A 71,298-nucleotide genomic window follows, 5' to 3' on the forward strand; every position below is an offset into this window, starting at 1 on the left:
CTTCCAAGGCTCCAGTGAAGTCAAAGCCACAAGTCTTGGGGTCATAGTAGCGATAGCTATTCAGCTGCATGCCAGCGTCCCTGAAGATGGGGGTGTGATTTCCCCAGGATGGTTTTGGAAGATAGACATCCCGGCTGAATTTGAAGAACCGTTGCTAAAAGATGTAGCGAAAACGAAAAGAAATATTTATATATCATAGTTGTCACTGTTTATCTGCGGTCCTGGAAAGATTCCCTTCTACTAAAAAGTACTTTGTAAAACTCTAACCTAAGAAGAAAAGCAATGCTTTCCATCTGAAAAGGAGTATCATCAAATCCACTCACCAGAAAACTGGCTCCCACTCTCAATGCTCCAGTTCCAGAAATGGTCTGTACGGTGACATACTAAGAAAAAAGAAACAAAAGAGCCAGTCAAAGAGAGAACCTCTGTGTACAATAAGTACCGATTAACATGATTTAAGCAGAGCAGAACAGGGAGCTGCCATTGCCTCTAATACCACACCTCATTTTAGAAGATAAAGTCATGTTCCAAAGTGAGGCCTTGAACAGGAAGTTGTTGGACTAATCCCCACTACTAGCACACTGGGCAATGAGACAAGTTGACCAACCAGTCTCTCCTGAGCATGAAAGCTGAATTACTTTCAGAAAGCCCTTAGGTTTGTAAAACTTTTATGATATGCAAGTCTGACTCTTGCTGGATCCCACGCCCCCTGAAACTCTGACAGGTAGGGTCCTCAGCTGAGAGAAAGAGCCTGTTCATGGACCCACAACCAAAGCTTGGCCGGACCTTTCAGAATCCGTGTTCTGATGCCCCTGGCTTTCAGAACTGGGTCAGTTCTATGCCATATGGAACAGGAAAGGGGGACAAAGCTCAAAGACACAAGGGCAGCAATCTAGCAAACAGATAGCTAAATGCTCAGTGGATAGCGTGTGCTGCGACCCATGGTAACTTAACCACTGTCTGCCTCAGTTTCCTCAACTGTAGAATGGGGATAATGGCAACACCTTACCTCCTAGGATTGTTGCAAGGATCAAACAAGATAATATTTGTGAAAATGCTCTGCAAGTGTTTCAAGTGCTATCTAAATGCTATATAAAAGACATTATACAAAAATGGAAATTTCCTATCCAATTTTAATAAGCTTAATATAGAGTTCCTTGGATTAAATAAAAAAAAAAAACAAGAACAGAAACCACAAACCATGAACTTATAAGTTACTCTGCAATCTCTGGCATGCTGGATATTACAAAATCACCCTTCAGATTACAAGTTAACTCTAGATGCAAAGACACAGAAATTTCTAAATACTGGTAAAGTCCTAATGACTATACCTTAAAGATACAACAATTTTGCCTCCAACATGAAGATGGAAAAACTGGCACAGACCCCAAGTCAGTGGTAATAGGCAAACTGGGACTCAAAGCGCCTAAATTCAAGGACCAATAGTTCTGTGGTCCATTGATTCAATCACCCACTCTCCCACCAATCAGTGTTTTTAAAAAAGTGTTATGACTCTGAGGTCATTGTTTGCTTTCTTCCTGGGCTTTTGAACTCTACCACATATGACCTTAGGTCAGTTGGCCTTGCAAATAGGACTTGTTTACTGCCAGTAATTATTTATTCTGGCCCTTTGTACCAGCTTTGTTTACTGTGCTTTGATTAAACTGCTACCAAGTCAATTGTGCTGGTTGCCCTTCTTTTATTACCTGGCTGTATACCACCTGCCTACAGGTACCAGGATCCTGTCAAAGTAGTGGCTCTCAGTCTGACTAACGTAATTTTGCCTAGTAAGCAGGGTTAGTTAACTTAAAAAAATAAAAAAGGCAAGCAAGTGCCTAGTAGAACTTTTTAAGAAATCTCATCTCTTCCTTTGGGGAAGGGACAGTGAAGGAGAGAGGCAGGCTGATGCCTCTCATGAGTGACAGTTCAAGCAACCTCTAAATTCTCTGGAGAGAAAGCACAGAGCCAAGAGGAGAGGGTCAGTTCCAAGGAAGGGTAGGCCCACATTCCTCAATGTGTAATGAGTCCCCTTCCTAATCCTTTATTTAGGATTTGGGGGGCTCGACGTGATTCTCAGGTCTGCAATGAGATTTCTCAAGTACATTCTATGTAAAAGCAACAGAAACAGGCTGAAAGCAACATGGAACAAAACTTACTGATTAGCAAATCAATGAGCAGCACTCCCCTGAGCGTGTGATTTCGGTCCCTACAGACACTTAAGTGTAAAGCTAATGGGAGAAGCATGGCGTTTGAGGAAGTGGAAATTCCCGTGACTTACGCGTTGGCTTTTCAGAACTTCGTTATTTTCACCTAGGGCCAGCTCTGCCGAGGCCTGGCAGAATCCAGCCAGCCCCGCGATGGGCAGGTATTCTTTGTCCATGTTCTTCCCTGCGATCTGAGCCTCGGCCTGCCGTGGAAGAACGTGAAGATAGCAGAGCCCTTCCTTAAACCCCGGCTCCCACCCTCCTCGTTCCCCACTCCCAGCTTATAAGGCCATGCAAAAAAGCCCAACCAGTAAAAGCCTGGACTTGTGATTTCATCACTCCCAAATGCTGAGGGCGACTCTCCTGAAACTTTTAGACTGCCTTTCGTTATGCATCCCAACTGCACATATGTTCATGCCAAAAATTCTACTCTGTATGGCAGAGAAGTTTACTTTGTGGTTGGGTTACACTTGAAAGTAACACATTGGAGGCACAATTCTCTAATGTGCCCATGGCACATAAATGCTATCCTTGTAACTCTGCTTAGAGATAATTCAGCCCAGTGCTTTCCTTTTAAAAACGGGAAACTAAAAAGGGCCGAGAAGACTCGTTATAACTAGAACCCAAGTCTTCTGATTCCCTTCCAAACTCTGTACCAAAGTGACCCTGCAGCCCACGCCAAGCTCACCTTACGGACACTTGGAAGAACATAAGGCTTCCCGTTGTCGTCTCGGTAGGCCCCAACTCCCAGATTCATTTTCTTGCTGTTGGTGTCCCTCTTAAATGCTTCTGTAACCCCCAAGATAGGGTCTGGGGGGCCCATCTCTACATGGGTCCACCAAGAGCTAAAATGAGAATGAGGACATCAGTTAAGTTATCCACCCTTCCCCAACTCAAGCTGCTGACCGAGGTTTTAAAAAAAAAAAAAGGAATAAAAAGACCCCTAATGTAGTAGTTTAATCTCCAAGTAAGAAGGCAGGCAGGGGATCTCTCTTACAGAAAGGGCAAGTGTGTGCCTCTTAGTCTCATGCCTATTAGAGAAGCATAGTTCCAAGTATACCGTCTTAAGCTCACCATACCACACTGACCAACCTATTTAATTGTTCTGCTAAGGAAACTTGTTCTTATGTGTTCTCTCAATGGCTCACTCTTCCAATTGTTCTACACGAGAAGGGTCAGCCCAGCCAGTTACAGGATTAAATGGGACTATTCAATGCAAAGTCTGTGTTCCCACAAATGGGCACAAATTCTTGATGTGGCAGAAAGAGCAATGGATTTTCAAACCCAACTCTGCCACTTATTTGCCCAAAGCTACCAGAAGACCAGTTTCCTTCTCTGGGCCCCATTTTCTCATCTGGGAGAAGAGGTCACTGGCCTAGAGTGAGTGGAGGACTGCCCCAAACAGATTAAAATATAACTGGGAAGTTTTTAACAAAACAAATAGAAATACAATAAACACAGATGATGCTAATTTGTGATTAATTCCAATATATCTTGGAAGGGATCCTCTTCTATCTGAGTTTGAGACAACTGGACTAGATTATCTTATCTATCTTTCTGAGCTCTAAATCCTTATTACCAATATGAAGATAAGTCTGTTATTCTGGGGCAGATTTATTTAATTTCTGGAGTTTCCAGGCTTTTCACTTTTTCTACTTGGCTTTGGGCAGTTTTACTATTCATACCTCCACCAGAAAGCAGTTCAAGGAAATGTGCCAAATGATGGAAATGGTTGAACAAACTCTGTTATAGAAATGTGATAGAATAGGAATCATCCTGCAAATTATGTTTTCCATCTGCTAATCATCATCATTACTAACTTATTACTATTCCAGATCCTTTCCTACATGTTGCTTTCAAAACCACCCCACTCCTCTGGGTTTCCTTCAGTTCTGTGCATTTAAAAAGGTACAATGGTCTTTAAAAAAATAAACATCCTTACTGTTAATTCACCCTCCCCATTAACTCAGAGTAAAAAAGGGATAATCCCTTCCCTTTCCTCTTGTGAGGGATGAGCCAATCTAAGGCAATAAAGATGAATGCCTCTACCCCTCATTAATCAGGTCTGTAAAGTGGGTCCCCAGGAGGCACAACTAGCCAATGTTTGAAGAGTCCTTCAGTCTCCTGGAGTTGTTACTTTTATGATACTTGTATACACCGTTCTGCTTCTGTTGCCTTCACTCAGCATCAGTCCTTACCCCCAGGAGGCTCTGGCATTATCTCAGTCACCATTTCTTGTTGGTGGCCATTCCCTCCCTCTTAACTACCCCTCACCACGCCCAGTTTCCCAGCTGAATTGGAAGTGTTTCTACACCAAACTTCCTGTCCCTGTCAACTTTCTACTGTCCATTTCACTCAGGAGTAAGGCTTATGATCCCTACTCCCTCCAGTCCCTCCCTCATGTTTGTACAGTCTTCTCATGAATCCAATGGTGTGGTTATACTCCTTCCTTCTTCCTTTGTGTATGCAGACTGACTCCCATATTCCTTGAACTCTTCCTTTCTCTCTCTTCTAACCCTGAGAACAAAACCAATCCACCCTCCCCCCCCCCCCCCAACCTAGTCCTCTGTTTTTCCCCATTTTATTTCCTCCATACATTTGGGGCCTTTAAGGACATTTATTTCTTTCCCCTTTTTTCTAAAGATTTTTTTTTTTTTTTTTTTATATTAAAGCAATTGGGGTTAAGTAACTTGCTCAAGGTTACACAGCCAGGTGTTTCTGGGTGGGTGCTAAGTGTCTGAGCTTAGATTTGATCCCAGGTCATCCCGACACTGGGGCTGGTGCTCTTACTCTCTGTGCTACCTGCCCCCCCCCAAGATCCTTTTAATTGTTTAAAAAAAAAAACATTTACCTATGTTTTTCTGAACTGTGTTTTTAAAGATTTTTTCAAAGATAATCTGCCTTGCTTCCTGTCCAACACCACCCTTCCCACTGAGAAAAACAAAACCCTTATTACAAACATGTAGAATCATAAAAAACAAATTCCAACATTAGATATATCCAAAAAATGTCTCCATCTGCATTCTGAGTCCACTGCCTTTCTGCCACAAGGGAGGCACATGTCTCACCGTGGAGAACTCGTAAGAAGGTACATTTCAACATTCACACTCAGCTTTGGTCCTGCCACCAGAATTTCTTAAAGCTTTTCTGTTAATATAGGCCCCCTTTATTCCCTTGTAGGGTTATAGCCAGCTTTGCTGGCTAAAGTATTTTTGGCTGTAATCCTTTCTCTTTTCCTTTTGGAAGTGTATTCCAGGGTTTCCTGTCAGTCAGAATGCATTTGTTAAGCACCTACTAGGTACCAAGCATGGTGATAAGTGTGGGAAGGGGAGTGGGTGAGACCCTGGGGGTCTATGGCTGCCACAAAGAAAGGCAAGAACATCAAAGTCTGAAGGAGACAATGTGCCAACAATTCTGTACAGACAAGAGAAATACAAGATAATGTGGGAAGTCATTCCAGAGAGAAGACCCCCAGCATTAAGGAAGAGAGAAGATGGCACTTCACCTGAGATGTGAAGGAAGCCATGGAAGAGAGATGGACAGATGGGGAAATGCTGGGAGGAAGGATACGGAGTCTCTTGTGAAAGGAAGATCAAAGAGACCATCTGGACAGAGACAACTGAAAACACGGACGCTGATGAGATCACCAAGTGAAATGGGATAAAGGGAGATAAGATGGCCCAGGACAGAGCTTTGAGGTGCCACCAATGTTAGTGGGGTGGCCTAGATGAAAATCCAGCAAAGGAGAAAGGAGGAGTGTCAGACAAGCAGGAGAGAACAGTGCCATAAAACTTAGAGTATTCTGCTTCTATCTGGATGCTTGTTGTAGTTTTCCATGGACAGGGAAGCCCTGAATTTTGGCCAGCATGGTCCCGGGACCTTTTCTTTGGGGGTTTCTTTAGGAGGTCATCAGTGTATTCTCTCCATCTTCCCTCTGCTTTCTGGGTCTCATGGATCTGGGCAGTTTTCTTTCATGATTTACTGAACTACTATGTCCAGGATTTTTAAAAACCATGGTTTGCAGAATTCTTAAATGATTTCTCCTTGATCTGTTTTCCAGGTCAGTTAAGACCAAACACCTAGGTTGCATTTTCTTCTATTTTTCCATACTTTCAGTTTGTTCTAATATTTGTTGCTGTCTCATGATGGAGTCAACAACTTGTTTGGCCCATCTTAGTTTTCAGGGAGAGCCCATTTGTTGGACAGGTCTTTACTCTGCCTCCTGCTGTGTTTTTAGATGGGGTGCTTGATCTGGAACTCTGAGTTCTTGTGGGGACTCCAGGCTCTCAGGGTGAGGTCCCTTGGCTCTTTCTACTATCTTCAGAGATCTCAGGATAGTGTTAGAGATCTCAGATGCCCTGGCCCGGCCTGTCTGAGTGATGTGGCACCACACTGGTTGGCACTTGCCTGGAGCTTCCAATCCCCACCCTGAGGCTTTCTCAGGAAGCCCTCTGTTCTATAGCTTTGGATGCAGCATCCCAGGAAGTCTGGTCACTCTGGGGGGTACTGGTGGGCATATTTTCCTACCGCAGCTGGGCTTCTGGCTAACTTTTTATGTAGTTCTAGGGAGGAAATAGTTTCTCACTGGATTTCTTGATCATTATTTGGCCCAGCAAGAACTTGAACATTTTGCTAGAGTTCACATTAGGGAGAGGGGCAGCCTTGTCCTCTGTCTTGGCAGGATTTGCCGATATGTCATTTTAAGGAAGGGTCAATAAACGACATGTCAACAGCGATTTCAGGTGTTCAATAAGTGAAAACTATAGTTTTCACAAGTTGTTTTAGCCTCATATGCTTTAAACGGACATTTGAAGGGGCTGTACCTGTTATTCTGTGTATATGAAACTTCTAGTCTATATATAGAATTGGTAGACAGGGAATGTCTTAAAAGCCAAGGGGGATAAAAACTTTCTATCTATGGTAATTCTCAGAACTTTGGTGTGCTTATGTTATGTGCTAGCACAGTTATCCAGAAATGGACACATATTAGGTACTAAGAACAGGTACCTAAAAATGAGGCTAAAGAAAGTTTTCATTTTTTTTTAGAGATTTCAGATAGACTTGAAATGATGAGACTAAACAAATCACACACAGCTACCTGTTCCTATCCTATTTATTTCGTTACCTAGCTGAGGAAGGACATTAAAGCTGTTTTAATATCAAAGATAAACCTCATTTATTATCAGATTTTACTTTAAAAAAGGAAAGTGAGTTCTTCTGCCACACGCAACAATGATAACTACTTGTGACTGAACAGTGGGATGGTATGATGTATGGGTGCTGGACTTGGGAAGACCTGGTCAGCCCGGCAGTGACAGTTATTTGCTGGGGGCAAGGGCGAATTATTTAACCCTTCTGGTTGTTTCTTTATTTGTACAATGGAACATCACTGTAATACATGTCTCATGGGGTTACTATGAAGATGCAAATGAACTAATATATGTAAAATGCTCTTTGAAACCATTAAGTATTACACAAATGACTTATAAACCATTTGTTCTTAATTATTTGTTGGACTCTGGTCATGGGAGATAAAGATGATACCATTTTCCTGAAATAATTCAAGATACACTTACTCATGAGTTAAAGAAAGGTTTAGAAAGAGGCAAAACTTTGTAGCTTAATAGAGAAAAAAATTATAAGATTTTGGCTTTTGAGCCATCTTTAGAAAGAGCAGGTGGGAGGCCTTCACATAATTAGTTGCATGTTGATAAGTACATCTATTTTTGGCTTCTGCCTCCTTGACCACTGAAAGGGAAAAATTCCACACACAATCAATTTATTTTAGGGTTCCTGATTGAAGTAAAATGCTATTTAAATTAAGATAGCTTTAAGTAGGTTACTATTTAAGACTTCATTCATGTCCTTTAATATTATATGAAAATACAAATGTAGGTCACATGTGTTATGTACAAATACTGTGTAATATGGAATAACCCAAAAAGCAATTAAGTAAAAGGAGTTTGTTTTGTTTTCTATCTTTTTTCCCTTCAAATATGTGTTTAACGATTGTAATGCGAATGTAAATTTTAAAGATCTTCCCTGCCCCTAGGCTAAAGTGCACCAGAAGCCTGGGGAGCGAGGCTTGTTTTTCAGTAGATACTTTTTGATTGGCCAGTGGGTCAATAAGGTTGTTACATTCTCTGAGCCAGGAGAAGGCTATATAAGCCCTGATGTGTAGCTTTGTTTTGGGACTCACTTTGAGAAGTGTTCTGTGATTTGATCTGAATTCTGGGAAGCCGTTGTTGAGAGTCCCCCGGCTTTGAAAAACCCAGAATGTGGAAACCCAGATGTTGACTGGGTATGGATGTAATGGTTGGACAGTTTGGAAATCTGTCTACTTGATGTTTCTGTCTTGATAATTATGCCTGTATACTTTGAGGTTCAGGGTGCTGACCTTTTCTCCTGAACAAGGTAAACGATATATGTCTGACTGATTAAAGTAAGCTTGTTAACCCATTTTGAGTTGCTTTCCTTTAACAAAGCAGATCCAAGAACCTGTGGTAGCTGCAAACCCTGAGGACGCTTGGGGTGCTTGCTGCTACAACGATCCAAATACTAGAATTTCTAGAAGTTATAGGTACTTAGCAAAAATCCAATTGTTAATTTGTAATAGAACTAGGTGTCAAAACTGTGAGGAAAGGGAAAAGGCTCAGAAAGACATGTTATAAAGTTCTCCTATCAGACCACATGGAAAGGTATAATATCACCTTACCTATCAAGCTCACAGCCAAGAACTAAAAAGTAAACTGAAAGGGGACTCAGCAGTTAAGATTTCAGAGGTGAAAGGATACTAGAGGAAGATACAGGGATAGCAAGAAATGAGAAAGGACAGCTAGGAAGGACAAATAAATGACCAAGCTGAATCAAAAAGTACAATAGTTTGGGGCCACTCAGGCAAAGGCCAAACAGCCCTTACTGACCTTGATATTGACATCACTGCATTATATACAGCACATTAAAAGTCAGGTTTCCTGAGCACTCCAGCTAAAGTGAAGTTGAATGCTCATGTTGCCTATTAAAAGTAACTCGTATGCACAATGATAATCCTGAGGCATTAAAGGTTATATTAGATACTTTTAAAGAAACATACTGTGAAAGTATACAATCCATTTCAGAAAGATCTCTATCCTAAATGGTCAAAATAAAAGTTTTACTGTTTCAAGGTAATAAAAATTCAAACACCTGGAAAACTCAGCTGACTAGAGACAGCTAGGTAGTACAGTGTATAACATGCTTGCCCTGGAGTCAGGAAGATCTGAGTTCAAATTCAGCCTCAAACACTGATTGTGTGACCCTGGACAAATCACTTAACTGCTGTCTGCCTCAGGCTCCTCAACTACAAAATGGAGATAAAAATAGCAAACTCCTCCCAGGGTTGTCATGAGGATCAAATCTTTGTGTGGCACCTGGCAGGTAATGGGTCAGCACTTAAATGTTTCCTTTCCTTCCCTTTTTCTTTCTTCCTTACCCTCTGGTGGTTGCTCCCTAAGTGAGTCAAGACCATACTGTGTTTGAGGAGATGGCCAGGGAAGAAGATCATTAAATAATCAAAGAATTGTAGAGGCATATTTTACTTAGATCAAGAATGCTGAATGTCAACATACTGCAATCATAATCAAGGATTGGCATTTGGATTTCAGAATACTTGCCAGCCGGGTTTCATTCAAAATTCTTCTGACTTTACTCTATGGGTGTCAAACCACCCTACTTCTGGAGCTATTGTAGACAACACTTTTCATTAGATGTTGTGGGCTGAAGATCAGCAGTGTCAACTGAATGAAATTTTTTGTGAATGGCTCTATATCTAATCTGAGCAGACTCTTACTACAAACTCATATTTTATAATGTTTGTGAAACCCTTTCCACCCCCCAAGTCATAAACTTATGGCTTTGTACCTTTCCTTTCTAATATATATAACACATTACCTATACTGCCCCCCCCCATTTAATTTTGCCTTCTGCAGAGAGCTGTTTCTTAAAAAGCCCTAGTCTCCACATTCAGATTCACCCTGTGAACTTCAATGTCCTTAATTCTGCTCTAAGCACAAAGTCTAGCTTTTATTTCTCTATAGTGGATTTCATGGTATGCATTAGAAATAGCTGAAAATGAGAAGGCCATATAGGCAAGTCAGTTAGTCCCCAGGAGCTCCAGCTTCCTTACCTCTCGTATTAGGTTTCTCCAGGATTCTATTCTATCATGCTCATTCTAACAGAACAGAAAGATGAATTTGTTAGTTTTAAGGAAAACAATTACACCTTGTCAAAAGGAACCATTTCTCTTTTCAAATACAAATAATTTGGTCACTGGATGAGAACACATTAATTAGCACAACACCAATAAGAGGAATTTAAGTTTTAAAAAGTTTGATGAAAAAGACCATACCAGCCTCCAATCCATTACTTACTTTGTTTTCCCTAGTTTGTAATAAGTTAATTTTACACACACTGGGAAACTACACTAAAGAACAGACCTTGACTACAGATGAAGCGAAACAAGTTGTCACCGGAAGGGAATGTGTCTGGGGAAGGCTCTCCACTGCCTCGGTAGGATTATTAGATCAAGGGTTCTTAATTTGGGGTGTGTGAATTCATTTCTTAATAAAAATATTTCGGTGTTCCGGCTTCCTTTGTAAAGCAATGTAACTTAACTTACATGTTTTAATTATTTTAGTTTAATGTATTTTAAAAGCATTATTCTGAGGAGCGCTCGGCTTAGCCACACTAAAAGGACACAGATGTCCGGCTTGTCCCGGGGCCCCTCACCCGGGAAGAGAACGAGGGGGATCTGCTCCTTCCTCCTCCCATCCAACTTCTGGCCCCCCCGGGTTAGGAACTGGAACCGGGTCGTGTGGTTAGGGAAGGCTCTCCTCGGTCGCAGGAGGCACCGGGTCCCCTGCTCTGCTGGGGGCCCAGCAGGGAGGAACCCGCAGCCGGACCTACGCAGCCCGAGCTCCGCCTCCCTTCCCCGGGGGTCTCCAGAGGACCGGGCCGGCTCCCTCCGCTTTTGGAGCCTAAACTGGGGCACGTCTAGGGGGGATTAGGAAGCAGCCTTCCTCCGAGGAGATTAAGTTCAGTAAATCCAGGGCGCGGCGAGGGAGGAAGGGGAGTAGGCTGGAGGTTGGAGGCCCGAAGAGGCCTCGAGACCCCTCCTCACATGCATGGATGCATTAAAGACAAAGGGCTTCCAAGGAAATGCAGTTATCTGGGACCCCAGGGCGACTCTCCCCCAGTCCCAGGCTCTGACCCCTTTCCGGGGGCCCTCCCCAACCCGTCCTCTCTCTCTCGTAGGCCAGGAGACTGCAGGGGGTCGCCAATCAGCCCGGCCTCGTGGCGCGCGCCCCGCTGCCCTCCACCTAGCCCTTTCAAGGGCACGCGCGCCCCCGCCGCCAGTCCCACCCCCTTGGCCCGCCGGAGCCAATCGGCGAGCGGCGGGCGCACAGCCTCGCGGGCCTCGTGTCCCGGCTCCCCAGGTCCGACGTCACCATGGTGTCAGGCGGTCGCAGAAGGACAAAATTGCTCACCCACTGGGCTCCCCCGCGTTCTCGCGCCCCTCAGCCTCTTACCTTGCTCTGGTTGCGGCGGCCGCGCCGAGGCCTGGGTACAAAGAGGAGGCTCCGGAAAGCAGGCGGCAGGAATGCAGCAGCGCCATTGCGAGCAGAGAGACGGAGAGATGAGCGACTATGGGCGAGAGGGCTGGCGGACGCAGGCACACAGAACCTCCTCTGCCGGTCAGCTGAAGGTAAAGATAAAGCCCGGCCCCGGAGCTCCGCAAGAGGCACCGCCCCGGAAGCGCTGCCCCTGCGCCGCAGCGCCCCCTAAGCACCAGGAGGACCCCGCGCAGGCCCCAGCTCCCCAGCGGAGAGGAGGCAGTGAGCTGGCCCCGGCGCCCTCGAGCCCCCAGCTCCCAGCCTCCCCCGCCGCTCTCTACTTCTGCCGTCCGGGGCAGGTTCGGGATTGATCGTACGGTATTCCCTCTAGCTGTGCAAAGCACGGGGTCACAGTCTGCTCCTGGCTGCATCCCTGCGCTGGCCTTCCATGCTTGTGGGTCCACCCCAAATGCTATGGACCTTCTCCCTCTTTTGGATGCCGCTGGTTGCCAGGGCAACGCCTGGACCAACCATCCGTTATCCCTCCCTCTTGCACGTGACCAGCCCATCTTTTCTCAGCGCTGCTTGCCCTTGGTGACAGCGGGCCCCTCATCTTGATGTGTTTTATTTCCTTCCATTTACCATGGCAGTGACCCTCCATTTTTGTTTTGTGTCTGGATGGGAGGAGATAGGGAGCCTATTGATTGTATTTTTAAAAGCTGTATCGATACCTTGGGTTTTTGCATCCCATTCCATTGATTGAGCCATACAAACTCTCTACTACAGAGGTTTTCTAAGCTGGCTGCTATTTTCATCATAAAACCACTAGGAGAGGCCAATGCTACATGAGTTAAATCTTCATTCTTGGGTTCTTCTGGGCCAGTGGCTAGATTTTCATTTGAACCAAACTGCTGCAAAGAAGGAGGTGTTTCTGCTTTTCGTACCCATCTAAAAGTCAATTATAAATCCCTCTTTTGTGTCACTCTCGAACATGGAAAGCCCCTGACAAGAGGCTGTAAGATAATTTCACCTAAAAGATTTTGTGAAACAGCAAATATTCGAAGCAACATTGCTTTTTCTACCCCAGTCTTAATATTGCTCAAATCACTCTTAACCTTTTTTCATTTTTTGTTTTGTTCTGCCACTATTCTTTCTCTCTGTATTCCCTCAGTCCCTTCCCCTTCCATCCCTTGGCTTCTCCTAACCACTCTTATTTTCGTTTAAACTAATGTTTGTTGATGGTCTTTTTGATGCCCGTCACTTTGAAATGTTCCCATCCCCTCCAACTCTTTTTTTAAAAAAATTATTTACTATTAGTTTACAACATTCAGTTCCACAAGTTTTTGAATTCCAAATTTTCTCCCCCCTCCATCCCCCCCCACCCCTGCCATGGCAGCATGCAATCCAATATAGGTTCTACATATATCTTCACATTAAATGTTAGTCAAGTTGTAAAGAAGAATTATGACCAATGGAATAAATAACGAGAACTAACTCTTTATTAGTAACAAATAGTACTTATAGTTAAGCAAGAACAATTAATACATACGCCATGTCTGAAAATATGTGTCTCATTTCACTTACTGTATTCTACTGCTTTACCAAAAGGTAAACTGTCTACTTAATGGTCAGTCCTCTGAAATCATTGCACCGATCAGAGTTCTGATCCTGTTCTCTTGGTTCTGCTTACTTTGCTCTTAACAGTTCATTTAAATCTCCCCAAGTTTCTCTTAATTCTTCCTATTTGTCATTTCTTACATCACAGCAATATTCTGTTACATTCATATACCACAGTTTGTTCAGTCATTTCACAACTAACCTTCTAGTTCTTTGTTAATATAAAAAGGGCTGATGTAAATATTTTTCTAAATATGGGACTTGCCTTTTTTTGACCTCTTTGGGGGCACAGAGTTTGTACAGTTTATTGGCTTTTTAAGAAAAATGCCAATTAGCTTTCCTAAATGATTAATTCAATTCATAGGTTCACCAAAAGCGCATATATATATGTATATATATATTTATACATATATATATATTTTCCTTTTGGAGGGCAATTGGGGTTAAGTAACTTGCCCAAGGTTACAGTGTTTTTTTGTGTTGTGTCTGAGGCCGCACCGAACTCAGGTCCTCCCGACTCTAGGGTTGGCGCTTTATTCACTGTGCCACCTAGCCACCCACACCAAAAGTATATTATGCCTCTGTTCCCATAGTCTCTTCAACATTTAACATTTTTTATCTTTTGTCATTTTTGCCAATCTGCTGAGTATGAGCAGCACAGCCTCAGGGTTGATTTAATTTGCATTTCTCTTTATTATTAGTTTCTGGAACATTCTTTCATTTGGTTTTTGATAGTTTATGTCTCTTCTTTTGAAAATTGCTTGTCTGTTCCTGTCCTTTGACTGCTTCCCCTGTTGAGAAATGGCTCCTGTTCTTACACATTTATATCCCTTCCTTTTATCTTGGATGTGATACTTTTATCAGAGATATGGGCTGAGAATATTTTTCTCATTTGAGGGTTTCTTTCTTATTTTCCTCTCTCATTCTCTTCCTTTTCTTTCCCTGTTCCATTTTGTCCCAACCCTCTCTTCCATAGATCCCAGACTTAACTTGTCTCTTGACTGAATTTATGGTTTCCATTGTCATCTTAATATACCCCAGTAACACTCAGATCCTGTTCAGACTAGGACTGACTCTTAGAGAGAAATAAGAAATTCCTTGGGGGATTCTGAACTAGGGATTTTTTTTTTCTTGGGGGGGGGGATGGAGGAGCACTAGATTGAAGCTATTAGATACAATTTGGTTCAACAAAGATCCATTAAACATGTGCTATGTACAATCTACACACAGGCTTGACTCTAGGGACATTGTATCACCTTGTAAACCCCAGTCACACACATAGATAAATGGGAAACTTCTTGGGTGTTTCCCCCTCTTGAAAGGAGATAGTAGATGCAGAAAATAGTTGAGAAACATGCCCGAAGGCCTGTTCCCTCCTTCACTTCAGCCACATTTGACTAATTCTTTTCAACAAACTACTATGCTACTGTGCCAGGAACTACACTGAAATCTTCTAGTGACTGAACTCTCATCTCAGGGTGGAAAGAACACAGGCCTGAAAGAGAGGAGACTGGGTTCTCATCTTGGCTAGGCTTTTGTCTTGCAAAGTAACCTTGAGAAAATCACTTTTTCTCCATGGGACTCTCATTCTCCTCATCTATGAGCTAAGGTAGGAGTGGGGAACCTGCGACCTTAAGGCCACATGTGGCCTTCTAAATCCTTTAGGATTAGTTCTGTAAAATTTGGATTCAGTTGAAAGGCTGCACTTAAGGATTTAGAAGGCCATATGTGACCTTAAGGCTTCAGGTTCCCCACCCCCGAACTAAGGCAATTGAACCAGATGATCTCTGGTATTCTCTGGTACTTTGACTCTGAAAACATGACTGATATTGATTAATGTTAATATTAGTCACAATAATTAATATTAATCAATAATCTCTTGATTTTATAGCAGGCTCCAATCCCCTACTTGAAAAGTGCAGGAAAAGTTCCTGGGTCAATGAAACTTGTGGTAGTATTTTCCTAAGGCTCTTGTTTGGAGTTGCTAAGAGTGAATCCACCTGCTCACCCACTCTTAATGATTTGGTGAGTCCAAATGTAGGCAGCTCTTAACTGGCATTGGGGGAGAGGAAGAAAAGGGCAAAACCCAAATTTGCCCCATGTTCCTTGTCAGCTTTGTCCCAAATAGCTCTTCTCCGGCCTCCTTACATTTGAAAGAATCTTAAGAAACCATTCATGGTGTTCCTGTCCATAGTCATCTTTTCCTTCAGCCAGATGAACAAAGGTACCTGCTCTCAGAAAGGGCTAAAAGGGATCATTAAAAGAAAAAATCATGTTTTTGCTAGAGTCCAAGTTCCCCAGGCTCCTCTGATATGACAGGATGACAGGCTTCTGGGAAGCACTAATGAGATGGAGCCGGGCCAAGCTGTGCCCCCACAGGAATCCAGAAGTATGGCCACCTGTTCTCCCCAGCCTGACCAGCGGCTGGCACCAGAACACTTTGGCATGAGGCACGCAGTGGTGAACATTTTAGAAAGGGCAGTTGTGACAGGAGGGACTGAGGAAAGCCAAGCCTGACCTTGCTAGCTGGAGACCAGAAGGGAAATCACCTCTCTTGGCCTCCATGTTTGCCAGGTAGCCAAGCCAGTGACAGGGCATCAATCACCAAGGGAACACTAGCCAGATTTCCCCAAGGGGTTCTTTGGTACTTCTCATCACAGAATATTCAATGGACTTGTGACATCTCTTGAATTGAATTGTTTGATTCTGAAGTTATTTAACTTTTTATAGGCTTTTATCTTATGCCTCATCTCCCCAAGATTGTAAACTCCTTGAAGGCAAGAGTCCTACTTATCGATGCAGCCTGTTTAGTTCCTAGGGGAGTGGTTTGCACAGAGGAAACCCTCACTATTGGTTCAATGAATTTCATCTTGCAGCAATATTAATAATCCCAATGCTTCTGTTTGTAAAGTGCTTTCACATATTACTTCATTGGAGCGTCACAAAATGAAGGACTAGCAGGGCTTAGATCAATAAAGTCCAGAACTTTGGAGAGCTGAGACAGTCTGACAGCAATGGTAAAGGTCAGAGCTTTTTGAAAAAAAAAATGCATTTTTTTCCTGTCATGGTGAAGGATTATCTTAACTGAGTCTAGGTCTCACAAAGACATTTTTAGCCCTGCTGTCAGTCTAGGACTGACCCCTTTCCTGTGAGAGTGTGCAAATTATTCTCCCTTCTTTTTGGAGACGAGGTGCTTCTAAGGTTGGGCCAGTCTGGGAAAGATCCTAACTGAAATATATGCAGAGCAGGGATCTTCATGTTTGTGTGAAAGCACTTTTATGTGCTTTTTAAATTTAATCCCCACAGCAGTACTGTGAGGGCTGTAGCACAAATATTTTTATTTTTACTTTACAGATGAGGAAACTGAGGCTCAGGGAAGTAAGGGACTTGTCCAATAATATATAGCTAGTGAGTAGCAGAACCAGGAATCTAATCCAGTCCCCTTTATTCCAGACTTGGTTTCCAGGACTATACACACTCTCCTGAAGGCCTCCAGTGGAAGCTTTGACAAGGACGTGATCAGCCACGGTCGGACACACTGTATCTTGACCCCAAAGTGTGATGTCATTTTGGTCCTCTTTGAGCACTAAGGGCAACAACCAACCAATATATTAAGCACCCCCACTGTGCCAAAACACCGTGCTCAACCCTGGAGATATAAGGACAAAAACAAAACAGCCCCTGCCCTCAAGCAGCTTACAATCTGTTTGGGGAGACATTTGTATTAGGTAAATTCTAAGGAGCAGAAAAGGCTTCCTTCGTATAGAAAGTAGCTTTGAATGGAGTTTTTAAAGAAATAAGGGATTCTGAGAGGCAAAAAGGAGAAAACATTTCAAGTATGGGGCTCAATCCAAGCAAAGAGCTGGCTGGGAGGTGGAGTTCCACAGCAAGAAGGCCAGTGTAGCTGGACCACAAAGTACAGGGAGAGGGGAATGATGTACCACATCACACAATACAGGGAGGAAAGGCAGATTGGATCCAGGTTGTTAAGGCCTTTAAGAGGAGTTTATATTTGATCCCAAAGGAAATTGTCGTACATTAGTTGATAAGCTCATGATCAGAACTGTACTTTAGGAAAATCATTTTAGGAACTGTTTGGAGAATGGATGGGAAGAGGGCAATATTTAAGACAGGGAGACTTGTTAGGAGGCTACTGCCTTGTAACTGTCCAGGTGAGAGGTGCTGAAGATCTGGACTAGGCTGGTGGCCATGGAGGTAGAGAGAAAGGGACAGATGTTGTGGAGGTAAAAATACCAAGACTTGGCAGGTGGTTGAGTATGTGTGGTTGGGAAGAATTAGGAAGGGATGATAGAGCATTTTTTAGCTGCTTCCTGTATGTCAGGCTTTGTGCTAAGCACCATGGATACAAGACTTCCACCACCACCACCACCAAACCAAGGTGATTCCTACTCTGAAGGACCTTGCATGCCAATAGAAGAATTATTTTCTTTTTAGCTAATGTTGCTTGACGGTCTTTTCTGACACCAGTCACTTTGAACCCCTCCCCCTCTCCCTTAATAACAGATGTTGTGTATGGTGAAGCCCCCACCTCCCATAGTTGTTGTGAGGATCAAATGAGGTAATTGTCACATACTTAGCCCAGTGTCTGCCGCATAGCAAGCACTTGATAAATTCTTATTCCTTCTCTGCCACCCTCAAGTTTTAAGGTCTGTGGGATCTCTAGTCAATAGAGATTTTGTGCAGAGACCAGGACTTCTTTCCCCTTAGTGGGGAGCAGTGGTTTCAGACGTAGGCCTTATTCTGAGCTGAGTCCTTTAGAGCAAGCAGTGTTGGACTTAGGACTGCCCTGTGCTCCTGACTGGAATGGTGCGAAGTCACCCCGCCAGAGCTCCTCAAAGGCAACATCCCATCCCCTCTTCTCTTCCTCTCGTACCCCCACATAGTGTGTGGCACAGATGCACAGGAATTACCCAATGAATGCTATTGGTTGGCAAGAGGTTTGGTGTTTTTTTTTCTGTTATCCTGCTTTTGATGGATGAGGGGAGGGTGGTAGAGTGGTAGGGGAGCAGGTTATTAGAGTTGGTGCCAGTGAATCTGAGAAGGAAGAGTGAGGTAAGAGGGGGAGGAGGTGGTGCTTTCAGGAACCAATGCAGGTGCAGAATTCTTGGATGGTTCTCTGCTCAGGCAGGGGCAGTGTCAGTGCCCACTTCGCTTCCCATGTGTGGAGGAATGACTAAGGCAAGGTCTCCAAAGTAGGGGCCCTTCCCCACATTCCAGTAGCCTATTTTGAGTATTTCCAGTGCAACTACATCAGCCCCCTCAATGCTCCTCTGCTCTGTCTCACCTACTGTTGGTCTCCCTTGGTTGCACAAGATGAGAGTCCCTCAGGACAATTAAAGCCTAATGACCCATGCCCCTACCTTGCTGTACTGGAAGAACTCCTCCCTTCCCCATCCAGGAAGCCTACATTCTGTTCTCTCTTTCACTTCATGGCTGGTATAGGTGCCCTTCAGCAGAATGCTCTCTGCTCTGGGGCAGTGCCCAGTGACTAATCCTCCCATCCTTCTTCCCCTCCCTTTCCTCTCCTCCCTACTTCTTCCTCACTTTTCATTGTTTGAGGGGAGTGAGCAGTATAGCATGTACAGGCAGGATGGGCTGGGATTGCATTATCTTTCTTTCCAAACTATGCTTTCCTCAAAACATCTCTATTTCCATTAAGTGAATCCCCATGGCTCTGGCTTCCCAGGTTCTTAACCTTTTCTTTACTTTTGACTCCTCACTCAACTGAAACTGCCCTCTCCAAAGTCACCAGGGATCTCTCAGTTGCCAGATTGGATGGCATTTTCTCAATCCTAATCCTTGATACCTCTGCAGTCTTGAATACTGTCAGCCACCCTCTCTGGGATGTCATGACCCTGTTTTCTCTTGGTTCTCTTCTTGCCTGTCTCCTTTGCTGCTCCCCTGACTGTGGGTACAGCTCAAAGCTCAGTCCTATGCTCTCTTCCTTCTGCGGCCTCTCTCTGGGTGGAGTTTCCTTATTATGTCTATGTAGATGACTCCCAAGTGGATATATCCAGCCCTAGCTTCTCTTCTGAGCTCCCAGGGAGCCCAGGGTGCAGGACTGTATCTTCCTAGGTAGGCAGTGTGCCACTGATGAGGTATTCCCATGGCTATTTCCCGCTTTCTTTGTGCCAAAGGAGGCAGAAGCCACTACGTTAACCCCTAAGGGCAGCTAATGAGAAAGAAGGAATACAGGCTGTGATTCGGTGGGTGAGTTTGAGTAGCAGAACTTTTCCATTTTATTGTTTGTAAACTCTTCTTTGGTGAATAATAAGACAAGAAACTGAAACCAAAAAAAGGGAAAAACCAAAATGGAAAAGGCAAGGCAGGTCACGTTCTTGTCACAGTCAGAAACTGGAAGAAGGAATGATCTACACACAACCAGCTAGAGGGGTCAGGTGAGACTCGGGGAGCCAGGGCAGAGGAGGGACACTGGGGAGCAAGATAGACTGTCACCCTATTGGACGCAGTAGCCTAAATCATACAACGATGAGCTCATGCATCACAGCAAAGAGAACTAGGGCCCCTCTCCCCTAATCTGAGTCACAAGCAGAGCAGCACGGCTAGCCTGGGGTGGGGGGAAGTGATGTGGGACAGAAGGCTCAGGGAACATCCATCAGCAGCTGCTGCTCCTTCCTCTCCTGCTCTCTGGGGTGCTGGGCTGGGCAGCAGGGGGTGTTCGGGGCCTCCTAATCTCTAGGTCTTGGTGGAAGCGGCAGGGCAGAAGAAGGGAGAGAAGTGGGAGGAGAGGAGTACAGGTGCCCACTCCCTTTTACATGGGGGGCTCACTACAGAGCACAATCTCCAGGTCCTTGCGATACAGCTTCCCGGCTTCAGCCAAAGACATCACGCTCTTTCTGTAGGTTGTGAGGTTCTGGATGTTCATCTCCTGGGAGACCAGATGAGAGGGAGAGAAGGGGAGAGAGAGGGGTCAGTATAGGCGGTCACTTAGAAATGCAATCTAAGACCTCACTCCCTGTCCTGCACACAACTGGGCCCTTTCTGCAGTTGGAACCACTCCAGAGGACTACAAAAGGTTTATCTGAACACCACCTAAATGCAACCCAGCATCTCAATCTCTGCTTGGACTCTGATCTGCATTCTAATCCTAGCCCTAAATCTTGATCCTCCAGATGAACGCCCCTCACCCAACCTCCTCCTACAGGCAAACAATTCACATCCTCGAAGGTGACCAAAATGCTGTGTAGAAAGGTCTTGGACTATCTGACAGGGTCAGATGTACCTACATATGACACACCCCAGCATCCCCTCCAAAGGATTCTGCTGCAGGAAGCCTTGTTAGCACAACCTGACATTCTGAAGATTTCTCCCTTCTAAAGCCAGGGCACCTCACCAGTCCCCCCACTGTCCAGTAAGCTTCTCTTGGAATGAGAACAAATGTTTAGGTTTGTTACAGTTTATCTAGTACCCATCTAAATGCCTGCCCATGTCTTTATGTTACACAGAAGCCAGCTTTAAAAGGGTGGCCTGGGACAAGTTCTATATAGTTGAATTATGGCTTGAGTCCAAAGTTCAGAACAGCCTGGGACAGGAACACATCAGCAGCATTAGAATACTGCTCAGACATCACCAGGTTTGTTGCTTGTGGTCCACATCGTGGTCACCAGTTAGGGGATGGCCTTTGGAAGTTGCATTTTTAGTAGCTGCCCCCCTTGTCTTGTTCATGTCATGACACCGGTTTTACTGGTGAGAAAACTGAGCCATAGAGGTGCTTGACTGAAGGCTCAGTCCAGTTCACAGCTGTACCTTTTCTTTTGCTCCCTGAGCTTGCTGGTATGTTTTAGTCATGTCTGACTCTCCATGACCCCTTGTGGTGTTTTCTTGGCGGAGATACTGGAATTGTTTGCCATTTCCTTCCCCAGCTCATTTTACAGGTCAGGAAACTGAGGCAAATAGGGTGGAGTGACTTGCTCAGGGCCACACAGTGTCTGAGGCTGGATTTGAACTCAGATCCTCCTGACTCCAGGGCCACCTTGCTGTCCTCCCTGACTTCTGCTGCCTGCCTTCTTGTTTTGTTCCTGGCAGGGACCTCTGGTGTCCCCTTTTCTGTTGTTCATTTGAGACTTGCCTTCTTCATCCTGATGTTCCCCAGTACTCTGGCTCTAAGGCAAAGGGTGGTTTGTAAACATCTGAAAGCTTCTGTAGTCATCTTTGTGAAAAACCAAGAGCTGGGAAGTTAAAGCCAGCATCTTCCAGGGCAAAGCAATGCTTTGAGCCTGGGAAAGTCACCACTTAATTAGTATGTTTCTCTTTTCAGTTTGTCCTCTGCCAATTAAGAGATAAAAAAAAGAGGTGGGGGAAAAGCAGGTGCCTGCATGCTTTCAGGCTCTGAGCTTGACAGGTACCCCCACAGTGCAGTGAGGGAGTGTGAGGACCCAGCATTGTGGTGAACCTGGAAGCCAAGAGTTGCTTCTCTGTGTTTCAGCTAGAGAGCTGAGAGAAAATCCATTCAGATGCTTTCTTCTGGGACTCCTTAGCAAAGCTGATGGGTGGGTAGATAAAGAGGCACCTAGGGGTTTCAAACCTGTGCAAGAATTTAACAGTCTCCACTTCCTGGCTTTATTCAAGTCCCAGCTAAAATTACATCCTGTGTTCCCTAAGTCTGGACCAAAAATCAGATATTCCTTGGGGAAGTGGTTCTGGATGGAAGCACCCACTTGAAACAGACCATGAGGTCCCAGATGTATGTCTTATTCTCCACTGAAGCTTGGAAAGGAAGCCTACATTGTTTCACACACCTGAGTCTAAACCCTCTAGCTATTTTTTCATACATACAGCTATAAGTTATAGTAGTATTTTGTGGGTATTCAGGGCATTGCTGTGCCCACTCTCATCAGCACTTTGTTTTCACCCCACTTCAAAATCTTGTAGTCACCCTTGGATTTTTATTCTACTTTTCAAGAAAAAATAATTTGTTGACATTTTAATTTTCTCCACATTCAGACCTGAATCACATCTATGACTTTCCCCATCCTCAAATTGCTCCTTTTTTATTCATCCCGAGAGGCAGCCCTCTAGTTCACACCAAGGTTGGCTCACACCTTGGCTTTGTAAATCTCTATTGTCTGGCTGTTCTTGTCATCTCACAGGGTCCAAAATGCTGCTGTAGATTTGGGTTTCTCCGGCAGAGGCTTTGACCTCTTTGCTTCCTTGCTTAATGATTTTTTTTCTGGCTTCTCTTATACAGAGTTACAAGGTGACTGGCCAGTCCATCCTTACATTTATTACCTTCAGAATCTCCCTCTCCCTCTCTTCCCTATGCTACCTAGAAGCATAACATGCAACCATGAAGAATGTTACCTGGAGAAGCATTCTTGGTAGTTTCAATTCTCTCTAGGCTTTTTTTCACACCATGAATCAGTTCAAAAACTATGAAGGGAGTTAGTTAGAAAGGTAACATAATTGTGGGAGGGGCATGCTTGACTTTAGGGGTTCTCATCTGTTCCAGGAAAACAAACCTTGTTTGTGACCCCCTTTTCTCACTCACTGCCTTTCTTCGGTTCTCTTAGCTTCCCACCTCACATCTGTTCCTTCCTTCCCACATCCTCCTTCACATAGAAAGCTTGCTTAGACCAGGCAGTTGGGCTGGTGTGAATCCTTCTCAGATTTCCATGTCATGGGCTGAGGCAGAATTGTGGTTCCTAGTCAGAGCCACCTCAGAAGGATCCCCCAAAGACCTCCTCACCTTCTTGTTTTTCTCATACAGGTCCTTCAAAAGGGCATCCAGTTCATTCTCATCAATGTAGCCACTCCCATCCTGTAAATTGAACATAGACACTTGTCAGGGAGTTTCTAGTAATTCCCTCACCCCTCCCCTGCAACCTCATCTCCCTATCACTCAGTACAAGCTGAGGAACATTAGGCTCAATGGATACAATGCCAGACCAACTGACCATGCTAGTGTAACGGGAATGCAAATTTAAAGATCTTCCCTGCCACTAGGCTAAAGTGCACCTGAAACTTGGGGTAGGAGGCTGGTTTTTCAGTAAATACTTTTTGATTGGCCAGTGGGTCAATAAGGTTGTTACATTCTCTGAGCCAGGAGAAGGCTATATAAGCCCTGATGTGAGGCTTTGTTTTGGGGGCTCACTTTGAGAAGTGTTCTGTGATTTGATCTGGATTCTGAGAAGCCGTTGTCTAGAGCCTCCCCGGCTTTGAAAAACGCACATGTGGAAACCCAGATGTTGACTGGGTATGGATGTAATGGTTGGACAGTTTGGAAATCTGTCTACTTGATCTGTTTCTGTCTTGATAATTCTGCCTGTATACTTTGAAGTTCGGGGTGCTGACTTTTTCCCCTGAATAAGGTAAACGATATATGTCTGACTGATTAAAGTAAGCTTGTTAACCCATTTTGAGTTGCTTTCCTTTATCAAAGCAGATCCAAGAACCTGTGTGAGCAGCCACCCTAGGGACTCCAGGGTGCTTGCTGCTACAGCTAGTCAATTTAGTCAAAGAACTATCTTAATGGAGAAAAAGCAATCAGTTATTTAAATCAGTCAGCTAGTTCCCTCAAAATACTTGTTCTAATTACTGATGCATGGATTACTTTTTTGTTGTTGTTCACTAGGGTTGAACAGATCTCCAGAGTGGAAAAGGGTTTGATAACTTCTGGATGCCATTCCCAAGATGAGGTTTTAAGAGAAAGCTAATGATGCCAGGTGCACATATTGAGTTTCATGAGACAGGTGTTAAGGGCTGCTACCACCCAGTCCCATGAAGGATGTCCTTGTCTAAAGGAAAATGATAAATGGCATTGATGAGCCAGTGGGAGGCTAGAAGTGACTGAGACAGCCTAACCCCAACTGGGTATTTTTGATCGTTTTTCTTCTGCTGTGGGGTTTCAGATTCCCTATCTCTGGCCTTCCCCCCTAGAAATACAACTTTGCTTTCCTTTATGCATGCTGGCCTTCTTTTTACCTTGTCATAAAATGTGAAGATAGCATTGAACTCTTCTGAAGTCAGCTTCATACCCTGTATGGATCAAGTATGAATGGGTGAATAAATAAAAATCAATTTAAAAGGTGTGTGTGGAGGGAGGGGGCTTGGGGAAGCAATGTTCTGTAAGAGTAAAGAAGGCACAGAAAAGGGAAAGAAAAAAGAACTGTTTTACCTGAAATTTAAGGAGAAAATTTTCCTGTACAGGCAACAGTCTGGAAGGAAAATGTTAGAGTGTAGATTAGACAATAGACAAGAGAAACTGAGGCAGGGCAAAGGATTCTGGGAGAAGGTTAGCATCTACAGAGAAGATTGAAAAGTACAGATACAGGAGAAAACAAGTGAAATGAGTCGGTGGGTATCATGTAGTACTATTTATTTTTCTCATTTCTGGGAGATATCATCCACTTTGGTGACTTTCTTTATCATTTTAGATTAAGGCCAAATTTATATCCCAAACAAAATTCTTTTCCTAAGTTCCAGTTCTGCATTCCTAGTTCCATTCTCTTTGGAAACATCTCAAATTAACTATATCCAAAGTAGAACTCATCAACTTTCTTATTAAACTTGTTCTTCCTTTTATTTTCCCCCTTTCTAGTGTTGCTACTGCTACCCTCATAGTCACATAGGTTCAAAATGTTAGCATCATCCTTAATTATTCCTTCTTCCTCACCTCAGACATCCAATCAGTTGTCAAGTACTATTGATTTTACCTCTGAAATATTTCTATTATGGGTATCCTTTCCATTCATATTCATTACTCTTATTTCAAGCCTGCCCCGGCTCTCTCCTGAATCATTACTACCACCACCTAACTAACCTCCCTTCGTCCATTCTTTCCCCTCTTTCCTTCATCCTGCTGCCAAAGTAGTCTTTCCAGTACTAAGGTCTAATCGAGACACTTCAAATAAGAAACCTTCAGTGGTTTCTCATGGCCAGTGGGATAAAATACAAATTCCTTAGATGTATTGGAATCCCCCTGGCTTTAATTTAGCCTTCTAGCCTTATTTCATAAGGTTATATAATGGCATTCCCATTCACGTTCTTTGTGTTTCAGTAGAACTGGACTACATCTGGTCTCATCAGCCACAGTTGGACACACTGTACCTTGACCCCAACATAATGATACCATTTTGGTCCTCTTCCATAGCAAAGATCAACAACCCCAACTGCTCCCTAATATCAGCCAGCTCTCTTCCATCTTCGTGTCTTTGAGCACAGTATCTCCCATGCCATGGTCTCCCCTGCCCTCCTTCCTTTATTCCTCTTCCCATTCTTCCCCTGGTCAAAGCCTACTTCAACAATCAACTTATTCATGAACCTTTCCTAATCCTCTCAGCTAGAAAATCCCCTTCCCTCCCTGAACCTCTCAGGCCATTTCTGATTTTTCTTATGCACATTATAATTTTCTAATTTGTCTTATAGTAATTTGTATACTTGCCTCATCCCTCCCCCTGTTCCTCAGAGCTGAAAGCTCCTGATGGGTAGAGACTATGTTATTTTTCATTTTTCTATTATTAGCATCTAGCATACTTCCTTGAACATAGGTCATTAATGAATATTAGTTGAATTCAGCTGGAAGATGCCTTTCTTTTTGGTTGGCCAGAGGGGTGATGGGATCATAGCTACAAGCAGCAGAGCTGAAAACCAGTAGATATGCAGTGGTGGCATTGGATGTGTGAGGTGGCTCTTACCGGGACATCTCTGAGAGGCCCAATTTACCATCTCCGTTCAAATCAAACATCCGCAGCTGTCGGGATACAGAAAGATGTTTGGGTTATTGGCCTGCAAGCCAACTCTCCTCTTTCATGTATACGGCTGAGTCTGGCAAAGACCTATCTGACACTGAGTTATCAGAACCTTGGCCATTTCGCAGCTACCTAGTATTTAGCAACTATTCTCCAGGCTTTGTTGGAAAGGAAAAGGAAGGGCATAATGTGCAGAGACACCCTGAGATTGCTTATTTCCCTCTGAGGCTATGTGGAGGTCAGGAATCAACATCACTTAGAAATGGCACCCAAAGTGCCAGGAAGGCTTTAGAAACTCCATCCTCTCCCTTCCTTCGATAGTAGAGAAGCTAGAAAGCCTCACTGAACTCTAATTGGCTTATTTTCAGAGTCTTGCCTAGCTCTCTCCCCTCATCTCTCCCTTGCTGGAGCAGCAGAGGTTGCCATGGAAATGGTCAGTCCCCAAGTCTCCTGCTGGCTTAGGGGTTAAGGCAGGCTCACAATTCCAGCTAGTTCTTGAAAGGATGGAGCCTGAAGGGTGGGGAGCAGGAAGTGGTGGAGGGACCTGAGTATGACACGGGCATGCCGAAAGAAGGGTTCTGGACCAGCTGGCCTGAGTCTGTCTTGGGTCTGAGCTAAGTGGTGTTCCAAAGATCTTCCAGGGATCAAAGCCCCATCAGCTTGGGGCAGAGGCGGGGTTCCAGTTCAGTTCTCCTGTCCCAGGGGGGAGCTTTTTGCTTACTATGGTCTGTGTATACTCTTGGAGCTTGGGCTCATCATAGGGCCGGTTTGCTTTCTTCAGCAGGTCTGACAGGAATCCCTGAAAACACAGAAGGAATCAGTGACCCAGTAAGCCTACAGTGACCTTGGTGGGATTAAATAATACTCCTGAATACAATTGGCTGGTCTAGGGCATAGGAACGCGTTAAGGAAGAAGGAAGAAAAAGGGTCAGAGATCACAGAAACAGATGGAGGAGGGAGCGGAAGCCCCCCAAGGTTTTCCTCCAGTTGTTTATCCCTGGGCTGGGAGGCAAGGCATTCCTCAGTTGGTCCTTGAGCCTGTCAGCAATAACCTAGAATCTCCTCTGGTTAGGGATGTGGCAGGTCCGAAGGGAAGGGCACAGCCGGTTGGGCTGCGTTCTCACTGCTTTACTTCCCCCAGTTTCTGAGTGGGCCGGGGGTGGGGGTGGGATGTGCAGTTTCTCTCCTTCCTGTTACCTCAAATGTGGTACCTAATCACTGCACCTGGAAACTGGGAACCACAACTCAGAAAAGCTCCCATCCCAGAACTTCACCCCTCCAACACACACACCAAGGGTGTGACCACACTGCTCCTTCACCCAGTCACTGGGAGGATGCGTCATCTCACACCTATGCCGCCTCTGGCCGGAAGCTGAGAAAACCGAGAGGTGTCTTGGCTTTCCAGGTGGAAATCTTCTAATTGCCCTTTTCACAAGATGTGCAGTGGAGGGATTGCATCTGTTTGTCTTCCTTTCTGATCTCGTCCCTCCCTCTGCCTGCCCTCACCCCACAAGCAGCCTTCTCCCCAGGGGCCTGTTTCTTGATTTCTGCACCCTGGGAATTTGGTAAAATAAGCAAGAACATGTGACCCAGAAGCACCCATGCTTGCAGTGACCATCCTTCTGTTTTCCATGGCAGCCTACCTTGAGCTCATTGGCTTCAATGTACCCACTCCTGTCCGTGTCATATTTCCGCCAAGCCTGCAAGAGAAATGTTGGATGGTTGGCAAACAGCCTCCTCTGGCCATCAGGCCACCAATCTCTGCTGTGTTTGGAAAAGGCATCTTATTGTAGAATGTCAGTCTTGAAAGACAGAGACCTTGAAGGTCCCTATCAGTACTCTCCCCACCATACCCTTTGGCCCTCAGCCTCCCAAGCCAGAGTCCTAGTTCTAGTTCTGTTGAATTTAGTAAACATTTCTAGGTACCCCAACCCAATTCTGGGAATTAAGATTTAGGACAGACAGGCATGGGGTCTGAAGACAGAGTGAGACACTCTCTGCCTTTAAGGAGGGGGGAGGCAAGGTTTTTTTTCTAGGGCTAGAGAGACCAGAGCATGTTGGGCTGAGGGAAAGCATTATAGCCCTAGGGAGAGATTGAGTCCTCTGAAGAGATAGGAGAGTAGGATTGAACACACAAGGAGAGGGTCTTAGCCTTGACAAGAAAAAGGCCTATTTCCTCCTCAGACTCCTTATTTTCTCCATATCTTTAAGGTAGCCAAGCACTTTCTTCATAACAACTCTGCAAAATTAAAAAATCTGCATTTTTTGTCAACATGGCTGATATGGACATGTTTTGTATGATTTCACATGTGTACATATTGCTTGACTTCTCAGTGAGTGGGGGAGAGGCTGGAAGGTGGGAGAGAATTTGGAACTCAGAATTGAAAAATGAATGTTAAAAAATCAAAATGACAATTGTGTAATGCTCCCATTTTAAAGATGAGGACAAGTGACTAGTCTATAGCCACATATTTAGCAAGGATTGAGAACTGGGATTTAAGTCCACCTCTCTCTCCCCTCAAGGCTGTTGCCCTTTCCATTGATGACAAAAGTTGTTGTTTGAGACTCCACTTGGGATTTTCATGGCAAAGACACTGGGATGGTTTGCCGTTTTCTTGTCCAGCTCATTTTACAGAGGAGGAAACAGGAAAACAGGGTGATGAGGGTGAAGTGACTTGCCCAGGGTCATACAGCTAGTGTCTGAGGCTGGATTTGAACTTTTTTGGATTTTGAAGATGAGTCTTCCTGACTCTAGCCCAGCACGCTATCTACTGCACCACCCAGCTAGTAAATGGTTTCAGTCCTGTGTTACAGACCAGCTGTTTGAGGAATATCTAATTATGAGAGCTCCTCCTTTTCTTCAAGAAAACCCTCACACCCAACTCCATTGAATAATCCCTAGATCAAGGATAAATGGATGCAAAGGAAGAATCCACACTTTCAGATAGTTCAACTGGACTCCTTTTTTCCTTCGAAACAAGACAGTGATGTAAGGAGACATAGAGAAGGTGGGCTACAGGACAGAATATCTGAACCAGATTTTGAAATGAGATCATTCCAAGGCCAAACTTGTCCTGCTCTCCCCTCCTCCCAGGCCCGCTGCTGGCTCTCAGCCTTTAGCAATCTGCTTTGTGCAGTTGGATCATTATTCTTTTCTCATTCAAGACAAATAGTTAGAGAGACTTGGGTTTTTTTCTTTTAATTCCAAAGGATTCCTGAGGCTTGGCTAAAATTAGAGAGACTTGGTGCTCTGAGCAGGTGGGATTCATGTCCTCTGAGAGCACAGACCTTTTTGTGCTGCTGAGCAGCCTGTTTCATGTTTTTGGCTGATGGAAACTGCAAAGGGGAAAGGCTCAGGAGGGGCGGGGATCCTGGGACATCTGCTTTTCAGCTATTGTGGAGCTCAGGAGGGCTGAAGCCAGAGATGGATTCCAACTCATTTCAGCCTCAGAGAGAGGGGCAATGATCACAGATACTTGGCCTCTTTTCAGTTCCCTTTTAATCCGTCCCCATGCTTCGCTCTAATTAATCTCATCCTGGTTCTGTATAGGAGGGGAAACTGAGGACTGTTCTTCACTGCATGCCTTTCGGTTGTGTCTGACTCTTTGTAACCCCATTGGGGGTTTTCTTGGCAAAGATACTGCCATTTCCTACTCTAGCTCTAAGCTGAGGCAAGCAGGGTTAAGTGACTTGCCCAGGGTCACACAACTAAGAGGCTGGATTTGAACTCAGGAAGATGAATCTGCCTGACTCCACTTTGCCACCTATGTGCATTTCATTTCATTTAGCCTTTCGTTTACTCTGTATATATCTTGTCTCTCCTGTTAGGATGCATTAATCATCCTTCAAGGCAGGGCCCATTTTAGTCTTTCTTTGTACCTTAGAGCTTAACACGGTGCCTGGCCCCTAGTAAGCATTTAATAAAAGCTTATTGACTGATGAACATGCTCATGAGGAAAGGAAGGGTCTAGTGATGTTTGATCAGTTCCAGAGGTGGGTGTGGGCCACCCTGAAATGTTCCAGTTGCTAGTCCAAGCATAGAACCCTGTGTGCCAACCGTTGGGTTTCCTTGATGGAAAAGCCAGTTAAAAATGCTTTTAGTGGCACATTAGACAAAGAAGACGACTGATGTGTTGGATGCCACCTGACAATGCTCCCATGTGAATATGAATGCTAACATAAGGTGCAGAGGAATGCTGGGGTTTTAAAAATGTGTCCCCCACCCTGAGAAAGTGTTAGTTCTCAGCCAATGGGTACTGCGCATGGGGATTTCATTGAAGGGTTTTTATTTGTTGGGTTCAATTTCTAGTCATTTTTTGGCAGTGAATTTTGGTGGTAGGACTATTAAATGGATATTGATTTAAAACATATTAAAACAGCAACATGAATGCTGTTTTTGAAAATCCCATTTTAAAAACCCTGTCTGTTTGCCAGAGTAGAGAGAGTGTATGTGGTGGGTATGGTTCGAATTTGGCTTTGAGACTGATCAAGTGAAGAACTGTTACAGCAAGAAGATTATTAGCAAATCATTACTGGTCTGTTTGAGTCATGGCAGGTTCTGTAATATTTCTCTATAGGGCTTCAAAGGACCATTGTAAGATCCTTAAATTCTGAGGTCACTTTTAAAAATAAAGAATGGGAAACTTTTTGTACCCTGTGTCTAATAATCTCCATTTTAAAGAAGGAAAGCTGAGGTGTAGAAGGAGGAAATTATTTCTATAGTCACACACAATGAATCTGAAGTGGAATTAAGACTAGAATTCAGGATACTTCCTTTTCTTGGGCCTCAGTTTTTCTAACTTTAGTAAAAAAATACATTGGCCCCTTTCTCTTCCTTTCCTCAGTGGTTATAATGAAGGGAAACAGGATGCCTACAAAGTATTTTGAGCTCCTTGAAGAAAGCTGTTGGATCAACCCAACAAGTCATTAGGATGTTGAACTGTGCACCAACTTGGGGCCTCCCCAGTCCTAGAGGAAACCCAAGAGCTCGGTTTCCTGGCTTGAACGTGACTCTGAGCTATTTCTCCAAATGAAGGGCAACCTCTGGAAGTGTCTTTCCTGACCTTGGATTCTGGGAGGGATAGTTCTGTCTTAGGGGAGGAGAAAGAGCAGGCATGGGCCACACGAGACACCCTGCAGCTTACCTCCATGAACTCTGCGCTGGAGCCCACATGTTGCCTGAAGCACAGCAGAAAGTTCTCCTCTGTAGGCAGGATCTGGGCCAACTGAAGGAAACAGACAAGAAGCCAGTGAGGATCTCTCCTTTCAGTTCCTGACTTACTTGACCGCTCTGAGGTCAGTCAGCAGCCTTGCCACGGTGGCACCTCCTGTTGCTTATTCCCATCGAAGCTGGAGGGGAGATGGGAGTAGATGTGTCCCACCCCCACTCCCAATCCCCTACAAGTCCTGCATATGAAGCATTTACTGTGAGGGATACCAGGGGAGAGCAGTCACTTTTAAAAATACAATTAGCCCTTCTAGAGAAGGATTGTAATTCAATTAGGTAGTGAGTAATGACAGCTTATGAATGAACACTTTGTTGAGAATTGGCCTCTTAGGTCTTGGAACTAGGACTTCAGAAATCTTATGGATGAAAACACTTAGGTCAGAAATGTTAAGTTCTTGGCCCAAGGTTACATAGTGGTACACACCAGAACCAGAAATGAGGCCCAGATTTTCTGACACCAAACCCATGTTATTAGCAAGAAAGAGATCCTAGATGGGCATCTGGGAGAAGCCCACCAGGAGAGGCAAGGTAAGCGAGAACTCCATCATAATAGCCAGCATTTATATAGTTCTTTAAAGTTTCCAAAGCACCATACATGTTAAGTCATTTGATCCCAACTTTGGCCCAATTTCTTGACTTTAGTATCTTATCTGGGGGAGGCTCTGACCCCTGCCATTCAAAAATCAATCCATATGTGCAAACTTTGGCACACATAGTGCTGGCAATCTTGTGCTCCAGTGTGCCCTGTGAAATCATTATGACTGGGGTCCCTTCTGTGCTGTACACAGGAAAAAAGAGAGGCAAATTTTCCTAATTGAATGTGCCTATATTGAGCAGGATCTGCCTAGAGTGGGGTAGCCTCCCCCAAAGAAGATGGAGTAAATGTCCATGATGTTGGGCTAAGGGAAGCATCAAAGGGTTAGGCCATTGCTGTTTTCTTACTTCCCAGGAGCATAAAAGAACTGGACGGATATTAATAGCATATATTTATATAATACTTTAAGATTATCAAAGTAGTTTACTTATCTTAATCTTTATAACTACCCCCTACAGTTCTTAGTTTACAGGTGAAGTAACTTGCCCAGGGTTATGTAGATAATAAATGACAGAGCTGGGATTTGTACCCTAGGTTTGGTACTTTTGGTTGTATCTGACTCTTCCTGACCCCATTTGGGGTTTTCTTGGCAAAGACACTGGAGTGGTTTGCTATTTCCTCCTCTAGCTCATTTGGCAAATGAGGCAACTGAGGCAAACAGGGTGAAGTGACTTGTTCAGGGTCACACAGCTAGTAAGTGTCTGAGGTCAGATTTGAACTCAGATGAGTCTTCCTGACTCCAGTCCCGGTGCTTTGTGCCCTGTGCCACTAGTGGTTTTCTTACTTTATCTCTGTGATGCCATTTCTCAAGAAGCAGGTAGGAATTCCCCAGTGCCCTATGGGTTCTTGTGCTCTATCTGAATTTAAACCCCCTTCTTCCAAGGTAGCCCCAAATCCTAAATCCATAAGGATGAATGGGAGAAGCAGGGAAGGGGGTATAGGAGAATTTCCATTGCCCCAGCCCCCCCCCCCATGCCCTGGTGCTTTATCAGGAGGGCAGAACTCACCTCTGCCATCTCAATTTTTCCGTCTGCATTCTTGTCATACTTCTGCATGAACTCCTTCATCTTCTCCCCAAAGCTACCACTCTTTGTTTCCTTCAGAAAGACAAGGAAGGGGAATCCAAGTGGATCTTGTCCTTTGAACCTCTAGGCTGCCCCCACAGAACTTCCCTTGGACCTGGCAGTGGGTGGGAAGTGTTTCTAGCTAGTTATTCATTATGGATGGTGGCCAACACTCTCCAAATTGGGCTGATCCCAAACTGGCTAATCTAGTTTAGGCTCCTTCCCCCCTTTTTAAAAAATATTGTGATGTTATCAGTTAGGGACCTCCTGATGAGAAACTCCTTCCACCAATGCAGATGTGAGAGAATTGTCTGGGGCACTTGCCCAAGGTCACCTGCTATGAAACCAGGCTTCAACACAGGTCTTCCTTATTTCAAGACTAGCTCTTTGTTCACTCTGCCGGGCAGTCCTTCTTTAGCTTTCTAAGACCTGCCCCTGTCCTATTTGCACAAACTCTAAAGGAAGGTACAAGGCCTCAGCATGCCCTGTTGAGTGTAAGTAACTGTACTCCACCCTAAACCTTCATGGCCACACCAAGAGGAGTGTTCTCGGCATTCTCCAGTTCCCACAGACATGAGGCGAACATTGAGCTCCATATGATACAGTGGCCATTCTGGCTAGGGCTCATCTAATCCATTTCAGATAAGGCTGCAGTTTAAGTTTCTAAGGCAGCCAGATAGGTGGGGATCTGACCTGCATATCACAGAAGGAGAAACTGAGGCAGAGAGGGACAGTGTTATGTATCACGTTATTTGGTGTAGCTGGCAGGAGAGTAATTTCTATTGCTTAGAAAAGTCATCACTTGATTCTAATCCCCATATTAATGTGGCTTTTGAACCATTGGTTATGTAGTGGACTTGGAAACGTGCCTTTATATATTCAAACATTAAATCTAGCCACATATGAATCACCAAGAAGCAATCTAAACCAACTTTTTAATGCTATAAATCACTTTTTTTTGGAAAGGCTTGAGGGAATTCATAGACTCTCAAAGTTGGAAGGGACTACATAGGTTCAGTTTGTACCTAGAGCTGTACTTGAGGCAAACACATGACTTTCTAAGAGCAGCAGGCTTTCACTCATGGCATGGACCATGATGCTCTTCTCAGGCCCTAGTGAACTCCTTTAATGGATGAGTGTCTTCAGGTACAATTCCCCCCCCGCCCCCAACCGGAATATGCTAGAAATAATCTCTCTTTGTTTTTCTAAGTGATTTGGAAGTAATTTTGAATTCGTGTTAGGCGGTCGGATTAGCAGCAGGCTGGGCTGCACAATGAGAGCCTGACCTCTAGTGTCTGCACGATATATAGCTCTGGATGCCCAGGTAAGAAAGAGCTACCATGTTCTAGGAGCCTTGACTTGGGTGTTGCGTGGGACTGGCCAATGAGCCTAGTCCTGATGGTACAGTACAGAGGGCTTTTGATGCCATTCCCCATCTAGAACAGGTTGGGAAGCCTGCTTACAGGAGGGCTCATTGGTTCATAGGCCAGTCCCATCCATTCAAAGACATTTTCAGCTTTATCTCTGACTCATTCTATAGGCTTCCAAATACTAGTAACTCTGGATGTGGAGGAACCTGGAACTAGCCCTTTTGCCGTACAACTTGGGGATCAGCTGCTCAGTATTATTTAAGCAGTTATTTTCCTGGAAAATAAAAATTCAGCCATGCGTGGAGGTATACAATAGGAATTCCTGCTCCTGGGGAGGACAAAGCTGGTGGATTGCTGAGCTCTGGAGTCCAGCACCAATATGGTGAGCCCTCAGGAGCAGGGAGCCTTCGGGCTGCCTGAGGAGGCATGAATGGGCCCAAGTAGGAAATGGTGTGGATCAGCAGTAGGTCGACTTTGTACTTTCAGCCTGAGTGAGACAGGGAGGCCCACAAGAAGGAAAAGGAAAGGAAGGAAGGAAGAAAGGAAGAAAAAAGGAAGAAGAGAAAGAAAGGAAGATACAGAGAAAAAGAAGCAGGGAAGGAAAGGAAGGAGAAATAAAGAAGGAAATAGAAAAAGAAAGGACAGAAAGAAGCAAGGAAGGAGGAAGGAAGGAAAGAAAGAAGTCATTTGGGTTAGGCAGGCAGGCACTAGTTCCTTTCGCCTGTAAACAAAGCCACATCAGCTGTGGGCAGGGGCTCCTGCTCTGGCTTCTGCCTAGGTTCCAGCTACAGGCAGAAACAAGGGGAGCAAGAGGAGAATCTGAACACCAACCCTCCTTACCATGCCAGCTCCTTTTCTCGCACTTTCCAGTTCTTGGAAGAAATTTTCTAGTTCTTTTCCTTCGATGTAACCGTTTCCTGCAGGATGACAGAAACAACAAAACACCTTCCATCAACCCTGGGGAGTGAAACTGATGGGAGGCTGGAAGGGGCAGAGAGGGAAGCCCGGGCCGTGATGGGACTGGGATTCTCATTTTGTCAATAAATCATCTAATCAACCAAACCTGGATTTGCTGCCTGTTTACTGTGCTACTCCCACCCTAGTGGGAACCTGCAGGGGAACACAACCCCTACCCTCAGAGGGCATTCAGTAGAGTCTGGGGGACAGATTCATACTCTCACACAAAATTATACAAGATAATACACGCTGATGGGTTCTTCTTCATAGGTCAGACTTCACACAAGGTGGCACAAGAGAGAAGGCTTCAGGGAGGAGGCAAGACTTTGAGCCACAAGGTAGAACTGCTGCAAGGGACCCCAGCAGGTTTATCCTGGCCAACTCCCCTGTTTTAGTTCATTTTAAAAAACAGGTTTTTATTTTTCTATGGACGCAGCGGGTAACCGACCAACCCCAAGCAGCATCCATCCCCTGTCCAAGCCTGTCCCCTGGAGAGTCTCAAGCCCATGGGGTCCAGTCTTGGCTGTCACCTTGGGTGCTGTCTTGGCATCGCTGTAGTCATGACTACTGTTCTCTAGACTCTTACCTTTTTTATTCTGTTTTCCTTCATTCACGCCTTCCCAGGTTTCTGAATTCTTCCCAATCTTTGTTCCGGAGGGTACACGGATATATTCATCTACCACAATCTGTTCAACCATTCCCCCATTGCTGGCCACATATTTCATTTCTAGCTGTTTTCCTGCTCCAGTGTTTTTTCCCCCTGGATCTTTTCTTGTCATTAACCTCCTTAGGGCACCACACCAATAGTGTCTTCACTGAGTCAGAGCACCATTGAGGAGCTTTTCTTGGATAATCCCATCCTTTTTTTTTTTTTTAGCCCATCAGGGCTCTTATTTGACATTTTAAAACATTTTTACGTATTTTTAAACATTTTTCTTATTTTACATAGGGGAAAACTGAGTCTCAAAGAAGCTGAGGGGTTTGCCTAAAAGAATAACAGTGATGTGATCGGAAACCATAGTATTCTGATCAGAATGGGCCTCCTCAGAGGCAGCTGGGTGGTACAGGGGACAGACAGAGTGCTGGACCTGGAGTCAGGAGGACTTGAGTTCACATCTAGATTAAAACACTTCCAAATTCTGTGGCCCTGGGCAGATCATTTAACCTCTGTCTGTCCCAGTCTCCTCAGCTGTAAAATGGGGATGATGACTATAGCATCTGCCTCCCTAAAGTGGTTGTGAGGATTAAATGAGGAAGTATACATGGAATGCTTAGTACGGAATCTGGCACATAGTAGGTGCTCAATAAATGCATGCTTCTTTCCTTTCTTCCTCTCTAGGACTTCTCCCCTTGGCCTCTTGAGAGTATTATTTTTCAGTTTCTCTTCTGCATATCAACCAGGGAACCTCAGACTCAGACAGAACCCCTGAGACAGACCTACATGTGTCTGTCAAGCACATTATTAATCAAACACTAAATATTGAACGTGTAGAGAAATAAGTAACATAAATTATGGATGCTGTCTGCAAGTTAGGGATAAAAATGTGAGCAACAAAGTCAGAGGGGGGTAGTTTCTTCTTGGCATTGCATGTTTGGTGGGGGAAGAAGGGAATGGGGGCGTCACATTGCTTCTGTTTAGGCCTGGAGGTTTCAGGAGGAGGTGAAATTTCAAGACCTTCTTAAGTGCCAAGAGCAAATTAGTTGATTGGGCAGGGTTGGTTGGGAGGGGAAGGTGGCATTTCAGGGAACAATGCAGTTCCATTTTTAATGGTTTAATGTTTCCTTTGAAGTTCCCGTTAAAGGAAAATGCACTGGAGATATTGATAGGTGAATCAGAAGTCAGAACACCTAAGTGGGAATTTCAGTTCTGTTATATGTTACAAAGTCTGTGTAACTTTGGGCAAGTCACTTAACTTTTCTGGGCCTCGGTGTCCTTGTCTATAAAACTGTTGGTTTAAGCTATATGAGCTCTTCTAGCTCTAATCCCATGAACAGGGTATTTTCTTTCCTGTTTCTCTTTGCTGTGATGACGGCCTCTGACTTTTAGACAGAGTTTTCCATTAACCAAGAGGACAACATTGCTTAGGTTCACATCCATCTGCCATTCCCAGCTGAGGAAACATAAGCACAGAGAGGCTGAATCATTGGTCTAAGGTCACACAGCTGGCTAGTGGCAGTGGAAACTAGAAACCTCGTCTCCTGACTTTTTAAGTCTAGTACTCTGTTAGACCATCTCCAGATCAAGCTGGTTGGGAGCCCAAGTGGAGGGGGGGGTGTAAGGAGGCATGAGAAGAGACACAGCCTGCCTGAGTTTTAGCCCACGGGGAAGGTAGGCAGCAGGAGTAGGTCCAGGGTTACTGGCTGCCTATCCACCTTTCTGAAAGCATCTACAGACAAATGTCTACCTCACTACACAGACCCTGCCCATCTGATGCCAGTCTTGCCCACATCAGGTACAGGAAAACACTTGACACACCATCGTTGGTCCCAACTAGGATACTATTAACCACTTAGAAGTAAGTTCCCTCATGGTAGCACCAACCTATCACCCAAGGGCTCTACTGACATGGGGCTGAGCCAGATGGCACCATGCTCAGTCCCTTCAGGGTGAAAAACCAGACTCTGGGTTTCACTCCCAAGCAGCATTTGCAGGGCTCCTGCCCACTAGGTAAGCCCCACACCAGTGGCCATGGATAAGGATGTGGTTGCCATAGTTACTAGTTTTCCCTAACCTTTAAGCAAATCTGCTTCCCATGAACAGCAACAAAGAAAGAGAACTAGTCTGGGAATCCCAAATCTTGGGTCCTTTTTCTGACTTTAGACTTACTACAATGAATTGAAACTGAGTCCATTAATTTGTGCCTTCTGTATCTCTGTTTCCCCATCTGCAAAATGAGGGTGACAATCTTTTCCACTGAATATGATTATGAACATGTAGTACTTCTTGGCTGATAGATGCAATTAAAAAAATTAAATACATTTTTATTGATATCTTTTGTTTTTATCGTCTTCATTTCCCAACATATATCCCTCCCCCCACCCTCCCAGAGAGTCATCCAAGTAACGAAGAATAAGAGAGGGAAAAAAGCTGTGTAAAACTAGCAAACGGAAAAAAATCTCAACATTATTTGAAGTGTTCCACATCCATAGTTCCCCATCTCTGCCAAGAAAGGAGGGAGGTGCATTCTCATGTTTATTATCATTGTTTTGTAATTATCAGTCTTGGGCATTTAAATTTCATAGCATTTAGTTGCAAATGTTTTTTGGTTCTTTCCATTTACATTGTTTTTCTGCTTCTGCTTACTTAATTTCGCATCATTTTATATATGTCTTCCTATAGTTAGTTCTCAGTGTTTATTTTAGTCATTGTTTCTTACAATACGGTAATATTCTGTTACACCCCTACACTTGTTTATCCATTTTCCGATGGATGGACTCAGTGCGTTATCAGTGCCAGAGAACCCTGCTGCACAAACAGAGAAAGGTGCTTCTTTGCATCTCTGAGATTTGCATTTACAAATATTGTTAGAAGAAATGAGTTATATTCCAGTCTGAAAGTATCAGTCACTCTCTGGCTGGAAACCTCAATAGTCATGTCAAGTCTACAAGCATTTATTACGTACCAACTATATTCCAGACACTCTGCTAAGCACTAAGGACACAAAGAAAAGATCTCTGATTCTTGGAGGATCACCCCAAGGGAGAGGTAGTCGACTCTCAGTTCCAAATGGTGGAAGGGGAAATGAAGCTTGAGCAGTTAAAACAATAATCAAACAAATCAGTGTATAAGGTTTCAACTTCTTCCCACTTCATGTGAGACAAGGGCTGAGGATAGAAGCAATTGGGGGCAGAAGAGATTGGATCTAGACCAGGGGTGGGGAACCTGTAGCCTCGAGGTCACATGAGGCCCCCTAGTCTTACTGCTGCCCTTGAGGACCTAGAGGGCCACATGTGACCTCGAGGAGGCAGGTTCCCCATGCCTGGCCTAGACTGTACTGAGTCAGGTAGCTGTAATGAAAGGGCATTTAAAATTACCCCAAGCTGACTGTCACATCCCTCCCTAAGTCTTCTATTTTCTGGGCTTAAACAACCCCAGATCCCTGTGTGACCGTGTCCAGGATTCTTATCACCCTGTTCACTGCTTTTTGGATGCATTTTAATTTGTCAGTGCCCTTCCAAAGCTCTGGCACCCAAAGCAGACCACAATATTACAGATATGGTCTGTTGGGGTGAGGGGTGAGGGCGCTGCAGAATCACAACTTCTTCATCCTTTCTCCTCTGCCTTTTTCAGGCTTTTAAAATTTTTTTGGTTTCCCTACTAACTCACATTGAGCTCATGATCCATGAAAACTCCAGATCTTTTGCATATGAGTAAGTAGAAAAGGGACAGACTGGGACTGGTCTTGTGATTTCATTGGTATGAGGAATTTGTTGGTGAAGAAGCTCCTTGTGCCAAGGCAGAGTACACACAGGGGCATCTGAGGCCTCATCTCTTCCACAAAGCCTCCCCTCACTCTTCTAGCCCAGGCTTATAGCTCCTGCCCCAAACTCCTTGAGCAGTTATAATCTGTACTATATAACCTGGCACTTATGTGGCTTTATATTTTGCCTCCCGTGTCCTGTCTTAATCCCTTTAGGCTTAAGTTCCTTTTTTTTTTTTTTTAAAGCAATCGGGGTTAAGTAACTTGCCCAAGGTTACACGGCCAGTTATGATTTCTGGGTGTGGTGCTGAGTATCTGAGCCCGGATTTGATCCAGGTCATCCCGACACTGGAGCCAATGCTCTTACTCGCTGAGCCACCTGGCCGCCCCTAAGCTATTGGGGTTAAGTAACTTGCTCAAGGTTACACGGCCAGGTGTTTCTGGGTGGGTGCTAAGTGTCTGAGCCCGGGATTCGATCTCCAGGTGTTCTCAACACTGGAGCCGGTGCTCTTACTCGCTGTGCTACCTGGCCGCCCCTTAGGCTTAAGTTCTTGATCTGGAGTCCATGAACTTAAAAAAAAGATATATTTTTTATAGTTATATTTTACTATAATTGGTTTCCTTTGTTGTCCTTTGTATTTTACTTTACATATTTAAAAGCATTATTCTGAGAAAGGGGTCCAGACATAGCATAAGAAAGATTAAAAGCCCTTGCCTTAGGGGTCTGGACAGGCTTCTATTTTCCCAGAACCCCCAGGGATGACAGGAGCATAGATCTGGACCTGGAAGGGAACTTAGAAGCCATGGAGGGTCCATGGGAGATGCTGCATCACTTTCTGTTGTCCTCTCCTTACTGCTTGCTGGTGCAATAGCCCAAATAACTCTCAAGCCTCCTTAAGGAGGGTATAGTCACTCCCAACCTGCAGGCCATGGTTCAGTTTTTGCAAACCCAGAGAAAAACAGACATGTTCTCTACAGCCTGAATAAATACCTCACACATTTATGTATGGCTTTTTTTTTTTAATGTATCTTGATGCTCTTCTGATGAATTAATATGCAGATTCATTAAAGAGCAAGAAAAAACTAGAATGACCAGAAATAATCCAAAGACATACTTTATTTTTCCTCCAGGAAGGAAGAAGTCCATAAGCTATCACCTTCTCTTTAGAGAATTAAATGATTCAAAGCCCCTTCTGTGTCCTGATCATTTCAGGACCTAAAGAACAACAGCTTGGTTACCCTGGGCTATTCCCTGAATCATAAACCTGAATGATGCAGCCCCTTCACCCTGAGAGGTATGGGAGTCATCCATATAAAGAGAGCCAGAGTGTCTAATGCATCTCCAAAAGAACAGGCTGAAAGTCCAAAGGGACGCTACCAATCCTTGTGTTTAGGCTTCTCTGATCTACCAGGCTTGGTGGTCCAGTTCATAGACTGCTGGACTTGGAGTGAGTCTGGGTCCTGCTTCAGACACTTACTGCTGTTTGACTCTGGGCAAGTCACTTCACCTTTCTGAGCCTCAGTTTTCTCCATTGTGAAATGGGAATGATAATAAGAGCTCCTGCCTCACAGAGTTGTTGTGAGGGTTGAATAACACAATATAGTAAGTGCTTTACAAACCTTAAAGTGCCCTCTAGATTCTAGCTATTATTATTATTACTCAGGAGTGTATAAGAAGCTCTAGTTCCCTTTTTCTAACTCATAAATATGTATAGCCCCTAGAATCTGCAAGCCATCTGGCAGTTAGGCTCTCGTTTTCTAGATGGCACCAACTTTTTGGGAGCAGTTACATATGCAGCCTGAGCCAGACAAAGATGGTGACCCAGGGGGTGGACTAAAGATGTCAGCTCCTTGTATCCTCCTTGTATGCATTTGTTTATTTGATTTGTGTCTCATTCGATATGTTTTGTAGTTAGAGCAACTTAGAGTGAAGCTTTGTCTACTTTCCTTGAAATCCCAAACCTGATCAGTAATACTGCGTATGCGTGTTCTTTTGTATCTCTACCATAATACTTGCCAAAGCGATTCAACACAAGGTATCCAAATGAATTCCTTGGCCACTTAAATGTTACCTAACTTTCTGGGGCTCAGCTGGGCCAGAGGAACTCAAGTGGGATGGAGGTCCCTGCATCTGGCTACATTAATAGTCTTTGGGCTGATGTCTGGGAATGGGGAATGGGAGGGGCACGGGGTTAAGACAGATGGACAAAGAAAGAAGGGGGAGATGCTAGAATGCCATAGAGAAGGGAGGAGGAGAAAGGTGTAGCCAGTAGGCCGGGACAGAAATGAGAGATGTAGGAGGGGGGTGATGTAATACATCATTCGACAGAGGCTGAACCTGCCAGGGCATTGCTGAGAGACTGTTCTTGAAGTACTCCAAGCTTGAACTGCTATTAATTGATGCTCCTTGGGGGTTGGGACCAATTTCTCAAGGGCTTCCTCAGTCCTGGAAACCTCTCAGGGGGGAGAAGTTGGAATAATCATTTGGAGGAGTAGTAAACAAGGTATGTTGGGCAAGGATACTGGAATAGGCCAGGATGGTGCATTCCCCCTGCTCTCTATCCCTCATAAGTGCCTGCAGGCAAGCTCAGGCAGCCTCGTTTGTTTAAAACAAAAAACAATCTCCATTTGGCCAGGTTGGCATGAGAGGAGAGATTAGAGATGGGAGTAGCCTTTCAGAAATAAACAAAACCTTCAAAACTGTCATTATCTCCATCTAAGAAAGGGAAGGGTCTCTTAGCAATAAGGTGGCTCTGGCAGCTGGAGGGAACCTTTCTCTGCCTGTACTTTCCAGAATGGGTGAGTTTGTGGGGTGGGGAAACAGCCTGAGTTCCCTAATATTCTATTTACTGTGGTCTTAAACCCTGGAGATGGGCATGAATGGCCCATTGTATGAGCTGAGCTGGGCTCCAGCTTGGTGTGGGGGGTTGGGGGGGGGTGGGGAAGGGATGAGAATGAAAGTTGGTTTAGGAGTAGGGGTGTGAGATTTATTTAGCCTCTCTCTTTCTTTGCTCCATCCCCCTAACTCCAGTTCCCAAAATCCGATAGTACTTGAGCCGGCATGTGCCTGAAACCAAGAATCCAAGTGTATCTGGCAGACTGGACTGTGGGAGGGGCTGAGTGAATCCAAATATTTTGTTGTCTCCCACCATCTGAAGGTGGACAGAGCTCTAGGACCAAAGCAGTTAGAGGTCCAGGAGATCAGGCCACCAAACGGCATTTCCAAGACCTTACAATAATTTGATCTCCTCCAATGAGGTGGGGAAGTGGATGAAAGGGCTGGACATGTTCAGCTCCAGATGTTTACCAGGCTTTGGGACCCTGGGCAAGTCACTTAACCTCTGCCTCAGTTTCCCAAAATAATAAACATAATTTAAAAAGAATAATAATTTTAAAAATTAAAAATTCACAGGGTTGTTTTGAGGATAAAAATGAGATTATGTTTGTAAAATGCTTTGCAAACCTTAAAGTGTTATGCAAATGCTACCTATTATTTATTATTATTATTTTTATTCCTTCATTTCTAAGCCATCAGGCAACAGTCCAATTGACTCTGAGAGGATACTCTTCAGTCAGTCAGTTCATAAACATTTATTAAGCACCAGGTTTCATTTATTTATTTATTTATTTATCAATTTTCATTCATTCATTCATTCATTCATTTATTTATTAAGCACCTGCTAAGTACCAGGGATGCAAAGAAAGACAAAAGACAAGTCCCTGACCTCAGGGAGCTCCCAAACTAATGGGTATAAATTTGTGATTCTCAAATTCATTAGCTGTGTGACTCTGGGGCAAGTCACTTGACCTCTCTGTACCTCATTTCCCTCATATAGAAAAGAAGAGGGTTGGATAAGATGGTCTTTAAGGGCCTTTCAGCTCCAACTCAATACTCTTCTGATTCTCTGCCATCTCATTCACACTGGTATCACAAGCTCCCAGGTGAGGAAGCCACTTGCTGCCGCAGAGAATTGCCCATAAGAGAGGGGCCCGACTTGGCACATTTGCTAGGTCTTTCTGCCTCCGAGGCCAGCTCTCTCCCCACTAATCTACATTGCCTCTAGTGTGAGAACATTGAGTAAAAATAACGGGTCAGAATATTCTGAGCTAGAGTTTCTTTGATTACTGGTCCAGCCAGTATATTTCTACCCTCAACAGCAAGAGAAGGGTACTGCCTTCAGAGGACTTTGACACCCATTTGGCCTGTGAGACAGGGAAGTTGGTGCATGCCAGCCTGACTTTCTTGACGAAGTGCTGGGTCTTATAGAGTGAGCAGAAGGGACTACGTGCCTATGACCTGGCATCAGCTGACTCTATGATAATAATGAGAATAATTAAAATGATTATGATGGCCACCAGCATTGAGAAAGCACTTTAAGTTTTGCAAAACACTATCCATATGTCATCTCATTTGATCCTCATGCCAACCCTGGAGGAAGGTGCTATTATGATCCCCATTTTTACAGATGAGGAAACTGAGTCAGAGAGGTTGAAGTGGTGGCTTGTCCAGGGTCATCAAGCTCATGAAGTAGGATTTGAACTTAGGTCTTTTGCCTTCATCTCCAGACTCTATCCATTGCTCCCCCAAGCTGCCTGAAGGTAGCCCTTGGCAGAGCAGTGATATCTTCACACTGTCCCCCTCCTTCTTATAGGTAGGAGGGCGAGGGCTGAAAAACAATGGCATGGATGCTTTTCCCAGGTCTTGGGGGCTGCTTTTCAGGAGCGTTCCTGTTGGTTACTGCCTACTCCCTCTTCTCCTGACCCACTTTTGAGAGGCTGAGCTTTCTTCCCACACCCAGCATCGTGGAACAGCAGCTGTCACATCTGAAGGGTTGTATGGCAGGGGTTCTTCATCTTTTTTGTGTTCTAGACCCCTTTGGTGACAGTCTAGTTAAGCCTCTAGTGAACACCTTCTCAGAATAAGGTATTTAAGTGAATAAAATAAAATCAGTGGTGCCATAGTGCACAGAGCATTGGGCTTGGAAAAAGGAAGACTCCTCTTCCTGAGTTCAGATCTGTTCTCAGATACTTGCTAGCTGTGTGACCCTGTTTGCCTCAATTTCCTCATCTGTAAAATGAGCTGGACAAGGAAATGACAAACCCCTCCAGTATCTCTGCCAGTAAAACCCCAAATGGGGTCAGGAAGAGTCACACATGATTGAAATGACTGAACAATAGTAACAACAACAAATAAAATACAGAGGATGACAAATGAAACCAATTCTATTTAAACAGAACTATGAAAAGTATATAATACGTTGTGGTTTATGTATATCCATACACATACACATAAGTTCCCAGACCTCAAGTTAAAAACCACTGGTCTATAGGCTCATGGAGTGGACTTGGAGAATGGACAACTGACCTCTTGGTTTGGTCTCTGGCTCTGCGACTTGCTTGCAGCATGACAAGTGCAAGGTGCCTCCCCTACCTGAGCTCCAGATGAGAATCAGAATATCTGGTACTTTTCAGCTCCAAAGTGGGGACACAAGAATTGATGAAATTAATATCTGTGAATATGTTACAGCTCCTTAGACAAATGGACTAAAATGATGCACACATCTCTTCTTGCAACAGACGTGTCCCCTTCCCTCCCCCCGCCTTTCTACCAAGGAGACTGTCTTATTCCCAGTATTTTAGAAGAGAAGCCAGACATTAGATAAATTCGTATCTCAGTTGCCAGCTTTTGCCTAGGATCTTTCTCTCCATTTGTTTACTGGATGTAGGTAGCCTGAGAGAATGGGGAGTCAGTCCCTCTCACAGGTGGTAGGGAGTCATTAATTGGACTCTAGTGAGCCCCAGGTGCCCCTAGGAGAACCAGGGGAGGCTTTCTTAGAATGTCTCCTAGGGCTTGATTGGCAGAGGGAGCATTAGAGGTGGGAAGGTGCCAGAGCTAAAAACAAAATAAACAAAAAAATCAAAGCTATGGAGAGAGACCAGGGAGGGGTCAGGGGAAGGCAGGTGGGAAGGACAGAGGAATAAGGCAGAAAGACAGCCAGAAGAGAGAGGAGAGTCAACAAAGACTGTATAGCATAGGAGCCCAAGTACCTGGCACAGATTCCCTTCATCGATTTCCAAGCAGTTGTACTCATTGGTTGGCCTCCCAAAGTCATTTTTCATTTCTGAAAAGATGTCCTAGGATTTTAATCTATTCCCTCCAACTTGTTAAAAATCTACACCCACTACACCCAGGATAGACAAAGTAGGGATGCCAGAGGTTATCCAGAAAATTAAAAAAGGAATTTCTCTGTAGCATTCCTGACAAATGGTCATTCAGCCTCAGCTCAGAATGACTTCAGTGATGGATAACCATTTCCTCTCCCTCTTTTGGACAGCTCCAGTTGTTAGGATTTTTTTTCCTTAGGTGGAGCCTAAATCTGTCCCTGAAACGTTTATGTCTGTCCCATGGGACCCCGACAAAACAAACCTAAGCTTCCCTCTGGACATCATAATACCTCTAGTAGCTACTTCTTAAGGTTGTTGTGAAGCTCAAATGAGATCATGTATTATGAACATCAAATTAGTACCTTGTGACTGTTTGACAGAAGGCAGGATTGGTGTGTAAAGAAAGCATTTTTACAAACCTTGAGGCACTATGCAAATATCAGTTCTCATTTTTTTCTTATTTTACATGAGACTCCTTTAAATTTCCGTAGAAAGTTATCATGTTGTCCTCCCTCCACCACTTTCCCTACAAATCTCTAGTTTCTCCAGCTGGTCCTTAGAAGGCATGGTTTCCAAGCTTTCACCATCCTTGTCATCCTCCTTGGTATGAACCCTATGTAGTCAATTTCTTTCCTAAGCTATAGCTCCCAGCCTTTAACACAAGATCCCAGGTGTGACCGGACCAGGGCAGAGTTTAGTAGAACTTGTCACCATTTTTATCGTGGACACGGTGTCCCTTTTAATTCTTGTTTTTTTGGCTGCTACATCACACTGCTGACTCCTTGAAATCTCAGTCAACTAAACCCCACTTATCTCTTTTCATAAAGCTTTTCTAACCAGAGATACCTCCATTATCCTGTATTTCTAAAAATGAATTTCCCAAGGGAGGGAATTTAGATTTTTAAAAATCTCTATCATATTTCATCTTGGTATATTTTTCCCATCATTCTAGCCTACCAAGGTTTTCTTTTGTATCTTGACTCTGACATCCAAAATGGTAGCCAATTCTCCCAACTCTGTGTCCTCTGCAAATTTGCTTCCCTCCATGTCACTGATGAAAATGTTCAACAGCACCAGGATCTCTAGGCCATTTCATTAAAGATCCTTTCTAAGTTGATGTCAGCTCATTGATGATGACCCTTTGGGTCTGGTCATTCAACCAGTTTGAAAACTAGTTCACTGTATTACCATTTTGCCCATATTTCTACACTGTGCTCATGAAGACAACAGAAGAGATTGTGTCAAATTATTTACTCAAGTGCTTCCTTCAGAGACCTTCTGAGGAATAGCAACTTATGAACTGGTTGATCTCAAAGAGACACTGGATGAAGAATTACTTCTGTTTGCCCTCTTGGTAGAATGTCCCCAAATGATGAGGTGGCTGAGTGAATGGAGCCCAAGGCTTGGAGTCAGGAAGACATGAGTTCAAATCCAGCTACAGACACTTACTACCTTGTAACTCTGGGTAATTTACTTAATCTCTTAGCCTCAGTTTCTTTATCTGTAAAGTAGGGATAATAACAGCACATACTTCTGAGGGTTGTTGTGAAGATCAAATAGGTTAATATATGTAAGGTGCTTTTCAAACCTTAAAACAACATATAAGTATTAGTTATTATTTAAAAGACTAGGGCTTTTGGGGTGAAGAGGTGTGGCCTTTGACGGCTCTTGAGGCTAGTCTAAGATCAACCATTCTCAAGATCCGTCTCTGGGATGATTTGTCCCCAAGGAATACTCTAGGGCTGAGCCTCTGGGATCCTATATAAGAGAAAACTACAGACTAATCTTATTTATTACTCCTGGAAAGCTACTCTCCTGAACCAAACCAGATGTGCCAAGTGGCACAAAGAGAAGTAGCCTCAAGACTGGACATCTGGGTTCTAGTCCTGATTAAACCCCTAATTTATTCTGTATCTTGGGAAGTTTTTCACGTAGTCTCTGAATTTCCTCATCTGTAAAATGGGGATAATCATCCCAGTCTTGTGTAGACATGGTGGGGAGTGTATGTGGGTATCAAGGAGATGACACTGCTTTAAAAAGTATGATCTAAACAAATGTCATTGTATAATTAAATAACAAGGCTTTTATATGTTCCCTATAAAATCCAAGGGTTTGCCAAAAGAGAGAGTTAGCATAACCTTGGCTTCTTGGTAACTTTCTTTCAATCCCACAGAAGTCTTTGGAGCAGAGAACTGAACAAAACATCCTTAAGGAATGTATGTATAACTTGGAAGACAATTATTCTTCATTTCTTAAGTCCCTTAACCTAAGAGACATTATGAACACATACTTTTTGTTTCCCTGTCATATCCAATTTGACCAACTGGAAAACTAAAGCATTGTAGAGAAACAACTTGCAGTTATTTTGAGACAGAACAAAAGAGTGAGCCTAGATCCCTTGGAATTCAGTACTCTTTGCTTTTTCTAGCTTATTCCTTTCATTGTGCTCCCCGGCCAAATGCTGGGGAAAATCAGAGTTAGCTCCAGCAGTCTGAGTTCCCCTACATTAATTACCCTCTGTCGTCCCATTACCTATGTCTTGCTAAGGGACCCACTGCTTAAATAGGACTCCTTTCCTACTAAAAGGATTTTGGATGCTCCCTTTGGCTGGGAGCTGGTTTGACTGTTTTGGACAGATGGGGGAGATTTCCTTGGCCATGCAAAAGCCATAGCAAGAAGCTTTCATGCATGACTAAATCACGGCTCTGCAGAACCCTAGAGCTCTGGAGGTGGAAGGAACCTCAAGAGGTCATTTTATCAAGCCCTGAGCCTTTATGTAGATGGATGTTTCTAGACCACCACCAAACACTCATGGCTACCTTTCCCATCCTGATGGATCTTCAAGGAGAGAGCCTTGACAGCTTCACCCTGGCTGGTGTGCCCTGCTCATCACTTGGGGTGCCACACCCTTCTCTGCTTCAGCTTGAGAAGAGTGCTCATTTGAAAGACTCCCCATTCTAAATGGGCTCTGGATTGAGGTCACAGCAGCTGTCATACAGGGACAAAAGTGAGGGCAGGTTGCAAATTTCCAGAAAAATCCCTCTCCCCACTCTGCCACGGTCATTGGCACGGCTAGTGCTCGATTAAATTACAGATAGAATCTGGAGGAAAAAAAAGGTGTGAGGATTTTTTGGGTGTGGTTTTCATTTTGTAAGGGTAGTGGGGGGTGGGGGGAGAAGTCCTGAGCCTCAGGGCAGTGACCGTAGGGAAAAAATGGCTAGAGCCAGCCAATTATTCTACTTGGGAGTGGTGGTTGGGAACTCGGTCCAGCCTCTCCATCTCTCTAGGAATGATCCAACTTGCCCGCAGTGGAGAGGAGAAAGCCAGAGAGAGGCATCCCTGAAGTGCCTTGGGAGGAAAAAGTTGCTCGGCAGTTGTCAACAAGAACAGACGGACTTTCTCCCAAAACCAGACCAGGCGTGGAGCCCCAGGAGATCCGGGACGGGAATGGACACGCACCTGTCCTGACTCAGACTCTCCCCTACCGCCCTCACCACCATCACCGCCCGGGGCTGGAGGAGAAAAATAAAGTTCAGTTCTTACTGACCATCAGCGTCAAAGTGCTTCCAGATGTCCAAGAACTGGGACGCCGACAGCTCGGCCAGGTGCAGGTAAGGAGGCTGCTGCTGTCCAGCCATGATGGATGGGCAGGTCGGGCCAATGCTCAGCTCTGCGCTTCCCCTGCGGCTCGCAGACTCTAGATCCCCACTTCTGCGTCCAGCCCGGCGCCTCTCCGCCTTTATATACAGAGCCTCGGGAGAGGGCGCGCGGGAAGCGGTCTCCACTAGAGGGCGCACGGATGCAGCGAACGAGACTGCGGGTTCCCGAGGGACATAGGTACAGGTGGGGGGCGCATCTGGACCAAAGGGATGCTCTGGATGGGCCTGGGCAGCGTGGATGCTTAGGAAGGTGTGTCATGATGAGGCGGCGTGTTGAACATTGTGCCCAGGGCTTTCTGATGACTTACCCTGCCCTTCTCTACTGCCCGGAAAGGGGAGGGGGGGGAGAGAGAGATACCCTGGTGATCAGCACCTTGGACAGGTCTGGGGCCAGAGGGACCAACACAAACTCCCTGTCTCCATCCTTTTCTGTTTGTAGAAGGAGCACCTGGGCTCTCTGGGATCAGGATTCACAGAGCCATAGATGGTTAGAGCTGGAAGCTCCCTGAGCTCATTCTAGCTCAATTCTGCTCTCTGGGGACTTGCCCCACCTTGACCCTCCTGGAGAAACTGAAGCTTCCTGGATAAGGATGTTGGGGTTGCCCTTGTCCCCCTGGGCGGTAGAAGCTGAGCCCAGGGCCCTGCCATCAGGAATGCACAGCCTGGTGGATGCCTGCCTTTCACTGCAGCTTCTTGGCAGCTTTGTGCCCCCTCCCTGCTTCCACCTGCTCCATCATTAGGAGCGGCAGAGATGTGAATTAATGCTCATTAACATGTGTTGATGAGTGTTAGCTGAACAGTCTTCAGAAAAGAGGAGGGAAGAGAGAAAGGAGAAGGAGGTGAATCAGAGGGGTCAGTAGGGGAAAGGAGAAGGTGGAGAAGAAGAGATCTCAGAAGGGAGAGATTATCTGTTAAGTGGAAGGAAGAACCCCAAAGGAAAGAGGCTGGGTCATCCCAGTGGGTGTGGAGACCAGGGCAAATTATACTATACTTCTCTTCCCAACATTATTTTTTATGGATGAGAAGTGCATGAAGAGTAGCCTAGAAGTGGGAAAATCACAATGTGGGCTTCAGTTTTCCCATCTCTAAAAGATGGGGAATTAGACCCAATGACCTGGCAGGCCCTTTCTAGCTCATGTTCTATGAGAAACAATACTAGCTTACATTCAGCTTACAAAGTGCTTCCTTTCCTCAAACACCTTTGGAATATAGCTAATTCAAGACCCTATAATCTCCATTTTAGGGGTGGAGGACAAACAATTGGGGTTAACTTGCTCAAGGTTACACGGCCAGTTATTTCTGGGTTGGTGCTAAGTATCAGAGCCTGGATTTGATCCAGGTCATCCCGACACTGGAGCTGGTGCTCTTACTCACTGAGCCTCCTGGCCACCCCTCGGGGCTTTTCACTCTTAGTTCAGAGCTTTCTTCATGGTACTCCCTCTGTAAATGAGAGAAGGGCCTCATGGCCTGAGGAAGGGCTGCTGCTGTGGCTCCAAGAAGTCCAAACACAAGAATGGATTATCAGGAGTGGCCCTCTAGGTCCTCAAGTGCAGCCCTTTGACTAAAAAGGGTTACCTTACTGATGGAAATTAGGGGGTGGTTTATATCAATATGAATTTTTAGGACTTTTTTTTTAATGCCAGATGATGAGTCACTTCTCTCTTTCCCACTTGATGCCCCTCTGACTGCCCATCCAACATGATTCATTGTATCCACACTGATTACAAAGAGCCATGTTGGCTGCCTTTGTTTGCTGTGCCTAAAGAATGGAAATGGGGAGAGGAAACTGGAATGAGGTCCTCCTTCAGGAAATTGGAGACCTTTGTGATGCTCATGGCCACACCCAGCTAGCCCTGACCCCAGATGCCAATTTTCTCTGAATATTCATCCTAAGGGAAGTGGAAACAGCACTGTGGCATTGGCTGGAGTGAGCTCTAAGAAATGCCCTGGCCAGAGCCATCCTGGAAAGACAGTGGATCGTGGATGTTGCAACCCCATTGGAGGGCAGTCTCCCACAGGGAACACAGGGTGGACAGACAGGATTTGGGGGTTATTTACTGGTGAGTTCCCCTTTCATCAAGGGCCAAAGACCAATGACTTCTCATTTCCTTTACTAGGAAATTGAAAGAGTGCTACCTTTTTTTCCTACTGCATATGGGGTGGTGCCAACTGAACAGATAATGCCTAGAGAGATGCTGAATGTTGTTACAGTAGGATTAAGATGGCATTTAAACCTGCTCTTGCGAAAGTTCTTGTGGACCCTTATTTTGAATGTCTTGGGACATGACCTCAGCTCTTCTGTCCCTTTTCTGTGGAGTCTCAGTATTGCATTTCCCTAGGTCCCCAAATGGGAAAGTTTAGGTCTTTGAAGTTCCCTCTCCCCCTATAGTTATTTCTGTACCCAAAGACTAGGTGCTGGAGGGCAATGATGCTGTCCTCCATGCCTCTCCCCAGCACACATGCCAGGCTCAGATTCTGGCTGGGGAGGGTCAAGGTGAGGAAGCCCAGATTACCAGTGTGTGGGAGGGCCTTATGTGCCTATAGGCCATTTTTCCAGTCTCTGGACCTCATCCAGGAGTGATGGGATCTAAGGCAATGATGTCAAACTCAAATATGAATAGGGGCTACTAAACCACACTTAAAGGTTCCTGCTGGTCACATGTTGGCTTAGAAAACAACATGATATCTATATCCAATGATACCTTTGTTTATTTTGTTAAATAATTCCCAATTGTGTTTTAATCTGGTTCTTTGTGTTTGATGCCTCTTGGTATAAGTGTTCTTACTCCCATTTTACAGATGAGGCAGCTGAGGCCCAGAGTAAATAAATAAGTTCATCAAGGTCACCCTGCTCATAAGTATCAGAGCCAAGGAAGCTCTTCTTAATCCTCTTGCTCTTTACCAGAGGTGATCCTCAGGCTTCAGTGGGACAATTGACAAAGAATTTTCAACTCAATTAGATGATATCCCCAAGGCCAGGCCCTCCCTGTGTGATACCAGTGTCCCCAGGGGCTGGAGCTCAATACTCCTCCCATGACCATCCTGGGAAAGGGTAATTGAGGCTGATTAAGCCCATGCCTCTGATCAAGGAGCCCCTTTCCCCTCTGAAGATTTCTCCTCCCTCTTTTAATCCTCTAGTATGACTCTGCCATGGCACAGGGACATGCTGTTATTATGGACAGTCAGGGCAAAGGGGGAGAGAAAAAACACCAGGCTGTGCATTCACCTGGCGGTATTTTTGGTTTCATCAAAGAAAAAAAATCAGAGTCCAGACCCCCAACACTTGTTCTGCCTCTAAATATTCTTTCCGTCCTCAGCCCTTTTGCTTTTGGACACTTTTTCTTTGGTCCTGTTTCTGGTATTTTTTGACAGGTTAGAAAGGTCAGGCCTAGCTGAGGGCTGTTGAGGGTGTCAGCAGAACCAGCCTTGCCTCCCAGACTTTCAGATGAGAGGGATGCAGGAACACAGTGGTTTCCATAGAAACAGGTGTGTGTGTGTGTGTGTGTGTGTGTGTGTGTGTGTGGTGGGGGGAGAGGCTGGACGGCTCCTAAAGGAAGGAGAAGGACCCATTAGGTAAGTGGGCCTGAAAGGAAGAAGGTGGGGCCCCAAAGCTCAGTAGGCAATAGATTCCTGAACATTTCTCATTCTTGCACTTAAGGGGTTCTGTGTCACTCTGATGAGGGCAGAAGGTTTGCTGTTAGAGGACTTAGAAGAGTAAAGATGCTGCCCTGGTATTTGAAATATTATAAGCAGGTTTGGTTTTTTTTGTACCCCTCCTGTCCTTTGCTGGTACATTCTACTAATCTGACTTCTAGGAGTCAAGTTCCAACTCCCCCTTGAATGCAGTCTGTTGGGCCTAGAATAGCTAAGAGCCGAATGCCCCAGGGACGTTTTAGGTGATCCAAGGACTGTGGATGTGTGAAGAAGGCAGGACATGTGACCAGGCAAATTTACTGGAAACATGGAGGAAAGCCCAAATTCCCAATCAATGAAGTTCAGTTGTGAATTGAAAACCACTAGAAAGAGGGCTCTGGCAGGATGACTTCTGGGCTGGAACCAGGTGAACCAGATTCCCATCCTGGGGCCACCATGTACTTGTTTTATGACCTTGAATGAGTACCATTACTCTTCTGGGTCCAATCTGCAAAATGGATCTAATCATTCAAGCCCTCCCTACAATGCAGTGTAATGTAATGCAGCCTGGGATCATTCGATGTCTATAGTCTGTGCCTTAAGACTGGTGAAAAGATGAGAAGAGCAAAAACTTTTTGGAAGGAAAAAGGAAGTGGAATTATGACATAAGGAGAGAGGGAAGCATTCCTTTCCTATGGCAGGAGAGCAGTCCAAACCTAGCAGGGACCTGATCACAACCTGCTGGGCTTGGCCTGTGCCTGAAGGGCCTGGCAGCGTGTCCTACCCGGGCACTGTTCACAAACAGACCTGTCCACTTTTCCTGGCTAAATAGGACTTTCCGATGATAAGGGAAACTGGGACTATCACCAAGACCAAAAAAAAGGACACTCCCCCCCCCCCCCCCCCCCAAAAGACAGATGGATCTCTGGGAATGTCCAGGCCCCAGGACTCCTCAGGATACAGGTTTTGGTAGGCCTGACTGTCTCAGACTGAATGGACAGTTACTCCCTCTAGCTCCTGTGGCCCCCTGCCATTCGGGAGACCAAGGAAACTTTCCAGCCTCTGAAAAAAGTCATCCTGACACCCCAGACCCATAAATTCAAGCAATGCAATCTCATTGGCCCTGGAAAGGAAGCAGCTTGTACAGAGGTCTGAGTCACATTGGTACACTAAGTACTTGGTAAAACCAGCCCCAAGAGAGAAACTGTGGCTAGGTCCAGCTCCCCCCTGGAGGTTACTGATGCATCCACGGGGCCACCTTGGTGCCTCTGGACTCTTCCTAGAGGATGTTGAATATTTTCTCCTACTGTGCCTGGAGAGTTGCTTTGGGCTTTCTAATTTATATTCAGTGAATAGAATATTCTGCATGTAAAATGCAGAGGAAAAGAATAAGAATTCATTCATTTCCAAGTTCTGGACTCAGTAAGGAACAACTGACTTCAGACACAACTAGGCTGGGAAGGGGACTAGAGGGCCCAGGATATAGATGAGTGGTATCCAAAGAGTCAGGCCAGCAAGCATTTGCTGTGCCTAATATGTGTGCCAAGCCCTTTTCTAGGCACAGTAGGGCAGAGGTTCTCAATCTGGGGTCTGTCAATTTAGTTTAAACTTTTTTTTTTGTATTTCAGCATAATTGTTTTCCTCTGTCATCCTATGTACTTTATTTTATGCATTTAACAATATTATTCTGAGAAGGGATCCATGGGTCTGAGCATCAAAAGATACAAAATGATACAAAAAAGTTAAGAACCCTTGCTCTAGGGTTAGATAGAAGGCAGACAGTAATAATAACAATGATAGCTAGTGTTTTATATAGCAATGTAAGGTCTGTTACATATGTTATCTCTTTTGAACCTCACAGAAACCCTGTGAAGAAGCTCTTCTTAAAACCCTCACTTTATAGATGAAGAGGCTGAGTCAGGCAGAGGTTAAGTGACTGGTCTAGGATCTTTCAGCTTCTAAGTGTCTGAGTTGGGATTCAAGCTCTGGGTGTCCTGATTCTAGGTCTAATACTCCAGAACTCGACTACCTAGTCAAATTAAGTTGTCAGTTAGCATCTATGTGTGTCAGGCATTATGCTAAATTCTGAGGATACAAAGAATGATAAAAAAAATAATGCTGCCCTTCAGAGATCTAATAGGGGAGACAATAAACAAACAATTGTGTACAAATAATAAATATATATGGAATAAATTGGAGATACTCTCAGAGGGAAGGTTTAGCATTAAGGGGGGCACCAGGAAAAGCTTCTTGTGAAAGATGGGATTTTAGCTGAGACCTGAAAGAAGCCAAGAGGCAGAGATAAGGAGGGAGAGCATTCCAGGTACAGGGGAGAACTTGTGAAAATGCCCAGAGCTGAGATGGAGGGTCTTGGTCCAGGAAGAACAAAGAGGTAATAGTCTCTGGATCTAACTGCTTAGATAAAATCTTTATCCTTAAGAAGCTTATAGTATAATTGGGGACCCATCTCAAATAATCTATAAACCCAAACCAACCTCTTAGCAAGAATATATCACCTTAGGCAGGGTGGTGTCAGGGAAGCAGAGTAGGGAGATACAGGCTCAAAATCAGGCTCTGATACTGAACTGAGATATTGACTTTCCGATCTACAAAATCGGGATAATAATCCTTGTACTGCTTATGACACAGGCTTGTTTTGAAGAAAGCATAGTAACCTTAACATTCCCATAAAAATGTAAACACCGGAGGTTCTGTCCACAACTGCTGGGCATTTATCTGATTCTATCCAACACTACGGATCAGGCCACTAGCAATTCCATGCTCACCTGGCAATTATATAATCAACCCCAGACCAAAGAGTGCTTGGGTTGCCAGCTCCCTAGGTTTCTCAGAAAGTTGGCTCCCTTTTTTTCTTGTTCTGTCCCTTTGGTAGGTGACAGCGTGCTTTCTGTTGGTCTAGTAATATGGTCTTATAATTTTATTGAATAAGATGTGGAAAGAAAAAGTAGAAGGAGGAGGAGAAAGAGGAGGAGGAGGAGGAGAAGGAAGAAGAAGAAGGAGGAGGAGGAGGAGAAGAAGCCTAATGTATCTTTCTTTTTGTAGTCTTCAAAAAAGTGCTCTGGGATCCTCAAACACAGATGTCATGCTGGATTATAAATTGCATATTTTTAAGGCCAGGTTTGTGATTTCATTATCACAGGGAACTTCCTGTAAAGAAATGACTATTACAAGTGCAGATCAGTACTTGCTCAGTAACTTTTAGTCTGAAAGCAGTAACTTGTCACTTTGTTTGAGTGCCATGGACACCCTTGGCCAGTCAGTCTTCTGGAACCTACTCAGAAGTTTAAAAAGAAAAAATTTTTTTAATGTTTAAAAAAATCATCATTGAAGGACATACTGCATTTCATTTAGAGGTTAGTGAGGATAAAGATGTATTTTTTTCTGTTTAAGCACATTAACCTCCCTGGAGGTTAAGAATTCAAGTCTTAGAGAGTTTCCTAGGGCACTGAGAAGCTGTGACTTGTCCATCATCACAGAGTCAATCTATGACTGAATCAGGATTTGAACTGAGGCCCTCTTGACTCCAAGCCCAGGTCTCTATCATCTATACCAGTAGTGTCAAACTAATATAGAAACAGGCTCATTAGTCCATATATAAGGACCCCTGCTGGCTGCTTATTGACTTACTTTTAAAATGGGATATTATATGTTTTATTAAATTTTTATTTATTTTGTTAAATATTTCCCAATTACATTGAAAATAAGCTTTTATTGACATCTTCTGTTCCTTAGGTCATCATAGTTATCCCAAATATCCCTCTCTCTCCCTCTTCCCCTCCCACAGAGCCATCCCATATAAAAATATTATTTTTTCCTTTTTTTTTTGGAGGGGGGAGGGCAGGGCAATTGGGGTTAAGTGACTTGCCCGAGGTTACACAGCTAGTGAGTGTTAAGTGTCTGAAGCCAGGTTTGAACTCAGGTCCTCCTGACTCCAGGGCCGATGCTCTATTCACTGCGCCACCTAGCCACCCCCCAAAATAATATTTTTTTAAGGGAGGAAAAAAAAATCAGTGTAACTGAAAACTTGTGTAGCTCCTGTAGACCTCCACAGTAGTGGGTTCAGGGATGCCCTCTCATATTTTTTATTCTAGTCCTGTTTGATCTTTGTAATTTTGTTACATTTACTTTTGACTTTTTTGGTGTGTAATTGTTCTTTCTCTTTAAATTGTTGAAATTATTATGCATATTGTTTTCATGGCTCTACTTACTTCATTTTGCATCACTTCATAGAGATCTTCCACATTTTTTCTTTCTTTCTGTGTTTTTTTTTTTGGGAGGCAATTGGGGTTAGATGACTTGCCCAAGGTCACACAGCTAGTTTTGTGTTAAGTGTCTGAGGCCGGATTTGAACTTACGTAGGTCCTCCTCACTCCAGGGCGGGTGCTCTATTCACTGTGTCACCTAGCTGCCACTCACACATCCTTTCTTACAGAGAAATGATACCCAATTACATTTCTGGTTTGGGCTGAGCTAGAGAGTATTGTGGGGGGGATGGGGAAGTACCTCTGCAGCTGGGTGCTTTTTGTTCTTGTTTTTGTTCAGTTATTTCAGACTCTTTATCACTCCATTTGGGGTTTTCTTGGCAAAGACACCAGACTGATCTGCCATTTCCTTCTCCAGCTCATTTTACAGATGAGAAAACGGAGGCAGACAGGGTTAAGTGACTTGCCCAGGGTCACACAGTTAGTAAGTATCTGAGGCCAGATTTGAACTCAGGAAGAGGAGTCAGCTCTATTCACCCCACCACTTACCTGCTCCCCAACAAAACAACAATAGAATATTGTGGAAGGTACAGAGGGGACTGTGTGTTTGGCACCTCTGCAGCAGGGTGGGAGTATGTAGCAAGAGAAAATAAAAGCTAATTGTCTATTTGAGTCTGGTCCTGAAAGGTGTGAATTTGGTCATTCTATTTAACATTCTGTAAGAGAGGTATCCCTGGCACTTTGATGGAGATTAGCTGAACGCTTGCCACAGCCAGCTTTGGGGTAGGGTGTAGAGAAGCAAAGGAATGAGGAGTGACGACCAGAAACTGGGCCCCACAGACAACTCTTCGAAATCACGGGGATGCTTCTATAACCCAGGAACAGTGCTAACAATCCTTCCCAGGCTGCTAAGTGGAGCTGGTGGTAAGTGAACATTAAGTGTCCCAAAGATTTAAAAAAGAACTATAGCTATTTCAGTGAGGATGGTGCTAATTATCATGGAGCAGCTGGGGGATAGAGGCCAGGGCTGGAGTCAGGAAGTTTCTTCTTCCTGAGTTCAAATCTGGCCTCAGATACTCACTAGCTGTGTGACCCTAGGCAAGTCACTTAACCCTGTTTGCCTCAGTTTCCTCACTTGTAAATGAACTAGAGAAGGAAATGGCAAACCCCTCTAGTATCTTTTCCAAGATAAACCCCAGAGTCACAAAGAGTCAGATATGACTGAAAAATGACCGAACAGCAGCAAAGTGCTAGTTATTATTATTATTTTTTTGCTTTTTTTTTTGAGGGGGGAGGGCAGGGAAATTGGAGTTAAGTGACTTGCCCAAAGTCACAGGGCTAGTAAGTATTAAGTGTCTGAGGCTGGATTTGAACTCAGGTCCTCCTGACTCCAGGGCAGCTGCTCTATTCCCTGCAGCTACCTAACTACCCCAAAGTGCTAATTATTCTTAGTAGATTGTTGAGCCCTGCAGCATCTTATGTGAAAGCAACATTGCCCTAACTCTCCCTTTCCTACCCGTCTCTACCTTGAGGGTTTTCCCTTCCCAGAGAGCCACTCCCTATAACAAAGAGTTTTTTAAAAGGAGGAAAAGAGAAATGTTCAGCAAAACTAAACAACATAGCAAAAAAGTCTAGCGTGTGTAGTATTCCAGACCTGTAGTCCCCCTACTTCTGGAAAGTGGCTTCCTCCGCTTCTTCTTTGGAGCCACACTCAATTGCTACAGTTTCCTATCATTCCATTTCAATTGTTTTGTTGTTCCCTCCATTTACATTGTTGCAATTGTCGTGTCTATTTTTTTCTTCTGTCCTTCATGTTCCTACAAGGCCTTCCACACTCTTTTGATTTTATCACATTCATTGTTCCTTATAACATTAATATTCTATTATATTCATCCATATAATGTGTTTTGTTATTCTTCAATTAATGGGTATCTACCTTATTACTAATATTTTTCTACCAAAAAAAAGTGCCGCTATAAATATTTGGGTATATATGGGAACTTAAAAAAAAATCATTGAATTCCTTGGGGTTCATGTCTGGAATGAGTTGAAGAATATGGACATTTTGGTCATTTTCTTTGCATAATTTCAGTTTGCGTTCCAGAATGGTTAGACCAATTCACAGTCCTGTAACAATGCATTAATGTTGGACAAATAATTTCATCTCTTGATCTCAGTTTCTTTTTTAATCTCTTTTTTTCTTAAAATTTTCTTAATTTTTCAATGAATAAATGTATTAAGTTTCCTAAGATTCCTCCCTTCCAGCTTTATAGTCCTATACATATGTCTTTGGTGGCCAAATGCTGCTTATCTCTTTCATTTCTCCCTATCCCCTCTATCTGACTGTAGCTAACTTTCAACTAATCCCCACTGACACACTGGTGTTACCTCTTTTATTGTGCTTTTAGGTTTTATCTTGTTTATATTTATATTTTATTCTTCCCACTAGAGTATGAGCCCCCTGAGGACATACACAGTGCTGTTCTGAGCTATGTGGCAGAGTGGATGGAGTGCTGGGCTTGGAGTTAGGAATAGCTAACTCCAGGTCCAGTTCAAATTCTGTGTAAGACACTTAACTGTGTGACCCTGGGCAAGTCACTTAACCTCTGTCTGCCTCAATTTTTTTTTCTGACATCCAAGATGCCTCTGACATTTATTCTTTTTTCCCCTTAGTAGTATTTATTTTTCCAATTACTTGTAAAGATAGTCCCTCAATTCTTTAACTGTAAAATGGAGATCAGAATAGTATCTACTTCCCAGGGCTATTGTGAGGATCAAGTGAGATGTTTGTAAATGCTTAGGACAGAGCCTGCAGCATTTAAAAAAGACTTATTCCCTCCCTCTCCCTTATTCCCCACACTGCATATCACCTTATACATAGTATATGCTTAATATTAATTAGGTCCTAGTAATTCAATAAGAGTAATCAAATTACATCTCTACTGCAGATTTACTGGGAGTACTTTAGGTGACCCTCCTTCTTGGATCTATAAAATGGGCTCATCCCTTTTCTTCTCCCTAGCATTTAAGAGTTTCATTCTGTTTTGTTTTGTTTTTGCTTTTTGGAGAGCAAATGGGGTTAAGTGACTTGCCCAAGGTCACATGGCTAATAAGTGTCAAGTGTCTGAGGCTAGATTTGAACTCAGGTTCCCCTGACTCCAGGGCTGGTGCTGTATTCATTGCAGCTACCCAGTTTTGATGTCCTCAGGGAACATGGTTCTAGAAATATAGTGAGATGTTATTTATTTGATACTTATTTGTAGGTTTCCCAAGAGGAGGATGTTAGATAACCTCAAAGGAGAAAAACCCAGGCCAACCCCACCGCCCATCGCAGATTCCCATTGTCCAGCAGGCCCTGGAGGGCTCTTCAGCCTCCTGCTTTTTCCTGAGTTAGAGCTGTCGTCAATGACCTGAGCAGTGGTGCAAAAAACATTGCAATGAGTTGGATAATCCAATTATGGGCAACTGGCTGCGCCAGCCCACTGGTAGGACTGCAGTGAGCCAGGCACATGGGGAGAGGTGGGGGTGGGCAGAAGGAGCTGCTGCTGGCCCCTGGCACTGTCAGCCCTGGCTTCAATTTTTAAAGGAAACGTCCTCTTTTTTACGTTGGTAAGTGAGGTCTCCACATAGAATGTGGATGCCAGCATGGCAGTGTCCAAGCTGGGTCCAGGGATGGCACCAGGGCTTTAATAGTCCTGGCCTGCAAGAGAAAAAGAAAGACTCCTCACAATAGCCTCGTGAGAAGGGTAGAGCAGGGATTCTTGTGGCACACAGAAAGAAGAGGAAACTGGGAAAGGAAGAGGCTGGAGCTGCTGCTTTGGGGGGAGGGGGGGTGATAGTACTCCTGGTATCTCAGCACCCACCTCTTCCATCCAGGGCCGCTGGCCTCTTGACTGTTCTACAAACAAGGCCTTCCACTTCTTGGCTCTGGGCATTCTTGCTGCTCTTCCTCTGCTTGGACTACTGACCTCCCACCCCAAATCACCTCCTACAGGAAGCCTTCCCAGCCTCTCTCAATCCCAGAAGCTTCCCTCTCTTAACTATTCCCTATTTGTTCTGTATATAGCTTACTTGTTGCATTATGAACTCCTTGCAGGCAGGGATTGTCTTTGGCCTCCTTTTGCATCCCCAGTGCTTAGGACGGTGCCTGGAACATAGTAGGCAGTTAGTAAACATTTATTGAATTGAATTCATTGTGAAGTGTTCATAAAGTATATGTAAAACACAGCCAGGTGGTGCAGCAGATAGAATGCTGGACCTGGAGTCAGGGAGACGAGTTCAAATCCAGCCTCAGACACCTTCTAGTTGTGTGGTCCTGGGCAAGTCACTTAGCCTCTGTTTTTCTCATCTGTAAAATGGAGAGAATAATATTGCCTACCTCCTGGGATTATTGCTAGGATCAAGTTAGATAATATTTGTAAAGTGCTTTGTAAAGCTTAAAGTGCTACATTAATGCTATTATTATTATTGTATATTACCTTACAAAAAAGTGTTTGTTAAACATTTTATATATGTACATTATATATAAACACACATGTATATATTATACACATGTATGTACATACATGCACATATATTTATATGTGCGTGTATATATAATTTAACAACCCTGTGAGGTAGGAACTGTGGGCATTCTTTCCCCTATTTTATAGGTAAGAAACCTTCAGTTCAGAGAGACTTAATTACCTTCCCAAACTTATACAGTTAGTGTCAGAGAGAGGATTTGAATTCAGGTCTTCCTAACATCCCATCTGGGCAGCTAAGTGGTGCAGTGGATAGAATGCCAGGCCTAGACTTATCTTCCTAAGTTCTCATATTGCCTCAGACACTTACTAGCTTCGACTAGCTGGGCCAGTCACTTAATCCTTTTTGCCTCAGTGTCTTTACCTGTCAAATGATCTGGATAAGGAAATGTCAAATCACTCTAGTATCTTTGCCAAGAAAACCCCAAATGAGGTCACAAAGAATCAGGCTCACTGAAATGACTGAACAACAATGCCATTCCATTACACCAGGTGGTTTCTTTAAAGAATACACCATAAGGATTCAAGATAATGACAAAGCCAAGGTTCTTAAGAGCCCAAGTTTGCTACTCCCATCCCAGTGACCTTTCCCCCATACCACAATTCCTGCCATGTTATCTGGCTTCTGGGATTCCAGGGAAATGTTTATTGATAAGGAGAATGATGGATTGTTCTAGACACTTTCTCCAAAGTGATCTATCACAGATAATCCCAGGAGGAAGGAAAAGTCTTGGAATTACAGCCAGAGAACCTGAGTTCTAGTCCTGGTTCTATTATTTATTAGGTTTGTGACTTTGGGCAGATCCCTGACCCTCTCCTGGGCCTCAGTTTCCTGTTCTGTAAAATGGAGTTAGACTCGATGACCTCTACTATTCCTTTCAGCACTAAGATTCTGTGCTCTAGCAATCTATATTCTAACATTCCTTCCAAGTTTAATTCTGAAGTCCTGGACAGCTCTTTGTTCTTAGATGCCCCCTAGCTTGGGCAGCCTGTTTTCTAAGTTCCCTTTTGCTCTGGCATTCTCTATTCTCTGGCATTTCCCCTTTGGTCACTAGAGTGATTTTCCTAAAATGCAGGTCTGATCTTGTTACTCCCCCCCTACTCTGTAACTTCCAATGGTTCTACTATTGCTTCCAGGATCAAATAGAAAATTCTCTGTTGGGCATTCAGAATCTTTCACAACCTAGCTCCTTCCTACCTTTCCAATCTTCTTCTTTTTTTTTTTTGCTTTTTGAAAGGGGGAAGGCATGGCAATTGGGGGTAAGTGACTTGCTCAAGGTCACATGGCTAGTAAGCGTTAAGTGTCTGAAGTCGGATTTGAACTCAGGTCCTCCTGACTCCAGGGCCAGTGCTCTGTTCACTCTGTCACCTAGCCGCCCCACTTCCAATCTTCTTACACCTTACTCCCCAACATATACTCTTCAATCCAGTGTCACTGACCTCTTGAATGTTCCATGAATAAGACACTCCACCACTTGACTCCAGGCATTTTCTCTGTCTCTCCCCCCTCCTTGGAATACTCTCTCTCCCCTCCTCTGACTATGGACCTCTCTGGCTCTCTTTAGGTTCCAATTAAAATGATACCTTCTGCAGGAAGCCTTTTTGCAACCCCTATTAATTCTCTCTTTATTTAATTTCCCTCTATAATTATTTCCTTTTTATCCTGTACTTAGTTTGTTGTGTTTCTATTTCTTTGTATCTTCTCTCTTTCATTAGATTTTTTTTTTTATAAGCAATGTGGGTTAAGTAACTTGTTCAAGGTTACACGGCCAGTCATTTCTGGGTGTGATGCTGAGTATCTGAGTCTGGATTTGAACCCAAGTCATCCTGATACTGGAGCTGATGCTCTTACTTGCTGAGCCACCTGGCTGCCCCTTCTTTCATTAGATTTTAAGCTCCTTGAGGGCAGGGATAGTTTTTACCTCTTTTTGTATCTCCAGTGCTTTGCACAGTGCCTGGCACATAAATACTTAACAAATGTTTTCTGAATAAAAAGAATGAATATACTAAGGAAGGTCTCTTCTCAGTGAATCGATGATTCTTTGACTCAGACTGGAAAGAATCCGCCAAGTCAGGGTAGCAAGGCCTAATGATGTCAAGCCAATAGATAGGGAAGAAAGGAAACAAGCATTTCTTATTAAAAACATTTATTAATTCTTAATTTTCAGCATTCACTTTTATAAGATTTTGAGTTCTAAATTTTTCTCTCTCCCTCTCCTCCCCCAAGATGGCATGCAATCTGATATATGCTATGCATGTACAATCATATTAAACATATTCCCACATTTGTCATGTTATAAAGAAGAATCAGAACCAAAGGGAATGACCATGAGAAAGAAAAAACAACAAAAAAAAAAACAAAAAAGAAGATAGTATGCTTCTATCTGCATTCAGTTTCCATAGTTCTTTCTCTGGATATGGATGTCATTTTCTATCATGGGTCTTTTGGAATTATCTTAGATCATTGCGTTGCTGAAAGGAGCTAAGCCTATCAAAGCTGGTCATTGCACAATTTTGCTGTTACTGTGTAAAATGTTCTCCTGGTTCTGCTCACTTCACTCAACATCAGTTCATGTAAGTTTTTCCAGGTTTTTCTGAAATCTGCCTGCCTACTCATCATTTCTTATGGAACAATAGTATTGCATTACATTCATATACCATGACTTACTCAGCCATTCCCCCACTGATGGGCATCCATTCAATTTCCAATTCTTTGCCACCAGAAAAAGAGCTGCTATAAATATTTTTTGCAGAAACAAGCTTTCTTAAGCACTTGTCATGTGCCAGGCACTGTGCTTAAAAACTGGAGATACCAATATGAAAAAAGAATGACAGTTCCTGCCCGCAGGCATCTTACAGTTTAATGGGTGAAGAGAACACACAAAAGGAAGCTGAAAAGGGGTGGTGGCAGCTATCATGTTACTTGCACTGCCTACTTGTCAGAGTTTCTCTGATGAGAGTAATTTATAAACTTCACTCCTCTATAACAATTAGCTAGTAGCATTACAATTTAAAATATAACTTTTCAAAGTACTTTCTAATAATAATAGCCAGCATTTGCATAGTGCTTTAAGATTTGCAAACTACTTTTCATATGTTATCTCAGTTGATCCTCAAAATAACTCTGTGAGGTAGGTGTTATTATTTTTCTCATTTGACAGATGGGGAAACTGAGGCTGAGAGTGGTGACTTGCCCAAAGTTACATATGTCTGAGGCTGGATTTGAACAAAGGTCTCCCTGACTTCTCCATTGTGTCACCTAGCTGTTTAAATACCAGCCAGCTTTTCTGGGTCTTTCTATCTCAAGTGATCTCTACCAAAACTCCAGACAGGACATATTATCTTCATTTTAGACATGAGGAAACTGAGGTCCAGAGCAGATGACTCACAGTGAGTCAGAGGTGCAGCAGAGCCTGGCTTCCTTTCTACTCAGTTTTTTTCCCCACGAGATGCTGCTGCTTTTGTTGAGAATATAAAAAAGGAAGAAGTCCCTGACTGGGGGAGGTGGGAGGGGGCAGGGTTGACTAGGCCAAAGGCAAATTGGTTTAGCTAAGATGAGCTACATGCCCAGGGGGTTCTGGGTGCCGACTCTGGGTTGGCACTGCCTGCCTGGGTGACCTTGGACCAGCCAGCTGATTCACCTCCGCATTGCCCTCCCCACCCTGGCCAGACTCCACACTGCTGATTATGCGAGTCCTTGGCAGCAAGTCTGATCACGGCCGAAAGGGGGAATCTGCAAGATGCCAGGTTGAGTTTAGCAGCCAAAGGAAAGGAGCATCTTTTGATTTGTGAGCCAGCCCCTTTGATCTAAAAAATCAATGGGAGCAAATTGGTTGAACCAGGGGAGGGCCTTTCCCTGCCGTCCCAGTGGCTTTGCCGTCTCTTGAACTATCACGGCATCACGACCCCATTGGAGTCTTCTCCCTGGAATGTCTCTGTAGATGCCCCGTCACCTAGGGAGAGATGATGAGAAGAGAAGAACGGGGATCAGGGAGCATGATCATCTGCCACTCTCAGGCAGGTATTCTGGGCCAGTTTCAGACTGAGCTCAGACTCAGTCAGACTGCCCTTCCCCTGCTGCCCGGGCCCTATCTGGAGGGAGAAGTTGCCCATCTAATCTCTGCCTCACACACTAACTGGACACAGCTGCCACAGCTGCCAGGATATTTCACAGGAGCACTGCAGGGTTGTTCTAGTGTTTTCCTTCCTATCCACATCCAAGAGGAAACTTAGATAGAGCCTTTTGGGCCAGGAGGCATTTGGAATGTAGGGAGCGCCGTTCTTGAGCTCAGCTGGGTTACTGACCCCAGCACTAAAACACTAAAAGTGACCTTATCGCTCCTCACACCCTAGGTGGATAGGTTTAAAGCTGGAAGGCACCTTAGAGGTCAGGTAATCTAATCCCCTAATTTTACAGATGAGGAAACTGAGGTCCAGGAAAGTTTAGGGGCAGCTGGCATAGTAGATAGAGTCAGGAAGATCTGGGTTCAAATCCAGCCCCAGACACTTACTAGCTGTGTAACCCTAAACAAATCACTCAACCCTGCTTGCCTCAGTTTCCTCATCTGCAAAATGACCTAGAGAAGAAAATGGCAAACCACTCCAGTACCTCTGCTAAGAAAAATCAGACGAAGAGTCAGACACCACTGAAATGATTGAACAACAACAACAACGAAAAAGGTTTAGTGATTTGCCCAAGGTCATACATGTAGATATAGGTCAGAGGCTATCCTAGGACAGGCCTAAGCTAGGTCAGTCCAATTGATTCAGGCTCTAGAGTTAAAATGAAATAAGTCACTTTTAGAGGAAAAATGCGATTAAAAACAACTGATTATGATTAATATGATTAATTAATAAGATAGGCTACATGTATAGCCTATCTCAAATTGCATCATGATTGGGGAAAGGGGAGGGGAAGGAGGGAGAAAAATTTTAGAACTCAGAATCTTAAAAAGTGAATGTTGAAAACAACAAAAAAATTTAAAATAAAAAGCTGATATGAGATTAAAAGAATAAAATTTTTACATTAGAAGGATATATGATGTTTAAATTTAAAAGATATAATGTTTCTTTTGTAGTCACCATGTCAGGAATCTACAGAGGTGATCTGAAGTTGGTTGGAGCTCAGGAATTACTTCTGATGCAATCTTCCCCCCCCGTCGAGTCTCTTATTTTGAAAAGTATCATTCCCCCCCTACTTCCATCCCAAGTCAGCGAATGTTCATGGCAATACACCACCTCCCTTGCTCAGGAAGTCAGTGGCAGCCCTTTGCCTCTGGAATACAACACAAACTTATCAGCCTGGCCTTTAAAGCCTTTCATGGTCCAGATCCAGCCTATCTTTTGGGGGTTATTTCATATTACTTCACTGCAGCCAAAGCCTTCCTCTACATTCCAGCCAAATTGGCTTTCTGTTCCCCACGCTTAGAGCTCCATCTTCACCTCTGGATTCTACCTTTGCACAGACTGTCCGAAAGAGTTGGAAGGCATTTCTTCCTCACCTTCTCTTAGAGCCCTTTGCTTATTGATGTACTTCCCTCCATGTTGTGGTTTGTCCTTTGTTCTCTAAGAGGACCAGTGGCATCAGGAAGCTGATGTCTTGACTTGCAAGTGAATTGGATTTAAGGAGGCAGGGCTGTGCAAAGTCACCAGCCTCACTCTTTCTTCTTGACCATCCAAGTTTTTAGTACTTACTAATTCCCTCCAGTTGGGCAGCCGGGTGGTGCAGTGGAAAGAATAAGGAAGATTCGTCTTCATGAGTTTAAATCTGGCCTCAGACACTTACTAGCTGTGTGACCCTGGGCAAGTCACTTTTCTCTGCCTTAGTTTCCTCATCTGTCAAATAAGCTGGAGAAGGAAATGGCAAACAATTCCATTATCTTTGCCAAGAAAATCCCAAATGGGATCATGAAGCGTCAGACATGATTGCAAAATAACTGAATGACAACTTTCCCCAATTATCATATAGATGCTAATCTGTTTGTATGTTATCATCCAAACAACCCTCCCTCTACCACCAGTAGAGACCCACCTGCTCACTGAGTAGGACTGCTGTTTGTTTGTCTGTGTGTGTGTGTGTGTGTGTGTGTGTGTGTGTGTGTGGTCTTTTCATCAATTATTGTGACACAGCTTTCCTGGTAGCTGATGATAATATGCCTAAAGTGCAGAGCCCCAAGTAGATGCTATCTGGACAAAACTCACACTAAATAATATATCATCGTACTTGATGGAGATTTTCCTGGACCAACAAGGCACAGGGACCGTGTCCAGTATTTATTCCACTTTTTCTTAAGTTTTCTATCACGATCATCCTAACCAGTCAGTAAGACAACAAGAACTTTTTAGTACATTTTATTTTTTCCACAATTACATGTAAAAATAATTTTTAACATTCAGAACATTATTACAGAACCCTCTGCACACTGTAGTTGCCTAATAAATGCATATTGGATAATTTAGATCGCATTGCTGTCTAGGGTCTACCTGGTCCCTTCCTACCTGTTCATTCTTTTTCTGTTTATTGTCTTTTGTTCCCTCTGGGATCCCTCTGAGATCTTATCTGAGGCCAACAGATATTCTGACTTATTTGTTGTTCCTTGCACAGACTCTCCATTTCCCAGGCCTGGAATGCTCTCCTTCCTTCCTTCCACACTCTAGACAATCCAGCTTCCTTCAAGACTCTACTCAAACTCCCTTTTTTGTAGGGGGCATTTCCTGATCCCCTTAGTTGCTAGTACCTTGCCTCCTCTAGTATGATTTTTCATCTACTCTGGAGGAATTTTCTATAATAATAGCACTTACTCACAGGGTGCGAAGATAATAATATAGAAGATATATAATACATACACACAGATAGATATACATATATAATATAAACAAATAAATAGGAGATACATATATAACATAAATAAATGGGAGATATATATGTATATACATACATAATGATGTGCAGACCTTAAAGTCTATATCAGTACCTGCTGTAGTGATGATGACAATAAGAATAAGCATCTATTAAGTGCCTATTGTATACTCCACACTATGCTAAGTACTTTTTACAAATAGGATCTTATTTGATTCTCAAAACAACCCTGTGAGGTAGGTTTTATCATTATTGCCATTTTACAGTTGAGGAAACTGAGGCATTCAGGGGTTAATTGGCCTGGGTCACACAGCTTGGATGTATATGAGGCCAGAATTGAACTTCAGACCCAGTGCTGTATCCACTGAATTACTTAGCTGACTAGCTATACTATGAACCTATTTTTTTTTTTTTTTTTGCTTTTTGGAGGGAAGTTGGGGTTAAGTGACTTGCCCAAAGTTACATGGCTAGTAAGTGTGTCAAGTGTCTGAGGCCAGATTTGAACTCAGTTCCTCCTGACTCCAGGGCCTGTGCTCTATTCAATGTGCCACGAACCTATTTTTTTTTTTTTTTTCTGGAAAACTTTATTTTTATTGTAGGTAGAATGGGGACACAGCAAGTTAGATGATTCCAAGTTTGTTGGCAACATCTAAAGCATCACAGTCTGGAGCAAGGCGGACATAGGCCTTTTTCTCTCCATCAGGCCAGATCAGTGTGTTGACCTTGGCCATGTCGACGTCATACAGCTTCTTTACGGCCTGCTTGATCTGATGCTTGTTGGCCTTGACGTCCACAATGAAGACCAGGGTGTTGTGGTCCTCAATCTTCTTCATAGCAGACTCAGTGGTCAAGGGAAACTTCATGATGGCATAGTGATCGAGCTTGTTTCTTCAAGGGGCACTCTTCCGAGGGTATTTGGGCTGCCTTCGAAGTCTCAGTGTCTTGGGTCGCCGGAAGGTGGGGGATGTTCGGATCTTCTTCTTTTTGTGGCTATGGACACCCTTCAGCACTGCCTTCTTGGCCTTCAAGGCCTTGGACTTGGCCTCTGTCTTGGGGGGGACAACAGCTTCCTTCTTCACCTTCAGCACCATGTTGGGGGAAAGGACAAACCTATTTCTTTGCACGTTGTTTTGCCCACTAGAATTTAGCTCCTTCAGGGCAAGGGCCATTTTTGCCTTTCTTTGTACGCCCTGTGTTTAGCACAGGTCCTGGCACATAGTAAATGCTTTAAAAAGTCTTGTTGAATAATTGAATATATAACTTGCCTTCTCAGGGAGAGTGGGAGAGGAGGGAAGGAAGGATAGAATTTAGAACTAAAAACTTTAGAAAATTCTGAATGTTAATAATTATTTTTACATGTAATTGTGGAAAAAATAAAATGTTATTAAAAAGTTTTTGTTGACTTCCTGACTGACTAGGATGATCATGACAGAAAGCTTAGGAAAAACTGGAATAAATACTGAGCACAACCCCCGTGCCTTGTTGGTCCAGGGAAATCTCCATCAGGTACGATGATATATTGTTTAGTGTGAGTTTTGTCTGGATAGCATCTACTTTGGGCTCTGCACTTTAGGCATATTATCATCAGCTACCAGGAAAGCTGTGTCACAGCAGGCACTAGACAGGGCTCTGAGGGGAGGGAAGGGTATCTTTGGAGGAGAAGCCCACCCTGTCATTTAAAGGGTATTTTGTCTCTACCCACCCTGAGCTCTGTTCAGGGACAGTGTGGGTTAGAAGACAATCAGCTGCCCCTGAGCATTCCACTGCACATTTTAGAAGGAGAACAGATCAGTGTTATTTAATCTGGAAGTTTTGAAAGTGATACTTGAGAGACTTCCTTCTCAGGTGCATCACAACAAAGCAAAGAAAAGCTTACAACCCAAAAGAGGGTTACCACAGCTAAGTGCTCTTGTCCTTGGTTAGTGTCTCTTGAAGGATCTGTGTCTGGTAAAAGGTGGGGCATGAAACCCCTCTGCACGCTGCTTCACTGCTGAAATTTCCCACGCTTCAAAGCCCACCTCAAATTCTCCTTTCTCCTCCATGAACTCTTTCCTAATTTCTTCAATTGGAGGTAATAGTTCCCATTTAAAAACTCTCACAAGATGTTGTTCAGACCTCTCATTTGCTTCTTAGAGTCTATTTTTAAATTGATTGGGGGAGGCAGGCATATATTTTCATTGATGTAGGGAACTTGTAGTAAGAAAATTCTCTTCACCAGTGTGTACTGGCATCTGCTCTGCAATGTTTAGTCTTAGAATTGCCTGGGTTGCTGAGAAATGAAGTGACTTGTCTAGGGTCACACAGCCTGTGTATATCAGAAGCAGGATTTGAACTCAGGCCTGTCTGACTTTGATCATGACTCCCTATGCCACCCATGCTTCCTTTCTTTATCTTTGTATTTTCCCTAATGCTCAGCATAGGGACTCTTAGAGGGTTGATGCTCAATGATGTCTACTGAATGAA

General features: G+C 44.0%; 2 protein-coding genes and 1 pseudogene across 2 annotated transcripts in view; all 3 read right to left on the bottom strand.

Moving 5' to 3' along the window:
• GOT2 (glutamic-oxaloacetic transaminase 2) overlaps positions 1 to 11,991 on the bottom strand; it is a 17,201-nt gene extending 5,210 nt beyond the window's left edge. The window contains exons 1-5 of the mRNA XM_069087624.1: positions 11,771 to 11,991; positions 2,893 to 3,049; positions 2,279 to 2,407; positions 324 to 383; positions 1 to 154 (exon numbers count right to left, since the gene is read on the bottom strand). The exon at positions 1 to 154 is cut by the window's left edge and continues 8 nt beyond it. Of these exons, the coding sequence (XP_068943725.1) occupies positions 1 to 154; positions 324 to 383; positions 2,279 to 2,407; positions 2,893 to 3,049; positions 11,771 to 11,856 (586 nt within the window). The 5' untranslated portion in view covers positions 11,857 to 11,991. The remainder of the gene's footprint in view (positions 155 to 323; positions 384 to 2,278; positions 2,408 to 2,892; positions 3,050 to 11,770) is intronic.
• Positions 11,992 to 19,643: 7,652 nt separating this feature from the next.
• On the bottom strand, positions 19,644 to 49,647 carry CALB2 (calbindin 2). The gene is made up of 11 exons (XM_069087625.1): positions 49,486 to 49,647; positions 35,236 to 35,312; positions 32,969 to 33,058; positions 31,284 to 31,364; positions 27,783 to 27,839; positions 26,861 to 26,938; positions 26,086 to 26,141; positions 24,567 to 24,606; positions 24,374 to 24,427; positions 23,139 to 23,210; positions 19,644 to 20,321 (listed from the first exon to the last, which is right to left on the bottom strand). Exons 1-11 carry the CDS (start codon positions 49,574 to 49,576, stop codon positions 20,205 to 20,207), a joined length of 813 nt encoding a protein of 270 aa, XP_068943726.1. The 5' UTR covers positions 49,577 to 49,647; the 3' UTR covers positions 19,644 to 20,204.
• A 19,746-nt stretch (positions 49,648 to 69,393) lies between these two features.
• LOC138160735 (large ribosomal subunit protein uL23-like) lies at positions 69,394 to 69,933 on the bottom strand (annotated as a pseudogene).
• Positions 69,934 to 71,298: the final 1,365 nt, after the last annotated feature.

The sequence above is a fragment of the Petaurus breviceps genome, unplaced genomic scaffold (genome assembly GCF_028583685.1).
Source record: "Petaurus breviceps papuanus isolate PSGF00001 unplaced genomic scaffold, PetGlider_PUasm1.0 182, whole genome shotgun sequence".
Taxonomy (NCBI): domain Eukaryota; kingdom Metazoa; phylum Chordata; class Mammalia; order Diprotodontia; family Petauridae; genus Petaurus; species Petaurus breviceps.

Bases quoted from the DNA above. Each gene is read 5' to 3' on its own strand.
- CALB2 (XM_069087625.1), bottom strand. From the start codon at position 49,576: ATGGCTGGACAGCAGCAGCCTCCTTACCTGCACCTGGCCGAGCTGTCG. The intron at 33,059-35,235 runs GTAAGGAGGGTT...GTCTTTCTGAAG, and splicing joins CGAGAAAAGGAGCTGGCATG to GAAACAAAGAGTGGTAGCTT. The intron at 20,322-23,138 runs GTGAGGAGGTCT...CTGGTCTCCCAG, and splicing joins TGTATGAGAAAAACAAGAAG to GAGATGAACATCCAGAACCT.